This window comes from Syzygium oleosum, unplaced genomic scaffold (genome assembly GCF_021117445.2).
Source record: "Syzygium oleosum isolate NSW1041296 unplaced genomic scaffold, Sole_v2.1 Sole_v2.02, whole genome shotgun sequence".
In the NCBI taxonomy this organism is placed as follows: Eukaryota; Viridiplantae; Streptophyta; class Magnoliopsida; order Myrtales; family Myrtaceae; genus Syzygium; species Syzygium oleosum.
This window is the reverse complement of record NW_026607486.1, coordinates 9,175,485-9,247,573: the sequence shown is the minus strand read 5'-3', so window position 1 is coordinate 9,247,573 and position 72,089 is coordinate 9,175,485. Positions and strand designations below refer to the sequence as shown.

The window sequence follows — 72,089 nt, the reverse complement described above, 5'->3', positions numbered from 1 at the left end:
GAAAAAGAAAAGGAAAAAAGAAAGGAAAAAAGAAAAAAAATGTTTAGTACAAAAATATCTATAGCCATGGCTTGGAAAGCTCGCTGCTAGCAAAGATTTTGGCCGGCTGATGAGCACGGGGCTTTATTTGAGCCCTAGTTGGCCACTTCAAGGCCTTATTTGATAGAATGTCCACTTTGGATCCTCTTTAAAAAAACCGATCCTACTTCAGGCCTTGGTTATCTCTAGCAGAGTAACAAGCGAGCTTGGATCATCACACTTTGCTGATTGGAGCCAAGTCATCGTTGCCGAATCATTTGATCTTTTAGTATCCAATTAAACTCAAATTCGTTGATTTCACTTCAAGGCCTTATTGTCTAGCTGAGCATCCTATGTCGCGTGGTTCTCCAAATTGTTAGCTATTCTGTTTACCGAGTACTTCATACCATTTGCTCACAGCCTGTTCGACAGATCGCACGAGGATTTGTTTGTTTATAAACAATAAAATCTCTTTATACCCTTTGTTTTTTTTTTCCAGTTAAGATTTTGATGAAATTTGTTTGAAAATATTGTGTTTTTTTAATTTTTATTAAAAAGATATTTTAGCAAAATGATTAGTCAAGTTTGCATGTCCTCCCAAAGCTGCAATTATTTTTTGCACGGGACCTCAGACTCGTCTGACCCAAACAACCCATCCAATCAGTAATTACAACTGATTAGGAATTTGAAATCCATCTTGGTATCGATCGACCACATTTTTCATCAAATTCTGAACATATTTCAGTTTTCAACTCCATTTTTTCATCAAACTTACTTAGAGCGTAGATTGCTCCGTCATGTAGAACAAGTAGGATGGGGAAACGTTCTTGTAAAAGATATGGTGTAACAAGGAGTAGACTTCTATGGGAAAAATTATCAATTCAGTTATGAGCCTATTTCTCGAATATCAATTCAGTCTTGAACTTTCTAATTCTGCCCACATAATCATTCCGGTCAATTGCCCCCAGAAATCTTTGACATGGCAATCCACGTTGAACGTCGTTTTTTGTAAAGTTGTCCACATCTGTGTGTCACGTAAGATGGTCAGCGATGATTGGATGCCACGTTAGCAATTTCCTATAGCAATTGGCTGGAATGACACATTGGAACGTCGCACAAAGGTTTAGGACTATATCGATAAAATTGAAAAGTTCGGGAGTGAATTGGCATCCGTACAATAAGTTTATGATTGATTTAATAGTTATCACTTCTTTGAGATAAGACAGATTGTTTAGTTACATTGAAGGATGATATAAATAAGTACAATATATTCAAGATTATACAAAGTAGGTTAGAGTTTATCATAAGGGCATAGTGATTGGATCATTGCAATTTAGGTATACAACTGACAAATGAATCACTTTGTCCGAAATGCGAAACTTGTTTCCAATTCTATTGGATATTGCAATTTGTGCTGATCTGAGCATACTAAGTGTCACGCCTCGAACCCCATCGAGCACGCAAGACACCCCTCTCTAGTCGAATAATGCGATGTCCCAGGGTATCGCCGACCCAATTAAACTTATCAGAGATTATCAGTCAGTGAAAGCCATAAATACCCGGACAGTAATAACTGGGGTCATCAGGGAAAATAAACATAATCCTTGCTCATCCAAACTTATATAATATTCACAATATACAAACCACTATAACACAAGCACACCGAACTATCAACCACCGATATCCAAAATGATTGATAGCCTGGGTATCCTATCGCCCAAAAATGGAACACCTCAAAAAGCCTATTCCCAACCCCTACACTAGCCCCTACGCCCTCTGCTTGGCGTCCACTCAGAGTCTGATTCCTCGGCACTCGAGTCTGATTCTCCCTGAACCGTCTGCTCCTCTGAGGACTCCGGCTCGGCCTCGATCTCGATCAGGTGGTTTATATCACCCGACTCCGCAGGAACCTCAACCCACTACTCTTCAACAGGCTCCTCGTCCTCTGGCACAAACTCGGGATCCCACCATGGCTCAACTTTGGGTACGTCCTCTAGTCCTCCTTCAAGCTCATCTTCTCGGGACTCTTCAGGCTCTGGTTCATGCTCGGCCCCCGAAGGTTCAGGTGCTGCAGGCGCCGGCTGAAGTCCAGACTGTGCCAGGCTAGTCTCTAGACTCGTCATCTCGCCGTCGGGTGGAGGTATAGCAGACGGGTCCCAATCCCCAACTCCATCAAAGGGGACGTTAAATCCACGGACGGGACCAAACTCATCTACCGCGTCCCGAAAGAACCAAGCAGTATAGATATGGGACTGCCAGAGGGGTAGTCCTATATCTACCCAAACTACCGTCGTATGCTTAACCCAGGTCATATTATCATCTATCGGGTACTCTACAACACTGTGGTCGGTGTGCATCGGTACTCCAAAACGCTCAAGCGGCGGTGGCGGGGGATTCATTGCTCAGGCCGGGGTTCTGAAATTGTTGATTGAAATAACCATGAGATTACATCTCAGTAAGCACACACCCTAAACCCCACCTAGGCTATCACGTACCTCCAGACAATCATAACCACAACCACACTCAACCATCACATAGTAGGCACACAGTTATGCTTACCTGGGCCTATCCAGCGTGCAACCTGCAAGTTAGTCACAACAACACCATTTCCAATCACATGCACGTTCTAATTACATTTTATGCATTCGTTCTGGCCTCATCACATTCTTTCCACACAACTCGCCAGTGACCCGCGTAATGGTACCGCCTCAGGTTCACTGCGACCATCTCACACTTGCCTCGTCAGTGACCCGCGTAGTAGTACCGCTTTAGGTTCACTGCGACTAACTTATTTTCAACTCGCCAGTGACCCGCGTAGCAGTACCGCCTCAGGTTCACTGCGACTAACACAAAACAACACTTCAGGGCCCGCGTAATGGTACCACCTCAGGCCGTGTATCTTGCCCGCGTAGTGGTACCGCCTCAGGCTCAACACCTACCACCTATGACACAACTCGCGTAATGGTACCGCTTCAGGTTGGCCGTCCTCCGGTAATACCGGGCATCGTCCTGCGTAGTCGTACCGCCTCAGGACGGATCAATTCCCCGCGTAATGATACCACCTCAGGGATTTCCATTATCACACGTACCGCACCGCACACGCTTTCTCACTCGTTCACATGCTCAACACTCACATGCCAACATATTGGCCATTCACACTTGGCCCGTGCACGCATCAAACCCCGCATTTCTCATGCTCAATCGACACTCAAACACCGCCAATTAACAATCAATTCAATTCGGCCCGAGCGTGCACATAACAAAGCACATTTCAATCCATTAAATCACGGTACAACAAACACACAAGGCCACTCACGGGCCCACAAACACAGCCACGTTCATAGGCACAAATTCAACATTTCCATATTCGTTTCAAGCCATATCAAGCCCTATCAACCAGCCACATCACAGCATACCAAACCGACATAATTTACCCTTAAATTGATGATATCCTCCTTCCTAATCCTCAACTGATGATATCCCGTTATCAAATCAATTTTAGAGAACACCGAAGCTCCTTGTAATTGATCAAACAAATCATCAATCCTCGGCAGGGGATATTTATTTTTGATCGTCACCTGGTTTAGCTGCATGTAGTCGATACATAACCTCAACGATCCATCTTTCTTTCTCACAAATAAAACTGGCGCTGCCCACGGGGACGCACTCGGACGAATAAATCCTTTATCTAATAATTCTTGCATTTGCACCTTTAATTCCGTCAACTCCGACAGCGACATTCCATAAGGTGCCTTCGAGATTGGCTCAGTTCCAAGTGCCAACTCGATTACAAATTCTACTTCTCTTTCTGGTGGCAATCCCGGCAATTCCTGAGGAAAAACATCGGGATAATCGCACACCACGGCTATGTCCTCTAGCCTCGGCTCCTCAGTCGTCGAATCAACTACTAACGCTGGAAATCCTTGACACCCTTCATTCAACAACTTAGTCATTTCTAGCGACGAAATCCATGGAATCGAGGGTCCCCCTCGATTTACCACAAATTTGAATTCCGGATGTCCAACGGGATTAAATTGGATCACCCTGCTATTGCAATCCATTATGGCCCTCTGCTTAGACAGCCAGTCCATACCCACTATCACATCGAAATCATACATGGCTAGAACCGCTAAATCAATCATTTCCTTCCTATCCCCAATCACAATCTTACAATTCGGACACCCCAACGAAACTAGCATCTTATCATTCAAGGGAGTCGTCACGCACAACACAACATCAAGCAACTGTGGTTCTATACCAATCAACTCAATAAATTGCTCAGATATAAATAAATGTGACGCCCCAGGGTCAAATAAAGCGTACGCAGCATGGTCGCACAGAGAAACCGTACCTGTGACAACCCCTGGCGCGTTCTCAACCTCTCTTCTGGCCATGGCGTACACCCGTCCTTGCGCCTGTGGCCTATTCTGATTTGCTGTCTGAGCCGCTCCAGTCTGGTTCCCATTCCGGGGTGGCGGCAACGCAGGCAATCTATTCTGCCTGAGGTTAGGGCAAAATCTTATGTGATGACCAAATCCACCACATCCGAAACATGCTCCGCCCCTGGTTGGACAAGGTCCATTTCCATGTCTTTCCCCACATACCCGACATGGACCATTCTGATTACGGGCCGGCTTCCCTACATTCCTTCTATCAGGAGGAACAAAATATCTATTACCCGTCATCGGCCTCTTTCCTAACTGACGGTTGTCCTTACCTTGGGCAAACCTCGACCCAGAAGCGGCGGCCCTATCCGCCAAATCTCGCTCAATCGCTTGAGCCCTGTCATAAATCTCGTTATACCCTCTCAAATTCAATGAGATCATTTGGCTACGAAGGTCCGGTTTCAAGCCATCTCGAAACCTTCGAGCCCTATCTAACGGGTCCTCAACCATCTTCGGGGCCAACTTAGACAACCGAGCAAATTCGGCCTCGTACTGATCCACCGTTTTCTACCCCTGACGCAACCTCTTAAACTTAGATAATTTTTGTTCCCGGGCATTCTCAGAAAAATATTTCCCATTAAAGGCCTCTACAAACATCGCCCAAGTCTGGGTGTGCCAGCCGGGAATATCATTTCTCTGGTGGCTTTCCACCAATCATTTGCATTCCCTTGCAATTGATATACCGCTAATGTCACTTTTTCCTCGTCTGTACATCCCAATACCTCAAAAGCTTTTTCTAACTCCTCCACCCACAGCGATGCACTGTCAAGATCGCCTCGACCATCAAACTTAGGAGGCTTTAACTTCATAAACTGCTCCACTAATTGGTGCATTTGCCTATTCGCATTCATCTGCCCCTGCCCATGATTCTCATTATTATTATTGGCAGCAGCGGCCTCGGCAGCTTGGGCAATCGTGGCAGCTCGTTCCTGAATCTGCTGTCCTATCAGATTACCGATCTATTCTAGGGTCCTCATGACCGCTTCCATTCTAGGATCTTCTGCAGGTCGGGCTCGGGTTCGCGAGCTGGACGGACCCCTAGTTCCTCTACCTCGTGAACTCATCCTTACGATTTCTACCACTCAACTACTTGCTACAATTCCACTCAGGAATTAGAAACCTAGGCCAACTATGCCAGTCTAGTCCTAGGCAGTGAATTAACGCAATAATTCACTCAGCAGGCAATCAATCACCACAAGCACAAGGCCACAATCAATAGGGTCTGTGCACTTACCTCAGGTCCAGAAGCACCTGCATTTCAATCGTCACAACAATCAATTCACTCAACAACCACAACAAACAATCTAGAGGCACGTGTAGCTTATTCCGCCCTATGACTCGCTAAAGTCTCCCTAAATTACTACCCCATGGTCTCTACTCCTTATCACTCCAAACTTCGACCAGCTTAGATCGAGCTGTCCTCGCTCTGATACCAAACCAAACAATGATGTCACGCCCCGAACCCCATCGAGCACGCAACACACCTCTCTCTGGTCGAATAATGCGATGTCCCAGGGTATCGCCGACCCAATTAAACTTATCAGAGATTATCAGTCAGCAAAAGCCACAAATACCCGGACAGTAATAACTGGGGTAATCAGGGAGAATAAACAGAATCGTTGCTCATCCAAACTTATATAATATTCGCAATATACAAACCACTATAACACAAGCACACCAAACTATCAGCCACCGATATCCAAAATGATCGATAGCCTGGGTATCTTATCGCCCAAAAATGGAACACCTCAAAAAGCCTATTCCTAACCCCTACACTAGCCCCTACGCCCTCTGTTTGGCGTCCACTCAGAGTCTGATTCCTCGGCACTCGAGTCTGATTCTCCCTGAACCGTCTGCTCCTCTGAGGACTCCGGCTCGGCCTCGATCTCGATCGGGTGGTTTATATCGCCCAACTCCGCGGGAACCTCAACCCACTCCTCTTCAACAGGCTCCTCATCCGACTCGTCCTCTGGCACAAACTCGGGATCCCACCATGGCTCAACTTCGGGCACGTCCTCTAGTCCTCCTTCAGGCTCATCATCTTGGGCCTCTTCAGGTTCTGCCTCAGGTTCTTCCTCTTCTGGTTCTTCCTCTAGGATCGCCTCGAGGTCCACGTCCATCGGATCGTACCCCGCCTGGGACTATTCAGGCTCTGGTTCATGCTCGGCCCCTGAAGGTTCAGGTGCTGCAGGCGCCGGCTGAAGTCCAGACTGTGCCAGGCTAGTTTCTAGACTCGTCATCTCGCCGTCGAGTGGAGGTATAGCAGACGGGTCCTAATCCCTAACTACATCAATGGGGACGTCAATTCCACGGACGGGACCAAACTCATCTACCCCGTCCCAAAAGAACCAAGCAGTATAGGTATGGGACTGCCAGAGGGGTAGTCCTATGTCTACCCAAACTACCGTCGTATGCTTAACCCATGTCATATTATCATCTATCGGGTACTCTACAACGCTGTGGTCGGTGTACATCGGTACTCCAAAACACTCAGGCGGCAGCGGTGGGGGATTCATTGCTCAAGCCGGGATTTTGAAATTGCTGGTTGAAACAACCATGAGATTACATCTCCATAAGCACTCACTCTAAACCCCACCTAGGCTATCACGTACCTCCAAACAATCACAACCACAACCACACTCAACCATCACATAGCAGGCACACAGTTATGCTTACCTAGGCCTTTCCAGCATGCAACCTGCACGTTAGTTACAACAACACCATTTCCAATCACATGCACGTTCTAATTACATTTTATGCATTCGTTCTGGCCTCATCACATTCTTTCCACACAACTCGCCAGTGACCCGCGTAATGGTACCGCCTCAGGTTCACTGCGACCATCTCACACTTGCCTCGCCTGTGACCCGCGTAGTAGTACCGCCTTAGGTTCACTGCGACTAACTTATTCTCAACTCGCCAGTGACCCGCGTAGTAGTACCGCCTCAGGTTCACTGCAACTAACACAAAACAACACTTCAAGGCCTGCGTAATGGTACCGCCTCAGGCTGTGTATCTTGCCCGCGTAGTGGTACCGCCTCAGGCTCAACACCTACCACTTACGACACAACCCGCGTAATGGTACTGCCTCAGGTTGGCCATTCTCCCGTAATACCGGGCATCGTCCTGCGTAGTCGTACCGCCTCAGGACGGATCAATTCCCCGCGTAATGATACCACCTTAGGGATTTCCATTATCACACGTACCGCACCACACACGCTTTCTCACTCGTTCACATGCTCAACACTCACATGCCAACATATTGGCCATTCACACTTGGCTCGTGCACGCATCAAACCCCGCATTTCTCATGCTCAATCGACACTCAAACACGGTCAATTGACAATCAATTCAATTTGGCCTGAGCGTGCACATAACAAAGCACATTTCAATCCATTAAATCACGGTACAACAAACACACAAGGCCACTCACGGGCCCACAAACACAGCCACGTTCATAGGCACAAATTCAACATTTCCATATTCGTTTCAAGCCATATCAAGCCCTATCAACCAGCCACATCACAGCATACCAAACCGACATAATTTACCCTTAAATTGAACCATAAGCTCGTCAATACGAACCCAATTTTCCAGCACCCGATTTCACATCATCTCAGCCCCGAAACATCATTATTTCATCCTCAAATTAGCCTACATCAATTCCCCAAATTAGAATACCGACATAACCCCTAAACGGCCCCTAATTAACCCGATTTGACTCAATTTCCTTGCCGCGGTTCACGGCCACGGGAGAGGGAGAGAGAAAAAGAGAGGGACGGCGTGAGGGCGGTGATGCGGCTCGGTGACGGGCTGCGGCGATCGGGTGGACGGCGGCCGGCGAGCGGCGGCGCAGCAAAGGGGGGGCGGTCGGTTCGGTGAGGGGAGAGGAGGAAGCCGAGAGATAGAGAGAGAGAGAATGAGGAGAGAGAGAGAGAGGATTTGGGTTTAAATAATCAAGGTCAATAATTGAAGGGCCAATTGACCATCTTGCCCTTGTCTCACAATTCCAATCAACGGTCCAGATTCGATCTTATCTTGAGATCGACGGCCCGGATCGAATCTTTTCCAAAATATCCAAGGGCAATTTGGCAATTTCTCAAAAAGTCCAAGGGCAAAATTGTCAAAAAATCTCTAATTCTTAGGCTAGGGCGAAATTACCAAAATGTCTGCCCCAAATTACATTGGCCTTAACAAATCTCCAGGGGTAAAATTGTCATTTTCCATTTCTCGCCAAATTTCAGTTTTTCTGAAGGATTCGGACAAATCCGAAGCTACACGGGCAAATGACAACATCGTCCAAATGATCTGTCGTGACTTTCTAAATTTCCAATGCCCAACTCGGTCTCTAATTAATGACTAAGTTCTAAATAATGTAACTTGCGTATATCTCATACTAACGGGTGGCTTTTGGGGAAATTCGCGTTACTGACCCGTGGCCGATACTAAATCATGCCACGTACAGGTTTACTCGGGTCGTACTAACCTCGATTGTCACTTAATCGCGAGGGTCGATCGCTAGATCCGACGGGCACAATCATTTGGTATAGGTTTAGGGTTGTATTTCAATTCATTTCGTGGTCCAGCGGAATCACCCGCGATCCACTAATGTGACAGTGGCGAACTGATCCTTGGATCGGCCTACAGTGGCTCAAAATGTCACCTCGACGATTTTCATGGTCGAAAGTCGGTTCGCGATCGAGTTCTTTGGCCGCGCGAATTTAAATCCCTAATTAGCCTTTCCCTAATGGTTAGTATTCCCGAAGTTATCAATTCCGGGCGAGATCTAACTATAAGCACGTCCATAAACCATTAATTTCATAAATCCCAAGTGGGTCAGATTTCAGAATGTCACAACTCTTCCCTCCTTATAAAAATTTCATCCTCGAAATTTACAAATCACACTAATTACTCAAACAAGTGGGGGTATTGACGTTGCATTTGCTCTTCGCTTTCCCACGTCGTGCCTTCAGTCCTGTGGTGTTCCCAAACCACCTTGACCATCAAGATCGTCTTGTTCCTTAGCACCCATTCTTTCCGATCTTCGATCCTTATGGGTTTCTCGACATATGACACCCTGTCATCGACCTCTATCTCTTCATAATTCAACACGTGAGTTGGGTCCGGCTCATATTTCCTTAACATCGATACGTGGAACACATTATGCACTTGCGATAAATTTGGCGGAAGTGCAAGGCGATAAGTTAAATCTCCAATCCTTTCTAGAACCTCAAAAGGTCCCACGTACCTCGGACTCAACTTCCCTTTCTTACTGAAACTGGATAGTCCTCTCACGGGCGATACCTTAAGAAATACGCGATCCCCTACTTGAAACTCCAAAGGTCTTCGCCTTCTGTCTGCATAACTCTTTTGATGGCTCTGAGTTGTTTTCAGCCTCTCACGAATCACCTTAACGGCCTCAATTGACTGTTGAACTAACTCTGGCCCGGTTATACTCCTTTCTCCTACTTCGTCCCAACACACGGGCGTTCTACAAGCTCTGCCATATTGCACTTCAAAGGGCGCCATTCCAATGCTCTGCTGAAAACTATTATTATACGCGAATTCTGCTAAGGGCAATTGCTCTTCCCACTTACCCTGAAAATCCAAAACACATGCCCTAAGCATATTCTCTAAAGTCTGAATCGTCCTCTCAGACTGGCCATCCGTTTGTGGATGGTAAGCTATACTGAACTGCAGCTTTGATCCTAATGCCGTCTGCAGACTTTTCCAAAAATTGGCGGTAAACCTAGGATCACGATCTGAGGTAATCGTCACTGGTACCCCATGTAAACGAATTATCTCTTGCACATACAACTCAGCATATCGATCTAATGCGAAGTCTTTTCACACAGCCAAAAAGTGTGCCGACTAGGTCAATCTGTCGATAATCACCCAAATAGTATCATGGCCTCTTTGGCTCCTTGGTAATCCCGTCACAAAGTCTATAGTTGTATGCTCCCATTTACATTTTGGGATTTCCAAAGGTCGCAATAATCCTCCGGGCTTACAATGTTGTGCCTTCACTTGCTAGCACGTTAGATATTTGGCCACATGTCTGGTTATGTCTACCTTCATACCATTGCATCAATAATACTGCCTCAAATTCTAATACATTTTGGTACTACCTGGGTGGATACTATAACTACTACGATGCGCTTCTGACAAAATCTCTTCCTTAATTTCCGCATCGTCAGGCACACATAATCGACCACGGAACTTCAGTATCCCGTCTTCGGATATCTAAAAGTCCGGCTTTCTCTTGGTCTCATCCATCTCTAAAATTTTTTGGATTTCCTGATCCGCAGACTGAAAGGTCTTAATTTTAGCCTGGATCTCCGGTTCAATCCTTAGCATGGCTAGCAAGCTCGAGACTTGACTTACTTCGAATCTAAACTCCGAGTCTCGCACTTTTTCTAACAAAGCCTATTCCTTGACCATCAAATGTGCGATGCTTGACTTCCGACTCAATCCATCGGCTACCGATTGGCTTTCCCGGGATGATATAATATATCACAGTCGTAATCCTTTAACAACTCCATCCACTGACGCTGCCTAATATTAAGTTCCTTCTGAGAAAATAAATATTTGAGGCTCTGATGGTCGGTATAAATCTGAAATTTCTCTCTACATAGATAATGTTACCAAATCTTAAGGGCGAATACTATTGCGGCTAATTCCAAATCGTGCGTCGGGTAATTCAACTCATGCGGCCTTAACTGCCTTGACGTGTAGGCCACTACTTGTCCGTTTTGCATGAGTACGCACCCCAATCCTTTCAACGACGCATCACTATAAATTTCATATCCTCCGGGTTTTGATGGAATAGTCAACACCGGTGCCGTTGTCAATCTATGCTTCAATTCCTGAAAACTCTTTTCGCATTTGTCGGTCCATTCAAATCTCGTTTCCTTTTTTAACAATTGTGTCAACGGCGTCGCTATTGCCAAAAACCCTTCCACGAAACGACGATAATATCCTGCTAAACCCAAAAAGCTTCGAACCTCTGTTACCGTCGTCGGTCTCGGCCATTTCATTACAGCCTCAATCTTCACTGGATCTACTAAGATTCCTTCCCCAGAGATCACATGTCCGAGAAATGCTACTCGATTGAACCAGAATTAGTACTTGCTAAACTGCGTTCTCTCTTAAAGTCTGCAACACCTTACTCAAGTGAAACTCATGCTCCTCTAGGCTCTTCGAGTACACTAATATGTCGTCTATAAAAACAATTAAAGGCCTCTACAAACATCGCCCAAGTCTGGGCTGTGCCAGCCGGGAATATCATTCCTCTGGTGGCTTTCCACCAATCATTTGCATTCCCTTGCAATTGATATACCGCTAATGTCACTTTTTCCTCGTCTGTACATCTCAATACCTCAAAAGCTTTTTCTAACTCCTCCACCCACAGCGATGCACTGTCAAGATCGCCTTGACCATCAAACTTAGGAGGCTTTAACTTCAGAAACTGCTCCACTAATTGGTGCATTTGCCTATTCGCATTCATTTGCCCCTGCCCATGATTCTCATTATTGTTATTGGCAGCAGCGGCCTCGGCAGCTTGGGCAATCGTGGCAGCTCGTTCCTGAGTCTGTTGTCCTATCAGATTACCGATCTATTCTAGGGTCCTCATGACCGCTTCCATTCTAGGATCTTCTGCAGGTCGGGCTCGGGCTCGCGAGCTGGACGGACCCCTAGTTCCTCTACCTCGTGAACTCATCCTTACGATTTCTACCACTCAACTACCTGCTACAATTCCACTCAGGAATTAGAAACCTAGGCCAACTATGCCAGTCTAGTCCTAGGCAGTGAATTAACGCAATAATTCACTCAGCAAGCAATCAATCACCACAAGCACAAGGCCACAATCAATAGGGTCTGTGCACTTACCTCAGGTCCAGAAGCACCTGCATTTCAATCGTCACAACAATCAATTCACTCAACAACCACAACAAACAATCTAGAGGCACGTGTAGCTTATTCCGCCCTATGACTTGCTAAAGTCTCCCTAAATTACTACCCCAGGGTCTCTACTCCTTATCACTCCAGACTTCGACCAGCTTAGATCGAGCTGTCCTCGCTCTGATACCAAACCAAACAGTGATGTCACGCCCCGAACCCCATCAAGCACGCAATACACCCCTCTCTGGTCGAATAATGCGATGTCCCAGGGTATCGCCGACCCAATTAAACTTATCAGAGATTATCAGTCAGCGAAAGCCACAAATACCCGGACAGTAATAACTGGGGTCATCAGGGAGAATAAACACAATCCTTGCTCATCCAAACTTATATAATATTCACAATATACAAACCACTATAACATAGGTATACCGAACTATCAGCCACCGATATCCAAAATGATCGATAGCCTGTGTATCCTACCCCCCAAAAATGGAACACCTCAAAAAGCCTATTCCCAACCCCTACACTAGCCCCTACGCCCTCTGCTTGGCGTCCACTCAGAGTCTGATTCCTCGGCACTCGAGTCTGATTCTCCCTGAACCGTCTGCTCCTCTGAGGACTCCGGCTCGGCCTCGATCTCGATCGGGTGGTTTATATCACCCGACTCCGCGGGAACCTCAACCCACTCCTCTTCAACAGGCTCCTCGTCCGACTCGTCGTCTGGCACAAACTCGGGATCCCTCCATGGCTCAACTTCGGGTATGTCCTCTAGTCCTTCTTCAGGCTCATCTTCTTGGGCCTCTTCAGGTTCTGCCTCAGGTTCTTCCTCTTTTGGTTCTTCCTCTGGGATCGCCTCAAGGTCCACGTTCATCGGATCGTACCCCGCCTGGGACTCTTCAGGCTCTGGTTCATGCTCGGCCCCCGAAGGTTCAGGTGCTGTAGGCGCCGGCTGAAGTCCAGACTGTGCCAGGCTAGTCTCTAGACTCGTCATCTCGCCGTCGGGCGGAGGTATAGCAGACGGGTCCCAATCCCCAACTCCATCAAAGGGGATGTCAAATCCACGGACGGGACCAAACTCATCTACCCCGTCCCGAAAGAACCAAGCAGTATAGGTATGGGACTGCCAGAGGGGTAGTCCTATGTCTGCCCAAATTACCGTCGTATTCTTAACCCAGGTCATATTATCATCTATCGGGTACTCTACAATGCTGTGGTCGGTGTGCATCGGTACTCCAAAACGCTCAGGCGGCGGCGGTGGAGGATTCATTGCTTGGGCACGTTCTAATTACATTTCATGCATTCGTTCCGGCCTCATCACATTCTTTCCACACAACTCGACAGTGACCCGCGTAATGGGACCGCCTCAGGTTCACTGCGACCATCTCACACTTGCCTCGCCAGTGACCCGCGTAGTAGTACCGTCTCAGGTTCACTGCGACTAACTTATTCTCAACTCGCCAGTGACCCGCTTAGTAGTACCGCCTCAGGTTCACTGCGACTAACACAAAACAACACTTCAGGGCCCGCGTAATGGTACGGTCTCAGGCCGTGTATCTTGTTCGCGTAGTGGTACCGCCTCAGGCTCAACACCTACCAACTACGACACAACCCGCGTAATGGTACCGCCTCAGGTTGGCCGTCATCCGGTAATACCGGACATCGTCCTGCGTAGTCGTACCGCCTCAGGACGGATCAATTCCCCGCGTAATGATACCGCCTCAGGGATTTCCATTATCACACGTACCGCACCACACACGCTTTCTCACTCGTTCACATGCTAAACACTCACATGCCAACATATTGGCCATTCACACTTGGCCCCTGCACGCATCAAACCCCGCATTTCTCATGCTCAATCGACAATCATACACGGCCAATTGACAATCAATTCAATTCGGCCTGAGCGTGCACATAACAAAGCACATTTCAATCCATTAAATCACGGTACAACAAACACACAAGGCCACTCACGGGCCCACAAACACAGCTACGTTCATAGGCACAAATTCAACATTTCCATATTCGTTTCAAGCCATATCAAGCCCTATCAACCAGCCACATCACAGCATACCAAACCGACATAATTTACCCTTAAATTGAACCATAAGCTCGTCAATACGAGCCCAATTTTCCAGCACCCGATTTCACATCATCTCAGTCCCGAAACATCATTATTTTGTCCTCAAATCAGCCTACATCAATTCCGCAAATTAGAATACCGACATAACCCCTAAACGGCCCCTAATTGACCTGATTTGACTCAATTTCCTTGCCGCGGTTCACGGCCACGGGAGAGGGAGAGAGAAAAAGAGAGGGGCGGCGTAAGGGTGGTGATGCGGCTCGGTGACGGGAGGCGGCGATCGGGTGGACGGCGGCCGGCGAACGGCGGCATGGCAAAGGGGGGCGGTCGGTTCGGTGAGGGGAGAGGAGGGAGCCGAGAGATAGAGAGAGAGAATGAGGAGAGAGAGAGAGGATTTGGGTTTAAATAATCAAGGTTAATAATTGAAGGGCCAATTGACCATCTTGCCCTTCTCTCACAATTCCAATCGACGGTCCAGATTTGATCTTATCTTGAGATCGACGGCCCGGATCGAATCTTTTCCAAAATATCCAAGGGTAATTTAGGAATTTTTCAAAAAGTCCAAGGGTAAAATTGTCCAAAAATCTCTAATTCTTAGGATAGGGCGAAATTGCCAAAATGCCCTTCCCAAATTACATTGGCCTTAACAAATCTCCAGGGGTAAAATTGTCATTTTCCATTTCTCGCCAAAATTCAGTTTTTCTGAAGGATTCGGACAAATCCGAAGCTACCCGGGCAAATGACAACATCGTCCAAATGATCTGTCGTGACTTTCTGAATTTCCAATGCCCAACTCGGTCTCTAATTAATGACTAAGTTCTAAATAACGTAACTTGCGTATATCTCATACTAATGGGTGGCTTTTGGGGAAATTCGCGTTACTGACCCGTGGCTGATACTAAATCATGCCACGTTCAAATTTACTCGGGACGTACCAACCTCGATTGTCACTTAATCGCGAGGGTCGATAGCTAGATCCGACGGGCACGATCGTTTGGTATAGGTTTAGGGTCGTTTGTCAATTCCTTTCGTGGTCCAGCGGAATCACCCGCGATCCACTAATGTGACAGTGGCGAACTGATCCCTGACTATCCTTGGATCGGCCTACAGTGGCTCAAAATGTCACCTCGACGATTTTCATGGTCAAAAGTCGGTTCGCGATCGAGTTCTTTGGTCACGCGAATTTAAATCCCTAATTAGCCTTTCCCTAATGGTTAGTATTCCCGAAGTGATCAATTCCAGGCGAGATCTGACTACAAGCACGTCCATAAACCATTAATTTCATAAATCCCAAGTGCGTCAGATTTCAGAATGTCACAACTCTTCCCTCCTTATAAAAATTTCGTCCTCGAAATTTACAAATCACACTAATTACTCAAACAAGTGGGGGTATTGACGTTGTATTTGCTCTTCGCTTTCCCACGTCGTGCCTTCGGTCCTGTGGTGTTCCCAATCCACCTTGACCATCGGGATCGTCTTGTTCCTTAGCATCCATTCTTTCCGATCTTCGATCCTTATGGGTTTCTCAACATATGACACCTTGTCATCGACCTCTATCTCCTCATAATTCAACACGTGAGTTGGGTCTGGTTCATATTTCCTTAACATCGATACGTGGAACATATTATGCACTTGCGATAAATTTGGCGGAAGTGCAAGGCGATAAGCTAAATCTCCAATCTTTTCTAGAACCTCAAAAGGTCCCACGTACCTCGGACTCAACTTACCTTTCTTACTGAATCTCGATAGTCCTCTCATGGGCGATACCTTAAGAAATACGTGATCCCCTACTTGAAACTCCAAAGGTCTTCGCCTTCTGTCTGCATAACTCTTTTGACGGCTCTAAGCTATTTTCAGCCTCTCATGAATCACCTTAACGGCCGCAATTGACTATTGAACTAACTCTGGCCCGGTTATAATCCTTTCTCTTACTTCGTCCCAACACAAGGGCGTTCTACAAGCCCTGCCATATAGCGCTTCAAAGGGCGCCATTCCAATGCTCTGCTGAAAACTATTATTATACGCGAATTCTGCTAAGGGCAATTGGTCTTCCCACTTACCCTGAAAATCCAATACATATGCCCTAAGCATATCCTCTAAAGTCTGAATCGTCCTCTCAGACTGGCCATCCGTTTGTGGATGGTAAGCTATACTGAACTGCAGCTTTGATCCTAATGCCGTCTGCAAACTTTTCCAAAATTTGGCGGTAAACCTAGGATCACGATCTGAGGTAATCGTCACTGGTACCCCATGCAAACGAATTATCTGTTGCACATACAACTCAGCATATCGATCTAATGCGAAGTCTTTTCGCTTAGCCAAAAAGTGTGCCAACTTGGTCAATCCGTCGACAATCACCCAAATAGTATCACGGCCTCTTTGGCTCCTTGGTAATCCCATCACAAAGTCCATAATTATATGCTCTCATTTCCATTCTGGGATTTCCAAAGGTCGCAATAATCCTCCAGGCTTACAATGTTGTAACTTCACTTGCTAGCACGTTAGATATTTGGCCACATGTCTGGCCATGTCTACCTTCATACCATTCCACCAATAATACTGCCTCAAATTCTAATACATTTTGGTACTATCTGGGTGGATACTATAACTACTACGATGCGCTTCTGACAAAATCTCTTCCTTAATTTCCGCATCGTCAGGCGCACATAATCGACCACGGAACTTCAGTATCCCGTCTTCGGATATCTAGAAGTCCGGCTTTCTCTTGGTCTCATCCATCTCTAGAATCTTTTGGATTTCCTGATCCGCAGACTGAAAGGTCTTAATCTTAGCCTGGATCTATGGTTCAATCCTTAGCATGGCTAGCAAGCTCGAGACTTGACTTACTTCGAATCTAAACTCCGAGTCTCGCACTTTTTCCAACAAAGCCCATTCCTTGACCATCAAATGTGCGATGCTTGACTTCCGACTCAATGCATCGGCTACCGGTTGGCTTTCCCGGGATGATATAATATATCACAGTCGTAATCCTTTAACAACTCCATCCACCGACGCTGCCTCATATTAAGTTCCTTATGAGAAAATAAATATTTGAGACTCTGATGGTCGGTATAAATCTGAAATTTCTCTCAACATAGATAATGTCGCCAAATCTTAAGGGCGAATACTATTGCGGCTAATTCCAAATCGTGCGTCGGGTAATTCAACTCATACGACCTTAACTGCCTTGACGCGTAGGCCACTACTTGTCCGTTTTGCATGAGTACACACCCCAATCCTTTCAACGACGCATCACTATAAATTTCATATCCTCCGGGTCCTGATGGAATAGTCAACACCGGTGCCGTTGTCAATTTATGCTTCAATTCCTGAAAACTCCTTTCACATTTGTCGGTCCATTCAAATCTCGTTTCCTTTTTCAACAATTGTGTCAACGACGTCGCTATTGCCGAAAACCCTTCCACGAAACGACGATAATATCCTGTGAAACCCAAAAAGCTTCGAACCTCTGTTACCGTCGTCGGTCTCGGCCACTTCATTACAGCTTCAATCTTCGCTGGATCTACTGAGATTCCTTCCCCAGAGATCACATGTCCGAGAAATGCTACTCGATTGAGCTAGAATTCGCACTTGCTAAACTAAGCATACAGTGCGTTCTCTCTTAAAGTCTGCAACACCTTACTCAAGTGAAACTCATGCTCCTCTAGGCTCTTCGAGTACACCAATATGTCGTCTATAAAAACGATTACGAATTTATCTAAAAACTCCTTAAACACCCGATTCATTAAGTCCATAAAGGCAGCAGGGGCGTTCGTCAATCCGAACGGCATTACCGTAAATTCATAATGTCCGTATCTCGTCCTAAATGCCGTCTTCGGTATATCCTCCTTCCTAATCCTCAACTGATGATATCCCGTTCTCAAATCAATTTTAGAGAACACCGAAGCTCCTTGTAATTGATCAAACAAATCATCAATCCTCGGCAGGGGATATTTATTTTTTATCGTCACCTGATTTAGCTGCCTGTAGTTGATATATAACCTCAACGATCCATCTTTCTTTCTCACAAATAAAACTGGCGCTCCCCACGGGGACGCACTCGGACGAATAAATCCTTTGTCTAATAATTCTTGCATTTGCACCTTTAATTCCTTCAACTCCGACAGCGACATTCCATAAGGTGCCTTCGAGATTGGCTCAGTTCCAAGTGCCAACTCGATTACAAATTCTACTTCTCTTTCTGGTGGCAATCCCGGCAATTCTTGAGGAAAAACATCGGGATAATCGCACATACGGCTATGTCCTCTAGCCTCGGCTCCTCAGCCGTCGGAAGGATTATATTGGAAATTTGGGATAATTACGAAAAAAAAAGTCCTACATTTATTGTTCAGAAGTCAATAAAGTCTTAAACCTTTCAATTTTGCCAATTTAATCTTAAACACTTTAATAATTCATCAATATAGTCTTTTCGATAAATTTTAGCCAGAAATAGTTTATGGTCATCCTATGTGGCATGACTAGCGCTAACGTGGATAATTTTTACAATCCTTTTAAATTTTATGAATTTTTTTTTCCCTATTTCCCTCCGCTAGTTGCCTCGTTGGTGTCTGGCCTCACCTAATTCGACAAGGGTCTCTTATAGCAAGTATCAGCTTCACCCAATCTTATGAGGGCTCGCCAAACCCTTGCCCGCCTCTGGTGCGCGTTAGCCTCGCTAGAGGGCGACAAGGGCATCGTGATCCTCACTGGTGCTGGCCAACTTCCCTAGCGACCAACGGAGGGAAATAGGAAAAAATTCAGAAAATACTTACAATTTTTGCATGCCGATTGAGCCACGTAGGACTGCCGACATCCACGTCAGCGATTTTTTGGCCAGAAGAACTATATTGATAAATTATCAAAATATTTATATGACCAAATTAAAAAGTTCAAAACTTTTTTTGATAATTTTCCCTTCAAAACTCGCACAAAGATTTAGAACTAAATTAAAAAATTTAAAACTGAATTGGCATGATACAATAGATTTAGGACTGATTAGCCAATTTCCCCCAATAATGATGCTAATGATGCTATGAGCATAATGAGATACAATGTGATATATATACATGGAATGAGTTACAAGGTATCAAACGAATTCAGTGATAGTTAATGGAAAGTTATCAAGAAATCTAGAGACATTACTTAGCAATGTTTACATTTATTTATATCTCGGGAGTCTGGATTTGTGCTAATTAATACGGGGAATACCGACGAAGGTAGTGACCCGCCCCGAATAAGCACAAACATATCAAATATACTTTACTCGCTATATCTGACAATATAATACGTAATAGCAAGAAGCATGATCATAACCAATTGATAATAAGGAAAGCTGAATTAACATTGTTTGCAGCGACAGTGCTAAAGTTTGGTTAAGAGGTTTTTCAACAAGAGGTAGTCGTAAGTGATTGAAAGGTATCGCCAGCATGTGCTGTGAAAGTTACGCAACCTTTGTTCGACTTTCATCATCATCTCGTACATTAAACAATATCAGTAATTATGCATGATTGAGGATGCACACAGCAAATCGACTATCCATCAGCCCAAAAAAGAAAGAAGTTAATACATAGATACCTATTTACAATACATCTATGATGCACAAATGGATACTGTCCAGCAGAAGAATTAACTATTAAGAGTCACGAGAATCATAGAGAAAGTAACCCAATTGGAAGTTACTGTTCGTACCCGAACTTCACTCATCAGATTAGATAATGAAAATCATCTAGAGAATGAGGCAAGTAATCAAAAAGATTGGATTTGGATTGGACTTAAACAAATCCATACTATCAAAAACCATTTTTTCGCTAGACTACCGTGCAAATTTAAAACGAAAAAGCACGCACAATGTTCACCACATCGACACAAAATATTGATATCCATGTACTTATAGCTATAGCCTTCACGCTGTTCCAATACTTACCATACCCTTTTCTCGTGAGATGTCGAGCCAAATACATCCTCTTGAAAGCAAGAGGTACCAAATGCATCATTTTCTGTGAGCTTCCTATAAAATCTTTCAACGCATCTTATTTCTGAGCAGGAAAACTGTTGGGTCTATATTTATGCCGCCCCCACCTCATAACTGTTGCTTTGAATGAAACCTATGATTCTCCTCATGTGTAAAACAAAAAACCTTAATCACCTACATGAGACAACCGACATACTCAGCCCGAGGATATTTCCTATGCAACTGTGGCCATTGCACGAAGAACTGATCAGCTACTCTCAATTTGTACAGAAGCAAGCCACTTAGAGACAGTCTTCTAACTCTAGCTATGCTCTCCACGTAAAATATGGACGACCATCTAATTCCCAGAACCTGCCACAGTTTCAACCGTCTTTCAGTGCTTATGGCAAACTGGTCAAGTATTAATTCATCGACAAATACATCGAAAACGAAAGAACTGAATGTGGGTGTGCGTATTATTGTGTGTGTGTGTGTTTGTGAGAGAGAGAGAGAGAGAGAGAGAGGGCAAGCTTCTAAACCTTGAACACAAAGGCAATAATGCAAAGTGGAATGCATGTCCCTGGGCCATTACAGAGGATCTGCATTTCCAATGTGAGTTATCAGTCAAGTGAGTAAAGCAGTTTTTAAAAACAACGAGAGATATTAAACTTTATAGGAAGAAATTACCACTTCTGGTCTGAGTTGAATCATGATATATAGTGCATGAGCAGTGGCAAGTAAAGTCGTCCAAACAGAAGTTACATACGATTGACCAACCTCTCTGCTTCGGTATATCTGCATGTACTTTGCAGTTTCCCCTACCTTGACCCCAGCCTAGACATTCAAGAGATTTCTCAATAAGTTGTGGTATATTATGCATGTCAGCTGCAATTAACAAAAGACAGGATGAAGGAACGACATGGCTCCAGCTGAGCCAGCGAAAGAAAACTGCACTACTGGAAGCCACAAGCTTTCCTAAATTTAGCGTCATGTCCTTGTTGTGTATGAGTGTGTGTGTTTTGTCCAACTAAACTAGTGATAACTGCAATATTGGCACCCCAAATCTACCAAATGAACCCATGGAGGATCACATCTTGTAAAAGGAGTATTCTGCATGTTTGTTAAAAGCATAATGAGTCATGATGCAAAGATGATGACACTGAGCCAGGCGTGCTATAGACCCTGCACATGTAAAAGAACAGAATGGAAGAAGAAATCTCAAATGCACTGTAGTTCCCAAAGGTTATTTAAGCAAAACTGGATTTCGCACTATCTAACTAGCAAGTTGAGCACCACGCTTTCTTTTATCTATCTCATTAATAAATCTTTGCCTTATTGTTTCCCATAAAAGATGATTGAACCCTCAGAAAGCCAGGCCAATGACCACTTCATTATAATTTACTCAGATTGAACTCATATAATTTGTTGGCATGGAGTGGTTCAGTGTAAGATTGCCTCGCTCTATGAAATCAGGTTATACAGGAGCGTGTCATTGCAGGAGTCAAAAAGTCATAATAGGCTACATATTTGACTGGGGCTGTAAAACAGTTTACAGAGCAATCTTTAGCTACAGGATTCTCTAACACTTCGGCGACAATGTTATATTTTATGCTCTATTGTGAGGACACTATTGACTGCTTTGATATCTAAAGTTTTGATCCTTATTTGCACGAACATGAATCAAATGCAGTCAATGGATTACTCTGCCACTCACTTCACATAAGACCCTCTTCCAGTACTTTCCACAGACAACTGAAGTAAGATATCTGATATGCAAAAAATGTAATTACAAACACACAACCAGTAGTTGATTCAATTACAAGTGACGCGTCTGTACACATGACTAGTACTTTTCACATCTGCAGCTCAAATTGGTTTCTACTCTCCTCAACAATCTTATCCTTTCCAGTATATACACCTTCACAACCATTACCAATGCCAATTCTCTATTATGACCTACAAATGACCTCATCCAATATGTAACGACCTGGGTCCCACTCGCAAGATATTGTCCGCTTTGGACACTAAGTCCTCACGGTTTTGTTCCTCTGAGGGCAGCCCATACTACCCCCAGAAAAGGCCTCTTGCAAGTTAAGGCTTCCCAAGCCCTTATAAACTAGCCCAGGACTCCCCCCTAGGCGATGTGGGACAAGAGACATGCCCCCCTTGCCATCCTAGAAGCCTGCCAGGAGCCGCTCCTTGTCCAGGCCCTCTGGCCCAAGCGACCACTCCCCGCCCTCGTTGGACCGGGTCGTTACATTCTCCCCCCCTTTAAGCACAGCGTCCCCGCTATGGCCCCACACGCGGTCAGGAGTCGGCTCTGATACCATTTGTAACGACCTGGGTCCCACTCGCAAGATATTGTCCGCTTTGGACACTAAGTCCTCACGGTTTTGTTCCTCCGAGGGCAGCCCATACTACCCCCAGAAAAGGCCTCTTGCAAGTTAAGGCTTCCCAAGCCCTTATAAACTAGCCCAGGACTCCCCCCCTAGGCGATGTGGGACAAGAGACATACCCCCCTTGCCATCCTAGAAGCCTGCCAGGAGCCGCTCCTTGTCCAGGCCCTCTGGCCCCGGCGACCACTCCCCGCCCTCGTCGGACCGGGTCGTTACACAATATTCCTTTTCCATATGGAAGGAGGTCCCGCCACAATCAAAATTTCAAATTTAATGTGAATCCATTCATGTAAACCATATCTTTGAAGCATCTTTTGAAAGAATAATGATGTAATTGCAGTTCTACAAGAACAAAAATGACAACAATAGAAAAGCACCACAAGCATAAAGTCAGAAATGACTTACTGTATCATTAAAGTATAAGCATAAGTGCTTTACCGCATCAACCAAGGAGTCCTCCATCATGCGAGCTTTTTGAAGACTCATAGTATCAGTGGCAGCTGCAACATAGAATCTAGGCGCAAATCGATCTTTCTGCAACACAGACAAGAGATTCAACATCTCAGCCGTATGACCCCCTGCAAAAGTCGATGCACACACATGATTAAACCAGGACGCATTCACTGCAAATGAAATACAGAAAGAAGCTAACGAGTACATCATCTACGAGCTTACCTGAGCCTAAGATAACGAGGGTACTATAGGGCTTTTGGGATTTCCCGTGAAGCGACTTTCCACTCCGAAGCACAATGTATAGAAACCGGATCAGTATCAGAAGAGCAAGAGCAGTAACAGCAGCTACAACAGAGCCAAGAGCCATAATCTACAAGAAGTGGCCTGTGCCTCCTTTTGCTAATTCAAGATCGAAACTTGGTTCACATAAGTCCTCTCAAGTTAACCTGCGGGATCATATGACACCATGAAGGAGAAATGAAACATGCCCTTGACAAGATTAAAACCCAAGAACACATTTTGGAGCTTCGACTGACTGCCACTATCACAACACAGTCTTTTGAGCCCATAACCTGACCCCGCACTTGGGTTTTCATTTTAGCATCCAGGGCCTCAAGATATGAAAGAATCTTGACAATTTACGACGAAACAGATGCCACCCAAACCGAGTAAATCACACCGTGCGGAAACGCGGCTCAGAATTTCTCTACCCAAACAGCAAAAACCAAAATCGACCCCCCAAAGAAGAAGAGGAACAGAAGAGGATCGGCAACAGATTCACGAAAACCAAGGGCACAGAGACGCGAGCTGAATCGACGAATCCGATAAGAACGAGACAAGTCCTGAATCGGTCCGGCGAACTAGAAATCGCTGAATGAGGGAAAAAAACGCAAGTACGAGTGAAAACCTGAGGGAGATTAGGCAACGGCTCACTGCCGCCGATCTGCGACGTCGTCGCTCCCGTCCGACGGACGCGCTCATACATGCACTCACAACAGAGAGAGAGAGAGAGAGAGAGAGAGAATATTGTCAAAAATAAATTGGGAACAATTTTGCGAAGGGCCGTGGACATTTATCTTTTGGGCTGGTTTTTTTTTTTTTTTACTGAGGATGACAATGTTTCACAAAAGATAAATAATTTAAAAAATATTTCCTTAAAAATAATATTTTTCTATTACTTACAAAAATAAATAAACAAAAAATATTTTATCATCTATGAAAATATTTAGACATAAATTGTTGTCGGTAATGAAAACAATTTTCATTTATTAATCCTTTCAAGCGATATAAACAATCATTTTTAGAAAAATATTTTTCAAATCATTTATTTTCGCAAAACAAATGAAGTTTATGGTGCGTTTGTTTCGTGGAAAACTCAATGATAAAGGAAAATAATTTCCCGGAAAACATTTTCTGGGAATGCTATTAGTTTTCCTTTCTTCAGTGATATATGATCAAAATCGTTTTTCAATATTTGGATTTCATTAAAAAATAATTTCAATCTCATGATTTCATCTTAGGCAAAAAAAAATCAAAATTTTTTAATAATTTTTATTTTTATTATTTAAAAAAATCTAATTTTCTAAAAAAGAACAATAAAAGAAAAAAGAAAATAATAAAAATAATTTTTTTAAAATAAAAAATGATTAAAAATTATATTTAAAAAAAAAATATTTAATAAGAAAAAGAGAAAGAAAGAAAGAAAAGAAAAAATAAATATTAACAAATTCAAGATGAGCAATATTGGAAAGTATTTTCGCATTTTTAGATTAAGGGATTCACTTTCCTAATTTTATACATGAACGTTTTCATTGACTTATCATTTTCGGCAAATCAAACAGGTCAAAGTCCAGAAAACGGATTCCCGAAAAATACTTTCGCTCAAACAAACGCACGCACCCTTAATATGGATTTGTCCAACCTCGGTTTCGTATATAAGCAAATATTTGGGAAAGAGGCGAAGTAATAAGAAAAGAACAGGAGTGGGAGTAGGTGCAGGTATATCGCCCCGTGTTGTGAAAAGCTGCCCCGTGCGGGGCGGCGCAGGATGGTGTGGCTCCTTCTCCTCGCTGCTGGATAGAGTGGTGTCTCGTTGGGTTATCACCCAACGATTGATACAACTAAGACCCCAACAAATTGCATAGCGACTCAACGGGAGAAAGAGACCTTGAGAAGAAAATATCCGGTGATATCAAAGCGACACGTCAACGGCTAACGTGGCACACGTTTCCCTATTCAGATCCAATCAATGCTTGACCTGTGGCGACATAGTATAATTGGATAAAGCAAAATGAAAATCTGACCATCTGCAAAATACCAAAAATGCACCACCGTGGCTTTTTGGGGAAAAAAACTCGAATGCCCACCCAACCAATCTCTCTCTTCAACCCACCTTAGTGTTTCGTTTCACAGAGAGAGAGCGAGAGCACGCTTTGTCATTTCATATGGACTCCATCGGAGAAAAGCAAGCTTGTCTTCCATTTTCGCTTAGAAGACCTCCATTGAGCACAGTCAAGAGGCGCTCTCACAACTAACGGAGACTACTTCAACAGGAAAAAAAAAAAAACAACTAACGGAGAGCACGGTCGATCGCCGCTCAACCGTCCATTGTTAAATAAAGCTGATAGGCTAAGTATATAATGTAATTTTTAAAATAAGATCTCACCGTCCATTCTAGTAGATTTCAGCATCGAAGTCATGTTAGGACAGGCTGATATGATAAGTCAATTGTAAAATAAGGATTCATCGTATATTTGGGAGGATGTTGGTATCAAAGGCATGTTAGCGGAGGTTTACATTATAATATATGCATATTTTTTTCATGCATTTCGGATTCTTAACGTCAATTACGGCTTTAACAATTTGAAACATCTAAGACGAATATAAACAACTTTGAACACTACAAGAACCATAATGGATCTCCCTCATCGTATAAGTACCGTTTTGAAATGCTAGCAAAGTGTAATTAACCCAAAATAAATAAATACCTTAAGACTTTTTTTTTTTGGGTCGAAATACCTTAAGACTTCAAGGAGTTGTTTTACCACTACACGTTTGTCTGTCGGGTGGTTGAATGCATTCAGTGTCCTTTCGGGCAAAGAGTAAAAATGCATACTTCGTCCTTGTCCCCCAAGATATAACACATCACACGCTCGAAATCAGTCACAAGTAACCCCTAAATAAACTGATTCATGTAACAGAAGAAAGGTTTTCCCATAACTTAGCCGGAAAAAAACGTGACCATGAAATAGGGTCTGTCCACTCTTAGGTTGAGCGGTAAGGGCCCTATGATGGGAAACTGCCACATTAGGTCTCTAGGCATTCTTGCTATGAGATATTTCCGGTGCACAATAATACTCTCTTACTTGTTTCCCCTCGTTTATAGGTGGGTAGGAATTCCTAAAAGAGCATATAAGGTCATTTTGTCCCATCTTTCGGCTAACCTAGCCTCCTCTGTCCCTCAGGACCAACCTCTGAAATTATCGAAATATTGGACCCATTCAACCATGGATGCTTGATGCTTAGCGGGGATCCTCGTACATGGCTTTAATATAGCTTTTCCTTCTATATGGGATAGGGCAAAATGTGGTGACACCCTTCGAAAGGTGTAAATCAGTATTTCAAATATAATCCAAAATAACCTGTCAGCCTTGGGTGGGGGTAAATTTATCCCACTCGCATCTGATAAGAAGAGTTTTCAAAGAAAAATTGGAAAGGAACGATTGTTCCATCTTAGAGATGCCGCCATCGCAACCTCCGGCGGCACCTGCGACTCTCAGGAGACAACCCTGGGGAGAAGATGCACTCCCCACACGACAGAGACCACCTTGTGGTGGTCACATTAGTCGCCTAATTCTCTCTTTTCTACCTCTCGCCTTCACTCCTTCTGTGATGTTTCTATTGCGGTGGGATCACCACAACACAGCAATAGAGGCAACCACCGCGAAGGTGGCCGCCTTAAAGATGCAACAACCGTAGTGAAGATAATCTTTGTTCGACTCTAGTTCCTAGATCTAGGGTATACATTTTTTGTTCTTTTTATTTAATTTATTTGGGCCAGACTGGAAGGAAATATGGTTTTGACAAATATAAGATGGAGCAACATCACAAATTTTGGCATCCAAAAGACGGGACAGTTGTGATTTAACAAAATCCAGAATCCCGTAAAGAAGCACCATTGGCTGCCTAGAAGTCCATATCAGTAAGTGATTCTCAGCAACAATCCAGTACGTAAAATTTATCTCATGGAACCAAAAACGATCGACGCCAATCAAAATCTGAGTCAGCTTTTGGTTTATATGTTTTTTGGTACTGCACTCCACCCCAGTTTCTAAATCACACATATGATGGATGAAAACAACTGTAAATTCCATTTTTATGCGGCCAGACGAGCCAAAAATAAGACGATCTGCAAAAATGTTTCAAAATAAAAAATTTTGAAATGATATGCAGAACAGACTCACAGAAAAGGAAAACTTAGAAATGGTACAGGTAAATAAGATTTCACAGCACTGTCCCACAGCCAATCAGTATCAAAACCAAAACTCCTGACCCATCAATTGGATTAACGCAAATGTGTAAAATGCAATGCCGTCACTGACATGCTACTTGCTAGTTCCCATCCAGCGTCAAGGCCATACTATAAACATCTAATAGCCCATCACAAAATTCAAAATTATGGTTATTAAAATAAAAATCTTAACATCTACTTAAAGGAAAACTAAATGATGATATAGGAGACAACAACCAATTCACCATAAGATTTGACATGTAATTTCTTAACTCTTAACTGCTGCACATGTCAATGAGCCAACACGTGCAACTACAGGTCGCACCGCAAAAAAAGAAGGTTGGAAGTGTGTTCCTTGGTTACATAGACAGATCATCGTACCTGAGATGGGGAACAGAGTAATCCTGAAGCATCTGCCCCAACCACAGCAAGATCACACACACTACAAAGCTGTCCTTCCTGGCTAGGCACAAACTGGGAGCTGCAGAATGGGCAGGAGACATGCTTCTGTCCTCGGTATATTGGCACATAGGTAGCCCCACATACCACAAATGGGTTTCTAAAATCATAATTTAGCTCGGCAACGTCTGTCATATTCCTCTCAGCCGCCTGCAGAACTTGCCTTGCCGTCTTTGCTTGGTTTTCAATGGTGGGATTGGTCTCTAGAAGTCGCCGGGCAAAGTTTGCTGCTGTAGCAAGGTTTCTCGCCCTGTAGCATACATTAATTGCATTCAGCAAGGCCAGCCTCAAGTGAGGCACTTGAAGATTGCAGTGAGTGAAGTAGGCTGCGAGTTCCTGCTGGCGCACAGGATTGTCCTTAATTTCTCTCCTCCTGACCTCCATTTGCAGACCCAAGACATACTCTTTGACTATGACGATCAGCTCCTTAACTTCATCAACTTCCCTTCTTGATTCCACCACAATAAGCGGAATGGTGTGAAGAACACTGAGGAAGAACCTCAGAGCCTCAGTAAATTTCCCTGCTGTTGTGGCGCGATAACCAGCCCTGAGCTTCTCTTCCAGTTGAGAAAAACTGAAAATAACTGCTGGTGGACCCCGAACATTAGGGGTTGCAGAATCACTCCAACCACGCTCAACAGCCAGAGATATCACTGGAGCAGAAGAGAAGGCACGTAGATAGGTATGGCTGCTACTGTGAAGATCAAGGAACATGGATCGCAGGGGAGTAAAATTACGAATTCCAAGTTGCCTGTTCAGCAACCTCATCGCTGTTTCAAAATTACCAGCAGCTGCATGTTCAGCAGCAAGAGACGATTTCTGGATCCATATTTGACTTACTGGCATGCCCAGAGTTGGGGCAACAAAAACAGTTTGGCGAGAACTGACAGAAGCCCTAGGGGTTTCTGCCTCAGGAGGAAGCTCCAAATCTTCAAGGTCCCAGCCTCCCTCTTCCTCGTTTTCTTCACCAGCTTCACCATCCTCCATAATAGCTGTCACATCTCCATTGGGTAAACCATTCGCATCAACCATTTCCAGTTCCTCTCCCCAATCACCTTCAACATCCTCTTCATCTTCATCTGCAGTACCCTTGCCGACATTATCCAACCCACCTTCAAATATGCCTTTCATAACTCTCAAAAGAGGCCAATCACCACCGGACATTACCGGCATTGGGGGCATCACAAGGGAAGGTTGCTTCCCATCTGGCAAAGAAGGAATAGAATCTCCCAATTCAGCTGCTAGCCTTCCAGCTACATCCTGTAACCCATGCACTGAAGCGGCTGTATAAGCAAGATGCAAGTGCCCAGCATTCTCTAATATCTTAACACGCTCTCGAACATCTCCCAAGTACAAAGCATTATGAAATTGGCCCATAACATCATTCTTCACTTCAGCGATTTTCAGCATTTTGGTCAATTTGTCTATGTTTCCAGTTATAAGATAAAGGAAAGAAAGCCTCTCAAAGTTCTTAGTCCTCTGATAAGCATACTCAACAATGCCGGCATTTCCTTGGCGAAGAGCCTCAACCCCCAATCTGTACCAATGATCCTTCTCATCAATTTCCTTAGCTGAGGCAACTGCAATTTGGATGTTGCCACTCTCTAGAGCCAAATTGAACCGTGTCCTCTCGTCCTTTACAAAATGAAGAGCCACTTCAGGAAACCCCTTTTGCTGCAGATATGCAATCATAGCCTGCCCACAGAGTTGAGAGTTCTTTATCATGCTCATGACATGATCATATCTCTTCTTCAGCAAAGACAACTTGAAAATATACTCAGTTGCATCAATAACTATAGCTCTGCTCTTTCCATCACGATCCAAACAAAATATTGTATTCCCTGTAACCTTAGTAATGTAGATAGGCACATCAAGAGTTCTAATTATTCCAGTATCACCATTGGGGAGGCAGTACTTAATGTGGTTCAATGTAGTATAGACAAATACCCCATTGTCATCCCAGGCTCCACTCTTTACACGAATGGTCTCATGGATAGTGCATTTGTGGACAAGGCTCTTGCTAGCAATAAGAATTGCGTGTTTACTTAGCAAGGCAACACTTTCCATGTCATTTGACCACACAACATATTTGATAAAGGGGGTTTGCAGCTCACCAAGAACCAACCTCTGCTGCAGATCAAATATGTAGACTCTGTCTTCTGCCCTGCACAGCAAGTTACCTGTTCCAGCATAAAAAATTGCATCCGCAGCAAAAGGAAGCCCACTCTTCTTAACAACTTCATTCTTTAGATTCTTGACCAATACTTGATTACTACTTTTGTCAAGCACTGCAAACCTATTTCGAGCCACGAAAACAGCAGATCCCCCAGCACCTCTCTTTGCCTCTTGAACACTGTCACCCCTCCCAGCACTATCTTTCGGTATGACATACAGTTCATAAGATCCTCCATCCACATCAGAGCAAATAAGAACAGCATTTTCTGTAGGACTGTAAGAGAGCGTCTTTGGACTTTGGTTGAGGCTGGTAGTTCCAGGGCGTCGAATAGGAATAACCTGGGTGTCCCGTTGACTAGAAAACTCATAAAAGCGCAAGAAACGCTCTTTTGTGTAAAACAGCATATCATTGCTCGCAGCAAAGGCAGGTCGCTCTCTCTCCAACTTAAACACTATCATGCCACTGTCATGACCCGCTGCCAAAAGATTCATCTCAGGATGAGAACCAAGTACCCAGAAACGGTCATGCTCCCGTCGAAAAGTTTGAATTCCAGTTCTCTTTGTCGCATCCCAAACGCGGATACTTTTGTCTTCCGAATTGGATACAATTATGTCTTGTTTTGCATGGAACATAACACAAGACACGTTGTTCATATGCCCTCTGAGAGTGTCCACTTCCCAAGCCTTTGTATCTGGAGACAAACATGTACATCACTTCAGAGTTAACTCAATTGAATCTTATGATTCATAAATTAAGAAATTTCAAAGTTCTTCTAACAAATAGTATGCAAAAATGATTGCATGATCACAACTAGGTGTTTTGGGATTAGCTTTTGGTTTTTATTTTGACTCTTAAAGTATGAAATCAAACTTAATTTTTAATAATTAACATCAAAAGTAAACCCTTAATCATATTTTACATAACAATCCATTTACTTTTTTTTGGTAGGAAATCCAAAAAGGAGCTAAAAGAAGCACCTCCATCATATCACTCTAGCCTACGTGCATATTATTCGAAAAAACGTGTTATGTCTCTCACAATTTACTGCATTTAAGCCTACACCATAATCAAGTATCCATTCTGCAGATTCTTAAAATTCATTGCAAGGGATGACTTTAGAGAGAAACCAATGTCTTTGGAACAAATACCATTCATGCGCCATAACTTTACTTGGCGATCATCTGCTCCAGAGACAATTAGGGGAAGGGTGGGATGAAATGCAGCCCAGTTGACGCCTCGATCATGGCCTTCCAAGACATACTTCACAACAGCATCCACACCACCAAATAAGTCTGTATTCATCTGACTCAGCCGCAACAAGTCATCACCAGGGGAAGCTGTCTTCTTTTTTAAGGCACTGATATCCCATACACGCACGGTCTGATCAAGGGAAGCTGACACGACAAGGTCCTCTTTTGGGTGGAATGAAGCACACATGACATAATGATTGTGACCAGTCAAGACAGATATGCAAGTTCGAGACTGCCAGTTCCATATGCGAATAGTCTGATCATCGCTGGCACTCACTATCCATGGATGCTCATGATGGAACTGCACAGTACGGATGTAATCAAGATGTCCTAGAAGGGTGAAAAGACACCTGCATGTCTTGTAGTTCCAAACTTTAATTTTGTAATCGTCTCCTGTAAAATGGCAAGAAATTTATGTTCATTGTTGTACACACCATGATAGTTACTCTAAGAAAAAGTAGTATACAACATAGTAATTATCCACGGAAAACTTTATTATACACCAGAGCACATCTTCAAAAGACTCCAGTCCAGTGTACTTAAAGATGAAAGAAGCACCTAAGGCCCTAGCATACTAAAATGCACCAGGCCAGAAGCCCAAAAAAGAGAGTAGGGAGGGGAGGACCAGCATGCCCAAGCTAATCAACATGCAATGACAAAAAAAAAAGGAAGCAGCAATACAAAATCTCAACCATTAAAACTATGTCAAATCAAAGGGTAAATTGAAGGGGAGTAAGAGCACTAGTGTTGCAGACTAGAGTAGTGAGAAACTTCAGACTCTAAAACAAAACAAAAAATGCTTTCGCCCAAATTTGCTTAGTCAACCCTTGAGCATGGCTGAATAATTTAAATGGATGAGGGCGTATTTTTGAAAGATATATCAAGTGTTAAGTTTCTAAAAACAGTTGAAGTCGACAAGTGAGGGACTAAGCAATTTGCCCAGATTGCTTCCGCGCAAAAAGTGTGTGCCTTGCTGAATGCTGTTTGTCTTGGTAGGGGAAAAACAATAAGCCGTCCCCTTTTTACTGTAAACACCAGGGCCACAGCAATCTGGCTCTTTAGACCATTGATCGAGTCTTCAGTAAATGAAGAATCTATCAGGCAACTTGCTAATAGAGGACAAAGGTCATGTTCAATAGCAAATCTAACCTATATAAGATCAGTCCAACTATACTGCAGATGCTACAGGGAGGAAGTGAGAAAATTTTGGAAAAATCCGCAATTAGATGACAATAATCTCAATGTATTGACACATTGGTTTTTGGACCAAGACTTCCAAGAGAATGGCTCGCTCTAGAACATGGGGAAAAAACACGAGCATAAAACTCAGTTTGTCTGAAAAGTTACTAATACATGGAACTTGGTTTGGACTTGACATGATTATGCAAATTCTTTTACAAGAATATACATTCTGATTATAGGGCTTGCTACCCAAACGATCTTCAGGATTATACAGATTCCAATACAGGATATATTGCTTTCTACACAACGAACTGTTTTTCTAAGACATTATTAAATAACTGCATATATTGCGCATTGTATGAAAAATGTTGGAACATTGACTGTCATTTTAAATTGTAGGGATCTATGAAGGCAATATCAGATCCAAACAGTAAATTGCTAGAGTAACACCTTCTAAAGTCAATTTGATAAGAAAGTGAGAACCAGCAATTTTATCTAGAATCTGTGATTATCGATTTAGAAAACCAGAGAGAGAGAGAGAGAGAGATTGCCATCCTCCACATACCATTAACTGAAAAATTCCCTCTCCTATCTTTCCATGCATATAAGTCATATCCCTGCTGAATTAAATTCTTTTTTTTATTAATATCCCTGTGGAATGAACAATAACAAGGAACTGGAGATCGAACCTAAGCTACACGAGAAACTAATCGACTTTTAACTTACTCTGCAGGACAGTTATCTTTCAGATCAACATGGAACCACATTGATATGGACCTTAGGAGAACCACAACCCAAAAGCTAACTATTGAGGTGGGAGAGCCTGAGGCCATATAAACCACACATTGAAGTCCCATAAGATCTATGAGGGATCCAAGTTCCATGCCTTGCAATTAGGATCCTAACAATCCACCATGCTCCACAGTCCCCGCACCCCCAACAAGCTGGCTTGAATAGCCATTTGCTAGTCCTGGGCAAACACTACAATACCGACATCACCACTCCTGCCACTCAATACAACTAGACCTATCAAATAAGTGGGCTCGATTGGTTTGGCATGAAAAAGCTTCACTAAATTGTGAGGAAAATGAACTAGATATTGAGTACACAATTACGGGATCGACATAATAAATAAGGACATAGATACCATATCCACTATGTTGCAATATCAAGTAAAATACATGTTTCACTACATTCTAAATTGTGATTGGAATTAAGTGCATTTTAAATGGACCACTCTTCCTCTGATTTCTACTTTTGGCTCAATCAGTTGTTGGACAAAGAGCAAAATGCAAAAGAAAAAACTAAACTTAAAATTTTCCCTTTCAGTGTACGTCTAGAAAATGACAATATATAATTTAATTATGCTAGCAGAAACCAAAATAAGGGAATAAATTTCAATGCTTATTACTTTTAAGTGACATCACAAATACTGAAAAACGCATGTGCTAATTGGAAGATTATTGATCGCTTAGCACTAAGATTCTAAGAAATCCTTCCAAAAATAAATAAATAAAACTTTCATTGGGTGAACTGCTTTGTGATGTATTCTTGATGCTTGGTGAACCGGTGGTACAGTTTAGACTGTTTCAATGTAGCTAGCAAGTCTAACCCATTCAGACCCAATTTTGGTTGGTTTTTGTTTCTTATGGCTCATTTAAAGCCATTCATAAAGTTAAATGACCCATTTTAAACCCAAATGCAGTAGTATGAGTGGATCTAGTAGACCCATTTTGCCACATTTAATTGCAACTGGGAGAGATGGCCGATGGCTCTATTGCCAATTGATATGGACTTCAGGAGGATGATATCAATTGATATGGACCTCAGGAGAACCACAACTCAAAAGCTAATGCAGGAGCTTTTCGAAGTCCCATACCATCGATGTGGGATCCAACTCACATACTTTGCAATTAGGATCACAACACACTGCCAAACAGCAGCTAACACGGAAGATGCATTTGATTTCATGTAAGTAGATCCATATCATATAACTGAATAAAACAATACCTCCAGACACAAAAAGAGGTTGAGACTTGTGGAAATGCACCCCACGGACAGGGCCATCATGTTCGTCGAACCGATCGATCAGAGTCCCCATGCGGTAATCCCATAGCTGGATCACGCCACTGTGGAGAGACGCAAGGATCCACGGTCTCTTACTGTGGAAACTGAGCCCCTTCACCCTATTACTCTTCGTCTCGAACTTCGTCAACATCCTCTCCAATTACTGAAAGCTCCGCCCGGTCCACCAACCGCAGCCACGCCAAAATTACCAACTGCGGCAGTCACAGCAGACCAGAACACGCCAAGCGCAAACCAGATCAAATCAAGCAAGACCCAAATCAACGCAAGCCCTTATTCAAAAAACCCGCCATGTCCCTTCAGCCAACTCGAGAAATCAAACGAACCACGCAAAATCTCGACAATAGAAACTTTACGGGAGACGACGAGCGAACGCACAATCAAGCGAAGCCTAACGCACGGAATTCAAAGAGATCTAACGCCTACGGCAGCATTGGACCAGACAAACGAGATTCGCGCGTCGGCCATGGAGATTTACCTCGGCGATCAGCACACGTATACGCGAAGATCGAGCAGAATCGGAAACGCCAGAAACCCTAGATGAGCTTGCATCGCATGTTGATACAGTAGAAGAAGAAGAAGAAGAAGAAGAAGAGCAAGCAGTTCTCTCTCTGTAGATCTGGTCTGTTTGTAATTTCCTCGGTGTTAAAACAGAGCGCAACGTCGAGGAGGAGGAGGAGGAGGAGGGAATTGAGTAGCTTTTGGAGGGCAAAATGGAGAATTCGGCACCCTTCAGTCCTTGAACGTAGTCCTGACCGTTGGATTGGGTCTTTGAGGGCTGGGATCGCTGTGCCGTGTCGTCGTTAGGCCAATCTCCATTTGTTTTAGCATTTTGTGCCCATCGGCAGATCCACAAAACGGCGCCGTTTAAACTCGTCTCTCCCTATAAGAAACTGCGTCGTTTGATGTGGAAATGACCACAAGAGATGAGATGATAATAAGGGTTAATAGAACGAAAAACTCTAAACTGTACATATGAGATAAATTTATCCCAAACTAATTTCGAAACTATCAAAAATTCCAAACGGGTATGCCCATGACTAATTTATCGTCAAATTACTGAGTTTGATAATACGAGGCAGTTGACGAGTGTACCAGTTTAGGGTACCCTTCGTTTGTTACAAGTATATCAATTTGTAGTTTTTCGTGGCATTAATATAATTTGGGGAAAATTCTAATTAAAGACCCCAAGTAGGGTCTTTTTCTCAAAAAAAGACCCCAAGTGGATATAGTATCCAATAAATGCCTGAAGTGTCCAATCAGTTTCAAATAAGGATCCGAAGTGCCTAATTAGTTTCAAGTAAGGGCCTGAGTTCACCGGCCGATCAAATGCTCACCAGCCGGTGAGCACATTACTGTTCTGGCGACCGGAATAAGGGTAGTTTCGTCTTTTTATTTATAATTTTTTTTCTTTTTTTCCTTTTTCTATTTTTTTCTTTTCCTTTTCATTTTCTATTTTTTTTTTTCCTCTCTTCCCTCTGTCGGCCATAGCTGGGGCCGGCGAAGGTCGCCGGCCTCAGGCGAAGGCTGCCTTCACCGGCGTTGGGCGAGGGCCGCCCTCGCCTGGGCTGGGCAGGCGAGGGCCGCCCTCGCCTGGGCTGGGCAGGCGAGGGTGGGCGAGGAGCCCAGGCGAGGGTCACCCTCGCCCGACGCCAACCCTCGCCCACCCAGCCCAAGTGAGGGCTGCCCTCGCCAACATCAGGCAAGGGCGAGGCTTGCCCTCGTTGGATCTGGCGAGGGTCGCCCTCGCCCGCCCAGCCCAAGCAAAGCCCGCCCTTGCCCGATGCTAGCAAGGGCTGCCCTTGCCCGACCCTAACGAGGGCCGCCCTCGACTAGGCTGGGCGGCAAGGGCGACCCTCGTCGGCATCATGCAACGGCGACCCTCATTCGCCCAACCCAGGCGAAGGCGACCTTCGCCAGCCCAGGCGAGGGTAGCCTTCACCTGATGCTAGCGAAGGGAAGAAAGGAAAAAAAAACATAAAAGGAAAAGAAAAAAAAGAAAAAGGAAAAAAAAAAAGACGAGACTGCCCTTGTTCCGGTCGCCGGAACAGTAACGTGCTCACCAGCTGGTGATCATTTGACCGGTCGACAAACCCAGGCCCTTTCTTGAGACTAATTGGGCACTTCGGGTCTTTATTTGAGACTGATTGGACACTTCATGCCCTTATTTGATACTATGTCCACTTGGGGTCCCTTTTTTGAGAAAAAGACCCTACTTGGGGTTCTTAATTGGAATTTTCCCTATAATTTAACGGAAACTAACGAAAGGTAAATTTATCACAGATATATCAGTTTGGGATTTTTGGTTATTAAAAAATTAGTTTTTGGTAAATTTGGCACATGTATACCAATTTAAGGTTTTTGGTGGTCAAAAAATTAATTTGGGGTAAATTTGTCACAAGTGTATCAATTTTGGGTTTTTTGTGATATTAACCCATGATAATAATAAGAATCAACAAGCTAAGTTGGAATAAGTTACTTTGTGCGTGGACATGTCCATAGGTGTATTTTTTAATCAGTAGTAATTCATTAACATAAGATGTGATGTAAGAAAAAGAGATGAGTTTCGCGCAATTTAATTTATGAAGTTATGAAACAGCATCATACTTTATGAAGGCCGAAGATTAATATGGGGCCAAAAAAAAAAATACGTTACAGTATTGAGCTTCTTGCAAACATAAAATACGAATACAAATGATTTGAAATATGTTTGTTCAATCATTAAAATATAAAAATAATTTAAATATAAATGATATGCTCTCGAACTAAATTGCAGTGTAATCTTTTAAATATTTTATTGCAAGTCTAAAAAAAGATTTATTTTTTTAAAGTGGAGTTATTTATTTCGTCTAATATTCTCGTAATATTTTAACAAACTGTGTTATGAAAAATCATTTAAATCTCAAACTAAGTGAATATATATCTATTCGGTGTAATTCTTTTACAGACTAAATCAAATTACTCGAAGAAAATCAATTACGCTTTAGTTAGTAATAATTATTATTATCAATAACATATATAGTTAGGAAAATTAGTTTAGAGTAAATTTGTCACGGGTTTACCAATTTAGGGTTTTTTGTAATCAAAAAATTAGTTTGGGATAAATTTGTCACAGGTGTACCAGTTTAGGGATTTTCGTGGTATTAACCCTACTTAGAAACACTTTCTCTTTATCTATTTTTCCAATTTTACAATCAAATATTTGAGTTGTAGATAAAAAAAAAAAATTGGTTTGGTAAAACTAAAGCTTATGAACGTTGTCCATATTTTTAAAATATTAAATTAAATGAATTTATTTATAAGCGATAATAGAGTCACGCCACTACATGCAAAAAAAAAAATGCCACGTTAATCAATAGCTAACTCAAATAAATGTTTTGGCGATATTATGTATTTTAAAACAAAACATCATACGTGTTCTCAAGATTCGATGACGAAAAATTTAAGACTTAACCAATGAAGTACCAAAAGGGCGTCATGGAATGCCAATCTGCTCCACAAGTGATACCCCCATACCTAAGTTCTCTAAGTTTTCGTAGACAGATATCTTCATACGTGCATTTAGGTAGTTGACTTTCCCTGTCAGCGCCTAAGCTTTTTAGGTGTCCAATTGACATAAGTTTTTGGAAACAATTAGTGGCGTCTCTAGTCTGGTAATTTAAGGATGTATTTGTTTCACTGAAAATTTTATGATTAAGAAAAAAAATTCTATGGAAAATGGTTAATTTCCATGTGTTTAACGAGATAGGGAAAGTGATTTACTTCTTACCAAAAGGGGAAATTGTTTTTTCCAATCTAAGCCTATTGTTTTGAGTCCATGGATTCCATAGATCGATTAATTTTCCGTCATTTAAACGCCGGAAAGTCGAAAAATAATTTCCCAGAAATAATTTTCCTTCAAACACACAAACCCTTAAGATAGGATAAAATTCAGGATAGGATAAAAATTATTTATTTTGTGTTTGGTACCTACTCAAAAAAGGATAAAGCCGAATATATAAGAGATATAGCTCAGATAAAATTATCCCATGAGGGAAGGTGGGATAAATGTGGGTAGGATTTTGTGCTGAGCTGTGCCCCTCAATTATGGTTCATTTATGGCTCATGGTGACTCATGGGCACCAATAATGAACCTTAAAGCAAGGCCAATAATCGGCCAAGGAGAAGAGGGAGCCAAGAGAGAGAAAAAGAGCTTCGGCCAAGAGAGAAACCAAGAGGAAGAGAGAGAAGCCGAGAGGAAGAGGGAGAGAAATGGACCAATAATGCTTGGATGGCTTCCTTCATCATTATTTTTTGCTCTAATTCATAAATTGCATTTAATGCATGTCATGATGATTTTTGACTTGAAAGCCCTTCTATATTGCCTTATTCTAGAGTGTTCTAAGGCCTCTATAAATGCATAAAACCACCCCCCTTTCTTCCTTTCTCACGCCAACACCGCCAATCACCTTCTTCTCTCTTTGTTTCTTATTTTTCTTACTTCTCGACCAAAGAAGCCTCACGCCCAAGGAGTCCCGAACCGACCCGTGTTTCTCCTTATTTCCGCCCAAGAGCCCATGATTTGGCCTTAGTGTGCCTAGTATTGGTTGGCCAAGTAAGGAGAAAAGCCCGAAATTCACCCGAGCTCACCCGTCTCTAACTCGTTCTCTAGTTCTTGTTAATCGTTGAGTAAGTGAATTTCCTAATATCGGGAAAGCAAGTTGCGATACGTTGTAACATGGGTTGCTTGGCCCGTTTCTTGATTTCATGGTTGATTATAGTTCGTTCTTTCTCGACAGATGATGCTCAAGTGTGATGTTCATGTTTGATGTTTGTTTGTTGTTTCGTAGCGTGATCTTTGCTATTTGAATTGCCATCGATACCGGTACGGTAAGAGTCGACTTATGTGAACATCGATTATCTCGTCCTCGCTTGATAGTAGAGTTTTCACTTATTGAGTCTCCTCAACTCACTCCCGTTGTTTTTCCTCTTTTCAGGTCCGTGATATGGCATCTCCTCCAACCTGATTCAGAAATCCTGTGGAAATGCAAGACGAACTCCTCACTGTAATCGACGCCCAGGAGGGCCATGCGTACCGTCGTATCACAACATATGTGATGGTCAATGAAGGCCGTGAAGAGTTAGTCCCTCACCTGTATGAGGCGTAGTACCGCCTAGCACACGGAGAATGAGTTGGACCCCTTGGCAGGTTCAATGGGCCATTCGACGGACCGGTCGGGTCGGCTTCGGGGCAAACCGGGGGTGGAATGTGAGATGGCCAGGCGGACGAGGAGCGGGAGGAGCGAGATGAACGAGAAGTCGTAGTGAAGCTAGGAACCCAAGCCAAGATTTTGTTTGTTGATATTTGGCTTTTACGGCATCGCCCTTGAAATAGGCATATAAAATATAAGTGTGGCTTGTAAGGGCCCGAGAGAGAAGGGCTCGATGAAATAAGCACGCATCATGTAAATACAACGTGCGTTGTTTGCTTATCTCACTCCCGTTTGTCCCGTTTATTGTTTATTTGTTTTCGCGTGCGCATTTGATTGATTAAAATGAACGGGACGAACTAATACATTTTCGCAAGTCACGGGTCCGTTCGTGTCATATTTGGTCTTAAGCATCGATCGCGATTCTGAGTCGGGACGTGACATTTTGCCCAAACTTCTCACAAACATCCCATCATTAGACGCACGAGGGTCTTTCCCTGATCATACCTCACGAGACAGCAGGTATTTATTTTTTAATTTTTTCTATTTATCCTAAGTTTTGTTTTGGAGTCGCCACTAGTCCTTATTGACCGACTAGAAACCTAATCGAGACGGGAGAGAACCATCTCGATATCTGTGAACCAGAGATTACATGGGTGTTGACACCTAATTTTAGCTCATTTTTTTTTCATATTTTCAAAAATTTCAAAATTAGGTCTAGGAATCTTGGCCAAGCCAAGAAACCTATTTCTAAACCAAAAAATAATTTTTTAGCATTTTTCTGCATTTTTCCTTAATTTCTTTTAGTCAAAATAGGCGAGAAAATCAACAAAAATAGAAAATGGAATCAGAAAATTCCATAAAAATATTCATTAGTCTTATTTTAAATCTAATTTCATAAATACATTATCAATTTTGAAAAATCTCAATTGGGTATATGTTTTTCCCAAAATTGGGCAAAGTTAAACTTGAATTGAACCAAAAATGAAATTAAAGTTTTTCTAGTCATTTTTAAGTCATAGTGTCTTCACAACAAATGATTCTGGGACCTTGAATTGCATAAGGGTCGGTCCAATTGCACAATTTGACATAAAAATAAAAAATCCCCAAAATTTGATTGAAAATTAAGAATTTTGAACCCGAATTGGGAATCGTGCCCAATATGAAATTTTCGAAATGTGAGACCATCATTTCTAGGTTTAATCAGATGTGGGTAATTCAATTTTGGCATCAATTTTGCCTAATAAGGTCATTAGGACATCAAATTGAACAAAACCCTATTAACCCGAGTACAAAAATGAGAAAATCTTGGGCTCAATTACAATAAAATTGGGGAAAATTATATCTTTGGGTTCGGAATATGATGGGGAATCCAATTTTGAGGTTTAATTTGAAAAAATCGGTTAAAATTGAGTCCAATTTGAGTATTTGGTTAAAACCAGAACTGCCGGGTCGAGCGGGTTGACCCGACCCGACCCGAACAGTGCATCTTCTTCGCCCGACTTAGCCCAAAGCACAATAAACCCAGAAAATCGAATTAAACCTGCCACTTCACCAGTCATTTCCAGCTATTTTGGCACGTTTTAATCGATTGTGCCAGCTTGGAAAATGTCCAGCTGGCACCGTTTAACGACCCCAACCGATCGGAATTCGGTTCTAACAATTTTTGAGCAGGAAATCAATCAACAAAAAAAATGAGAAAAACTAACTGGAGAGGGGGGAAGCTATTCGAGGAAATTCCGAAGAGAGAGAGGAGAGAGAAAGGAGCAAAACCAATGCGGAAAAGTTAGAGAGAGAGGGTCGAGAGTCCCCTCACGAGTGCTCGATGCCGCCGTAGACGGCGGAGCACCGGCGAATCGTGGTTTGGCCATGATTCTCCCCTCACTGTTCCAGTCAGTCCGGCTGACTGTGAACGCCTGAAAACGAGATTGGTCTGGCCGATCCAGACCTGTTCCGGCGAAACCAAGACCACCAGGGTGAAGACCAAGTGTCAAGGAACAACCCTCGGGGTGCAGATCACTTCGATAATTTCATTTGGACATCGAACGAAGCAGGTAAAATTCCTTCGTGATCACGGTTTTCCAAAATTTCCAGATTGTGTTTTAGCTCAAACTTGTGTGTTTCTTCGTGATTTTGTGATGATTGATGCTCAAAACATATTATGACTTCATCTTCATCATTTGTTGGCATTTTGAATGGTTAAAAATGCACAAACCGAATTGGCTGTGCATTAAAACCCCTCGCCGGAAAACCCGAAGCCTCGCCGGAGCGTCACCGTGACCATAGGTCATCCATGTAGGCTTCCTTTCACTTTGTTTGATGAATTGATGCTGATTGGAACCGATTTAGACGGTTAGAGCGATTGGTAAGATGATTTGAATGCTTGAGAAATAGATTTGATTAGTTTAGAAGTTAGGATTTTTGGATCGATTTTTCGCCGGTCGGCGAACGTTCGGCGGCCATTTGATTAGTCTAGTTCGGTACTAGAATATGTGGACTTAATGATGGTTCAATTGGAACGGCGAGAGAGTCGCCGGATTCCGATCCAAAGTCACGGCCTCGAAAACTCTAAACTGGAAATTGTGCATATCAGGTGTTTTTGAAAATGCCTCAATGAAAATCAAGCAAAACGGCGCCGTTTTCGACCCTGGTCTCGCCGGAGGAAGTGACCGGCGACTGGCGCCGGCAACGCCCGGTTTGGCTTGGCCGTACCGGGTTTGAACTGGGCCGGTCTGGTTCGTTTTCCACGGCGGGAAAATTCAAAAAAAAAAAAATTAAATCCGAAAATTTCTTCAAAATAATAAAAAATCAGAAAATTTTAAAAAAATTAGAAAAATCAGAAAAAATTCTAAAAAAAGGAAAATTAGAAAGATCATAAAAAAAGTAGGAATTTTTTTAGAAAATTAGAATTTTCGGAAATTTCAAAAATTTTAGGAAAATTTGAAAAATTCATAAAAATTCAAAAATTTCAGAAAATTCATAAAAAATTAAAAAATTAAGAAAAATTCGAAAAAAATTCATAAAATAAAAAATATAAAAATATAAAAATTCAAAAAAATAAAGAAAATTGAAAAAATTGGAAAATTCATAAAAAATTTTAGAAAATCATAAAAAAAATCAATTCTTGGTTTAAAATTTTTTTTGGAAAAAAAATCAAAAATAAAAAATTTTGAAAATTCACAGAATGATTCAAAATCATTATGGCCAGCCATAAAAAGTGAAATTTGAATTTTCGGAAGTGCCCAAGTGGTATTTTTGGAAAATTCCAAATTTAAGGGTTATAATCCCTAAAAAACTCTAAAACCTTAAAAATGTGTAAATCATGAAATGAACAAGCTATTAGAGCTTCATTAGGGTTTGGGTGTTTTGCTTGATTTTCATTTTTAGTGGCCAAATTAGGATTGCTATGATTGATTTGCCATTGATTGCGCATTTTAATTCTTGGGTGCTTAATTGTTTGTTAATGACTAGATTAGTGAATTGACCTTAGGAATTCGTGTGACACGTTAGACATGCCATATCGTTCTTAGGTACCGAAAGGGCGTTAATGGTCTCAATTTGGGATCGTTAACGTAACCAAGTCCCTTATCCAGAATCTCTGGTTCGTAGGATCGTGGTATTTCTCCCGTACTTCGATTAGGTTTCTAGTCAATCTACCGTAAATGACTAGTGGCGACTCCAAGTTCAAATTTAGATCAAATAAACCCCGCTGTCATGTGAGGTATGATTTGGGAGAGACCCGTGTAGAAAAATACCTCCATTCTAGCACGCGAGAGCGTGGCGTGACAGGCTTGGCGACTCCACTAAGGAGCCTTGGGTTTCTAAGTGGACTTAAGCCTAAAATAGAACGATATGCATGTGTTTGTGCTCGCAAGGATCCTAGGTATGTTCCAATAATGACGTGTTAAATGGTGATGCAGGTGGGAGATATAAGGGGTGTAGTCTGTGCTTACCTTTGTTTTGTAGGATGGTGTCGGGATTGAATGTGATTCCACCAAATTTTAGAAGTGCCGTTTGGTTATATATTGTTGTGCTTGCCTTTAAATTATTTCAGCACTACACTTTTCGCACACACTACCCGTGGCCCAACCCCGGCTACATTTAGGATCACCCTTAGGAGGTATGTGTTTAGGCGAAACTGTGAGTCGATTACTCACAGGATCGTTTAAATACAATACCGATTACCAAGATGGAATAATATTCCATTACTTTAGGCCGATTACCTATTGGAATGAAATCCCTTATCTATTACGGTGGTGACCTTGAGCCTTTAGTATATCCCACCCTTTTAGGTGTCAAAACCTCACTTGTTGCATATGCTTGTCTTTGTGGTTGGTATACCTAAAACCAAGCAAAAATGTGCCGGTAAGTAAGTGTCGTTCCACTTCTCTCATCTTTTTCATTATGCAAAGTTAGTTGACACAATTTTGTTAAAAAATGCCCAAATGACAATCAATGTTTGATCAAAATACCTTTTTATACTAGAATGAATGAATAGGGTGACATGCTCCATTTGGTCATATTTTTCATTTCTAGATGGAATGTATAGGTCCATGGTGATTTTCAATGTAATTCAAGTAGATTGAATGCTTAAGATGTGACACGTACGATCCCATTTGCCGAAAGTCTATTTTCGATGTATTCGAAGTTGTAAACCATAGGATAGGACTTTATGGTCAAAATGGAACCTGACGAAAGGCATTTGTATTAAACATTGGTTTCATTCACATTTTCAAGTATATGCTCTTTTAAGGCATAAATGGATTAGAAGTGGCATTTGTATTATGTCATAAGTAAGCAAATGTACTTTACCTCCATTTTTTCATAAAGGGACATAATTAAAATGGGGGCATTTAAAATTGATGTGTAATCCATGGTGATTAATAATGAACTTTTTTGCATGATTAGGCTCGATGGGAAAACTAGACATCCAAGTGGTTCCCATTCCACGAAAAGAGCTCATGGCTTGGTGGAAGGACATGACAAAAGATAAACAAGTTTATGTCCAAGATAGGTTGGGATACCTTCTAGACTTGATTCATGTGGAACATCAAGTTAGTTTGATCCAAGCATTGGCGCATTTTTGGGAAGTTTCCACCGCCACTTTCCAATTTGGAGAGTATGAATTGACACCGACTTTGGAAGAATATCAAACTGCCATTAGAATTGATTCCAAGCCTAGGGTCATAGAGCCACCCATTGGACTTAATCCCATAAGTATTCTTGCAGAATTCCTTAACCTCAAAACTTCCAAAATCGAAAAGTTAATCAAATCAAACACGGGTAGATTTCCATTATCCTTTCTAATAGCCAATTTTTCCAAACTTCCTAGGGAAATGGGAAACACTTTGGCTCAGGTTTTCATTCTAGCTTTCTTTGGGTTTATTCTATTCCTCGTGTCTAGAACGGGATTAGACCCTTTAGTGGCTGTGATAGCAAGACAAGCATGTCTTAAATTGGATTTTTCTAATATGCTTCTTGCCCAAATCGTCATCTCCTTAAACACATACCAAAATCATGGGAAGGGAATCTTTCAAGCTTCTACGGGTCTCCTATCTCTATGGTTCATCTCACATATTCAACCATGGTGTCATTCCATGAGTATTCATGAGATTTGCCCAATGATAAATCCCATAGAATGATACCTTCGTATTCAACATAAATTGCCCAAACAATCTTTCTTAGATTGGGCCAATTTCATTAGAGCATTAACTCCTAATCAAATTCAATGGCAGATCAGATAGCCAAAGATTAGCAAGGCAAGGATTACAAGCCAAGAAGGGATCGCGATACCATTACTCGGGCTGAATGAGGGAGCCGCCTATTGTCCCTTGAGAGTTGTCAGACAATTTGGGATGCTTCAACAAGTCCCACCGGCATAGAACCCTGAGGAGTTTGCCTTTGACATCCCAAGTGGAATTATACCCGAAGAAGAGAAGAAAGACCTTCAAGCCAAGGTTCACAAAATTATCCTTTCTTTGGATAATTCACCTTCACAAGTAGTGGAATGGCCAACGAACTTGGAAGGAGACATGAAGATTTATATGACATCCAAGGAATACATCAAGTGAATGGAAAGTAAACGACCAATTGATGTGGAGCCATACGTTCCATTGAGCATTATAACGGATCCCAAGGAGGAGTTTGTCCCATAATACATTATCCTACACGTGCCTGGAGTTGAGCCTTACATCCCCGAAGAAGTCATGATCGATGTCGAAGAATGGGAATCTCAAATCAAGGAATGGAAGGATTACCACGGGGCGGAAGCTACCTTAGTTAGCAAGAAGCCTAGACTTGGATGATTAGAATTCCCATTCGAGTTTAAGATCATTGTGTGAAACAATCTCAGATTTTATATAAAATGCTCATTTTCAAAATCTGTTTGGATAAATTCAAAACATGATTAAAAAGAAGGATCACCATGGATTACGATTCTTTGAATTGTATGATCGCTTGAGAAAAACATTGATGAGAAGTTTTATGCAAGGTTAAGGCTTGTATAAAAGTTCTTATACTTGTTAATCACAAGAAACTATACAATTAAAAGAATGTGGGTTTTCATATTCATTTCACCAATTCTAATATCCTGATGGTTTTCATGAAGACAGGTTTTCTAGCAACGAAAGACAAAAGACCCCGAACCCGTTTACAAATTAAAATAGCCGAGCAAGAAACTCGCACTCAACTAGCTGAAGTGGAGAACCAGATGACGCAAATGGCTGCCATGATGGCAGAAATGAAGGCCTTCATTATAGCTGCGAAGGGATCTTATCCTACAGTTTCAAATCCAGGAGCTGCAAATACCACTAAAGTACCTATTGAAGAGCCAACGAGAAGTAAAGAACCAGTTCAGGAGAATCCTCCAAAAGCTGCACCTGAAATAGTGGATCTGGAAGAAGACATTCGGGTTAAAAAGACATCTAAGGATGAAGATGAGGCCAAACGATTGGCCAAAATTGAAGAATGCCTTGCAAGCCAAGGATATGAGCTTCAAAGGTTCGATAAATTCTCGCCTTACGAAAAGGTGGTGGTTCCAGAAAACTACAAAGAACCGGAGTTCGTGAATAAATATGATGGAACTGGCTGTCCTAAAAGCCATTTGAAATATTATCTCCACAAGATGGCAAGATATTCAGACAATATGCCACTTCGTATCAGCACATTTCAAGATAGTTTGAAGGGAGCAACCTTGGCATGGTATACCGCTCTCGACATAGAAGATTTTACCGAATGGGACCATTTGGCAGGAAAATTCCTTCGCCAATACAAATTCAATATCGAAGTACTTCCAACCCGGGAGGACTTAGTCAGAACCGAGAAACGAAGAAGCGAAGGATTCAGAGTCTACGCTCAAAGGTGGAAAGTTGTAGCCTCACAAGTTAAACTGTCTATAAGTGAGGATGAGCTTTTTGAACTCTTTTTAAAGTTGTTACCAACTGAGTATTACGACAAGCTACATATATCGAGCTGCCAAACATTCACCATGTTGGTGAAGGTCGGTGAAAGAATCGAATGGACATTGAAGGAAAAGAAATCTCAAGAAGTGATAGCACGGAGACCGTATCCTGGAAGAAAGGATAAAGAACCTATACGTGACGTGGCTATGGTATCTAGCCCCAATGTTAATCAGGCTTCATTCCCAAAACAGTCTAACGTCCCTTGAAGAAATCCAAAACAGTTTGAGCTGAAGAAAAGACCCATAAGGCAATTCACTCCGTTGCCACGACCCCTGTCGAAATTACTACCGATATTGTTGGAAAGGCATTTGGTGGCCAAAGAAGTGCCAAGAGATAATCCTGCAAGGTTCCCCCGGTACGATGAGTCAAAGACTTGCACATATCACATGAGAGAAAAAGGACACGACGTAGACAATTGTCCAACCCTGAAATACAAGGTTCAGCAGCTCATCGACAAGAAGATATTAAGTTTTCAAGAGCCAGAGTCAAATGTGCATTAGAACCCTCTTCTTGAGCACAATGTGGTAAATATGGTCCTTACATAAGGAGAAATAATAAGGCCTGATGATGAAGACAAATATGAGGCCAAATTAAAGACTGCTCGACAAGGAGATGCTCGCTTTCGTCGTGAAGCATTCTTAAAAGGGGAAATTATAGACTACTTGGGAGAAGATTCTGGCAAATATAACTTCCAAGTAAAGTATACTCCACCACCGTAGGCTTTTAAAAGTGAAGTGATTGTGCCCAATGGTTAGAGAGGCATGGACGATGAGCTCAGCAGACAAAATGAGACTCCATCCGGTGATGAAGTGGATCAATTTGAAGAGCAAAAAGAAAGGATTCGGCGGGATGAAAGGTGATTTACCCAAACATCACTTGAGCAAGGTGACACTGTAGACCTCCTTGGTCAAGACAGTGGAAAATACAACTTCCGTGTTAAGTACACACCTCCACCCTGGGCTTTTAAAAATGAAACTATTGTGCCTGATGGATGGGGAGGCATAGATGAAATCCCGATCAACGAATTAAGTCTTGAAGAGAAAGAAGATCAAGACGAGAAAATGAAGAAAAAGGCTCGCCAAGGAGACAGACGATTTGTTCGCAAAGCACGAAAACAAGGCGAAATTGTGGATTATCTAGGACAAGACAGTGGCCGGTATAACTATCGTGTCAAATACACATCGCCTTCATGGGCATCCAAAGATGAAAATATCGTGCCTGACGGTTGGGGTGGAATGGATACTATTGAAGCTGACAAAAGCATGGTGTCCATGATTACACCACTATTGATTGATCTTGATGAAGTGGATAGGCTTGAGGAAGAGAAGGATCATGTTGAACCAATTACCATTGAGCTCCCAATTGGTCAACTAAACATCGAAGAGAAAGAGGTTCAGCTTGTGATCATCACTTTGCCTCCAAAGGAGAAATTTGATACCAGATGCGTACCATGGGACTACATGCCTAAAGAAGTTGATGCAATAACCAGATCGAGAAGATGTTATGTCCCAAAAGAAGGTGAGCACGAAAAGAAAGGAGTGACTGAAGAAGATGTCAAGCAGTTGTTGTCAGTCATGAGGATAAGCGAATATGAGGTAATTGAGCAATTGAGGAAGATGCCAGCACAAATTTCATTACTGGATCTTTTCAAAACCTCAGAAAGCCACAAAATGGTGCTTATGAAGCTTCTTAATGAAGTACATGTTCCTGAAACGATCAACAAGGTGCAATTAGAAGATTTCGTTGAGGCTATTCTTTTGAAAGATCAAATAGCTTTTTCTGACGAAGATTTTCGAATGGATGGCTGTTCACATAACAAGGCCTTATTTATTGCTGTCAAATACCGGGGCCAAGGAAGTATCCCGCGTGCTGATTGATAATGGCTCCGCACTTAATTTGTGTCTATTAAACACGCTGCATCGTCTAGGAATTAATGAAGAGTTCGTCAAGCCTTCAAAGGTGACTGTACGTTCGTTCGATGGGATGAAGAAAGATGTTATCGGTGACATCGAGCTGGAAGTAAATATAGGCCCTGTGCCTTTCCTGATCGATTTTCAAGTGGTAGACATTCCAAGGACTTTCAACCTACTATTGATGAGGCCTTAGATTCATATGGCTGGCGCCATTCCTTCTAGTCTTCATCAAAAAGTTAGATTTGTTATTAATGGTAAAATTATTACCGTGCATGGGGAGACGAACTTCACCACTTACAAGGAAAGTGCCATACCTTATGTTGAGCCTGAGATAAAAGAAGAGCCCAGCTATCATTCCTTTGAGATGATTTCTATGATACAAATACCCGCTGGTAGTGTCATGAAGTCTCCAGAATTTTCGACATCATCTATTATGTCTGGAAAAGTATTATGCCAATATGGATTCAACCTTGATGATGGACTTGGGACAAAAGCGCAAGGAATTAAAGAACCCATTATCCCATTTGACACAAAGAAAAAGTATGGGGTGGGGTATGAAGTCACTAGTAATCACCATGGAGACCGAGGCCAAGGTCAAAAGAATCATGAAGGCCGTGGAAGCCGAGGTAATCGAACCATTAACCCATCAACGTGGAAGGGTAAGGATAGAGAGTTACCCTATCATCATATTCATATCAGAGAAAACTTTCCTAAGCCTCCCAAACTGCTTTCACAAGAAAATTTACATACAAAAGTAGAGTCTATCCTGCTAGATTTATTTGAAGAGGACGTTATCAGCGTCATTATAACTGAAGACAAAGACACCTACACATTGGAGTAGGAAGATTCTTTTGAACCCTTTCCTTGTTGTTGCCTTTACAATTTGTCTGTTTCATATTGATGTGTTTGCAATTTCGGTTTAGTTGCAATTCTCATTCTTGTTAATACAGTTGTAATCACATTTTGTAATTCAATAAAAGTGTTCAATGTTTTGTTAAGGACATATGAAAACAAAACCAAACCAATGATGAATATTGCTATCACACGTGAGGCTTGAGGCTTTGGGTTTCCATATGACTCCTAATTGTGTAAACGGTTTTAAGAGCAAGGATGTCCAAGGATATAAGGATTAACTCTATTCTCTTGATCTCTTCAAAACAGATTTCAAAATAATTTTTCAAAATGGTTTTTCATTAAACCTCATGCATCAATTCATTTCATATGCAATTACTAATCATGTTTGTTACATGTCAGGCATGAGCATTCACACATCCATAATAGGTTCATAGGTGACCCAAATCTCTCCGAGAAGATCACTTGTGATATCGAAGTGGATAATGAAGATGAGGAATGGATCAGAAGAGAATGGATCCGTCATGAAGAATCAAAGCCACTCACATTAGAAAAAACAATTACTATTAATGTGGGTGATAAAGAGAACCCCAAAGAGGTTAAGATTGGAGAAAGTCTTCCTTTAGCAGAAGAAGAAAGAATAACAGATTTGCTCAAGGAATATCAAGATATATTCACATGGTCTTATGCTGACATGCCAGGCCTTGATCCAATCATAGTTGAACATGCTTTGCGAATTGATCCAAGTATTCCACCAAAGAAGCAAAAATTGAGGCGAACAAAGCCGGAATTAGCAAAGAAAATAGAAGAGGAGGTGATGAAATTACTCAAAATCGGTTTCATCGAAGTAGTGCCATATCCAGAATGGGTTGCCAACATGGTACCCGTAATGAAGAAAGATGGTTGAGTATGGGTATGCGTTGATTATCGCGACCTAAATAAAGCAAGCCCTAAGGATGATTTCCCGCTTCCACATATTGATGTATTAGTGGATAGCACTGCTGGGTTCGAAACATTTTCATTCATGGATAGTTTCTCAGGATATAATCAAATCCTCATGAAGAAAGAGGATAAGACAAAAACATCCTTCATAATACCATGGGGCACATTTTATTATAAGGTGATGCCTTTCGGTTTGAAAAATGCTGGTGCCACATATCAAAGGGTAATGGTAACTCTGTTCCATGACTTGATGCACAAAGAAATCGAAGTATATATGGACATGATTACAAAATCCAAACAAGGAGAAGATCATGTTGAGGTGCTTCACAAATTGTTCGAAAGACTTAGAAAGTACAAGTTGCGGCTGAACCCCAACAAGTGTGTATTTGGGGCAAATCTGGCAAACTGCTAGGATTTGTGGTCAGTAACAGGGGAATCGAAATTGATCCTTTCAAGATCAAGGCGATATATGACTTAAAGACCCCTTCTACGATAAAAGAAGTGAGAAGCTTGTTGGGGCGATTAAACTACATTGCCCATTTCGTCTATCAACTTTCTGAGACTGCTAAACCATTCTTCAAACTGTTGAAGAAAAATGCCAAAGTAAAATGGGATGCAGAATGTCAACAAGCCTTTGACAAGATCAAAGAATATCTGGTATGCCGACCAGTGTTGGTACCACCAATTCCTGGAGTCCCGCTAATCTTATATTGGACGATTCACCATGAGTCGCTAGGAGCGGTGTTTGTACAAAGAAGACCAAATGATAGTAACGAACAAGTCATTTATTACTTGAGCAAGAAATTCACAATATCAGAAGTGAATTACCCAGCAATTGAGAGGACAAGCGTTGCATTGATTTGGGTATTACACAGATTAAGACAGTACACCCTTCATCACCAAATTTTGCTAGTGATCGAGAATGACCCGATCAAGTATCTTCTTGAGAAATCCTCTTTGGTCGGGAAATTAGCAAAATGGCAAGTCCTGTTATCAGAATTTGATATCAGAAGTTCACCACAGAAATCAGTTAAAGGACGAGCGATAGCAAACATGCTGGCAGAAAATTCGCAAAATATCACCAGTTCTGAAGAACGACTTGATGATTACATATTAACATTGGCCGACGATAAATGGACCATGTATTTTGATGGTGCAACTAACTTATCTGGATTAGGAACTGGTGCAGTGCTAATCTCCCCAGAAGGCCAACATTATCCAGTATCTGCAAAACTGGTATTCCCATGCACCAACAACATCGCTGAATATGAAGCATGTATCCTTGGCCTGCAATTGGCCCTCTCGATGAAGATAAGGAGACTTCAAGTGTATGGAGATTATATACTCATTATATTGCAAACAACTGGAGAATGGCAAACTCATGATGCAAAGCTAATTTCCTATCACAAATACTTAGAAGGAATGATGGAGGAATTCGAAGAAATAACATTTGACTATCTTCCAAGAGCTCAGAATCATTTTGCAGATGCTCTTGCAACCTTATCATCCTTACTCCAAGCTGAAAATGGAGTAGATATAAAGTCATTAAGGATTGATATCCTCGAATAACCAGCACACTGCATGGTAGTTCAAGCAGAATTTGACAATGAACCATGGTTTCATGATATCAAGAAGTACTTACAAGCAGGAGAATTTCCTGAAAAAAGCCAGTCAGGCGACAGAAAATTTATCAGAAAGATAGCCAACAAGTTCTTCCTCAGCGGACAGGTTCTTTATAAGAAATCATTCGATTCGATCATGTTAAGATGCGTTGATAGCAAAGAAGCCGAACAAATCATGAGAGAAATCCATGAAGGTGAATGTGGTCCGCACATGAATGGCCATCTTCTAGCTCGCAAAATCATGAGATTTGGATATTATTAGATGACAATGGAAACAAATTGCATTCAACATATGAGGTATTGTCGCCAATGTCAAGTTTATGGAGACATAATCAATGCACCGCCGAATGAGCTGCATCAAATGTCAGAACCATGGCCATTTTCAATATGGGGAATTGACATGATTGGTCCAATTAACCCCAAGGCCTCGAATGGACATTGCTTTATCTTGGTGGCAATTAACTACTTCACCAAGTGGATTGAAGCGAATTCATATACAAATGTCATCGCCAAGAATGTGGCAAAATTCATTAAGTGAGACATCATCGCCAGGTATGGAGTTCCAGAAGCAGTCATTACCGACAATGGTTCAAATTTGAATAACAAAATCGTAAATGATCTGCTTGAACACTTCCACATTCGACACTTGAATTCATCTCTATACCGCCCACAAATGAATGGAGTAGTGGAATCAGCAAACAAGAATATCATGAAATTATTATCCAAAACAGTTGAGAACTATCGTAACTGGCACGAAAGATTGCCATATGCTCTGATGGCATATCGAACTTCAATTCAAACGTCAACTGAGGCAACTCCATTTTCCTTAGTATATGGGATGGAAGCAGTATTACCTGTCGAGGTAGAAATTCCTTTATTAAGGATATTATCCCAATTGAAACTATCAGAAGTTGAATGGAGCCAACAAAGATGTGAACAGCTCAACATGATTGATGAGAGAAGATTAAAGGCTATATGTCATGGACAAGCTTACCAGAAAAGAGTTGCTAAATCTTTCAACAGAAAGGTGAAATCAAGACGTTTTGAAGTAGATTATCTAGTAGTAAAGAAAGTCATTCCCAATAACTCAGATTCACGTGGAAAATTCACCTCGAATTATGTGGGTCCATACATTATCAAGAAAATTCTTCCTGGAGGAGCACTGATTCTTGTAGATATGACAAGAACAGAACTAGCCTATCCTGTAAATGCAGATGCTGTCAAGATTTTCTACCCATGAAATGAAGACAAACATTCAAGAAAAGATTCGGGTCACTTTAGAACATGTGCATATCATGCATATTATGTATGCCATACATTTCATGAACATGTTTATCTGTTTTGCAGAAGAGAGCAAGTTTGAATCTGAACTAGTTGACAATTTCAGAATTCTCAATGGAGTTATCAAATAGTAAAGGGAAGTATCATTTCCCAATTCTATTTTCTATTGATGTCCTCTAATGTGCTTTTCTTTTTATCATGCCTAGAGAGACAAAGAAAGGGAGCAACAACAGAAGAATCCACAGTGTAACCAAAGCAAAGGCATGCAAACAAGAGGGATCTTGATAAATTGATCAGACAGGTATCCCTAAATTGTGAGGGCATGTGAAGTCACCTATCTAAGAGAAAAAGCAAACCTTTTTCTTCCCCAAGCGGAATGACACTAAGGCTGAGCAAAAACAAAACAAGTTGTTTTGCAAAGGAAAATACTTCAAAAATGTTTCAATCAAAGATTTTGAAACACGCTTTCTTTGAAAATGCAATAAGCATCAAAATTCCCTAAAAGGGATAATTTGACAAAAGGCTTTGAAAAATTTCATAGGAAAAGTTTGTATCAAATCAAAATAGAAAGACCTTCAAATGATGAAAGATAAGCCATATCCAAACACGTCCCCTATACACTCAAATTCAAAGTGTTGAAGTGAGTGAGAAAAACTCATCTGAAGGAGATAGGGGATATTCGCAATGATTACATGGATTGAAATGATGAAAGACAATCATTTCACTATCTCAAACACATGCTTATTCCTTGCAAACCAAATTTGAGCCAAAACAGTGGAGAAGTTTTCCCAAAATAACCCTGTGAAGAACAACCTCACATTGGGGCAAATCAGGAGGTTTGTGGATTGACAACTATGGAGAGTAGGACCAAGAAAGATTTTATTGCATACTATTGCATCAATCTTTCTAAGATAACTTCACATGAAGTCATATCAGAGTTCAAAACATCCCAAGAAGAAGAAGAGCACTTCATTTCTTATACCCAAACACATTACCTTTGGCAAAGCCCAATTGAGCCTGAATATTCATTTCAGAACCCCAAATTGGTGATCATCTCTTCGCACTAGAGCATGAGCATATGATCCATTTTAATAAATAGAAAACAAAAAGGCAGAACACAGAGTCCTTAGAATGCAAAAAGATCAAGGACAAAGGAGTTTAGGGCATGAAAAAGCAGTGTGCCTGGTTAAAACAAGGCCAATGCCCAGAAAAATGAGCAAAAGAAAAGAAAGAAAAACATTCAAAAGAAAGAATGACAAAAGTCAAGTCAAAAGCAAAGCAAAAGTTGTGAAAAATCGAAAGTCACAACAAATAAGTGATTGAAAAGATATCGATGAAAGTTTAGGGGACTCTTGTGTTCAAAAAAGATCCCTAGTGGACAAAGCAAAGGGGTGGTGATGCCAAGAAGATCACCAGTTTCACAAAAACCCTGAATTAAAAAACAATTGAGCCTTTTGAGCCTACTCAATACCAACATTACAACCTCTCCCCAAAGACTCTTCAGAGTAGGATGTTGAGAGTGAAAATATGATTTCATGATAGAAGCCATCACTTAAAGAAGTGTGTGCAATATTATCTTATCTTATCCTCGAGGTTCTTAACTTGTAGACCCGAAGTCAGATATGATGAAATCCCTTTTCTTGGCCTCAGAATGCCTATCCTTTGAATAGCCATTGACTAATCTCGAATGCGCATATAACGTTCCCAAGGTCGAGTATTGGAAATAAACCATACAGAAAGTAACCCAGTTGAAGCTTGCAGTACACCCTTTTGTTGATTTTGGTATTTGTTTAATGAAATGATGGTCTTTGCCAAGAGCATATTGGAGAAGTCCCATTTTAGGCAAGCTTGCCTAACAATTACCGCAACGAGAGGATTTAATCCCGTCCTTGATGTGGGAAATAAAATGAATCCGTAGAAGGCCAGAATAAAAACCCTCGCGGAAGTGTTTCCCCTTTCTTTCGGCAATTTGGAATAATTGTCCACCAGGTAAGATAGAGGAAATCTCCCGGTATTTGATTTGATCAACTTTTCCACTTGAGGGGTCTTCAAGTTTAAAAACTCGGCTATAACACTTGTGGGTTTCAATCCAACTGGGGGCTCAATGGTTCTTGACTCGAAATCAATCCCAATGGTTGCCTTGTATTCTTCTAGTGTAGGCACCATCTCGTGCTCGCCCAATTGAAATATGGCAGTGGTAACTTCCCAAATATGGGATAATGCTTGGATTAGACTCACTTGGTACTCCAGGTTAATGAGCTTGAACAAATACCCGAGCCTTTCCCTTACATATGCTTTGTTGTCCTTTGTCATGTTTATCCACCATGCCAAAAGCTCTTTCCTTGGATTAAGAATGACTTGTATGTCTAGTTTTCCCATTTCGATCTAAAGCATGTAAAAGAAAGTGATTATTATTCACCATGGATTACCAATTGATTTTAATGCCCCCATTTCACTTATATGTCCTTTTAAGGTAAGACGGAGGTTAAATACACTTGCATGACTCGAAAGTAATACAAATGTCATTTTGAGTCCGTTTAAAGCTTAAAAGAGCATATAGTTGAGATCATGAACAAATTCAATGTGTGATGTAAATGCCCATTCTGTCATACTCCATTTAGACCATAAAGTCTTAAACTATGGTTTACAACTTCGAATACATTGAAATGAACGAATAAGCATTTGACTTACATGAAAAATCCGCCATGGACCTATACATTTCATCTAAAAATGAAAGAATGGTCAATTGGAATATGACGCCCTAATCATGCATTCTAAAATGAAAAAGGGCATTTAGACCAAGCATTGAATTTCAATTAGGCATTTTTTAAGAATGTGCCAACTAACATGCATAATTGTAAAAGAATGGAATGGAACGATACTTGCTTACCATGATATTTTTGTTTGGTTTTAGGTATACCAACTACAAAGACAAGTGAGTGCAACCAATGAAGTTTTGACACCTAAAAGGGTAGGATATGCTAAAGGCTCAAGGTCATCACCTTAATGGACAGGGGATTCCATTCCAATAGGAAATCGGCCTAAAGTTATAAAATTTTATTCCATATTGGTGATCGGTATTGTATTTATACGATTCCACGAGCAATCGGCCCATAGTTCCGCCTAAACACATATCTCCTAAGGGTAATCCTAAATGTAGCCGGGGTTGGGCCACGGGTGGTGTGTGCTAATGGTGTAGTGCTAAAGCAATTTTAAAGACATGCATAATAATTAATGACCAAACAGCACTTCTAAAATTCATTCAAACCACATTCAATCCCAACATCATCCTGCAAAACAAGGGTTAGCAAAAACTACACCCCTTATATCACCCGCCTGCAAAACCATTTAATACTATCGTTAGCGGGACGTACCTGGGATCCTTGCAAGCACAAAATACAAGCATATCGTTCTATCTAGGTCTACGTCCACTTAGAAAAGGTAACTCCCTAGTGGAGTCGCCAAGCCTGTCGCGTTGACACCTAATTTTTAGCTCTTTTTTTTTTTCATATTTTCAAAAATCTCAAAATTAAGACTAGGAATCTTGGCCAAGCCTAGAAACCTATTTCTAAACCAAAAAATATTTTTTTAGCATTTTTCCTTTAATTTCTTTTAGTCAAAATAAATGAGAAAATCAAGAAAAATAGCAAATGGAATCAGAAAATTCCATAAAAATAGTCATTAGTCTTATTTTAAATCCAATTTCATGAATACATCATCAATTTTGAAAATCTCAATTGGGTATATGTTTTTCCCAAAATTGGGCAAAATTAAACCCGAATTGAACCAAAAATGTAATTAAATTTTTTCTAGTCATTTTTAAGTCATAGTATCTTCACAACAAATGATTCTGGGACCTTGAATTACATAATGGTTGGTCCAATTGCACAATTTGACATAAAAATAAAAAAATCCCCAAAATTCAATTGAAAATTAAGAATTTTGAACCCAAATTGGGAATCGTGCCCAATATGAAATTGTTGAAATATGAGACCATCATTTATAGGGTTAATCATATGTGGGTAATTCAATTTTGGCATCAATTTTACCTAATCAGGTCATTAGGACATCAAATTGAACAAAAACCTATTATCCCGAATACAAAAATGTGAAAATCTTGGACACGATTATAACAAAATTGGGGAAAAACACATATTTGGTTTCAAAATGTGATGGGGAGTTCAATTTTGGGGTTTAATTTGAAGAGATCGATCGAAATTGAGCTTAATTTGAGTTTTTAATAAAAATCGGGCCTGCCGGATCGACCGGATCGACCGGATCAACCCGACCCGACCCGACAACCCGTCTTCTTCACCCGACTCGCCCAAGAACAATTCAAAACCCAGAAAATTCCATTTCAAGCCCACGACTTCACCAGCCCTAATCCCACCACAAAAACGTGCGAAATACCGATTTAATAGCTGGATAATCACCGGCTGTCATCGGTTATTCGGTCTAACTAATTCAAGGTCAGTTCTAACCGAATTTGGGCGGGAATTTTGGTCAACAAAAATGAAGAAAAAAACTGAACATTGAATGGAAGCTGTTCGATGAATTGCCGAAGAGAGAGAGAGAGAGAGAGAGAGAGAGAGAGAGAGAGAGAGAGAGAGAACCAGAGAGGCGAAAAGCCTTAAACTAGTGAGAGAGCGAGTTGAGACTCCCTGAGACCTAGTGGTCGGCGCTTTTCTGACCAGGAAAGCGGCGACAAATTGGTCTCGCCGGTGAGTTTCCTCACCAGAGAACCTGCAACAAGGCTGATCATTGAGGCCTGTAAATCACACTCGGCCGGCTGATTCAGAAGCTCCCCGGTGAAACCGTGGCCATCAACTTGAAGTTCAAGTGACGAGGAACCATTCTACGATCGCCGGATATCTCGGAAACTCCATTTTGCCTTCAATCGAAGCAGGTAAATATCGTTCATCATCACGGTTTTTACGAAAATTCCAGAAAATATGATTTGACTCAATCTTGTTGTTCATGTTGTTCTAATTGTGATTTTGTAATTTTGGATGTTCAAGACTTGTTTCTAATCACGTTTTATGTCATTTGATCGCACTTTGATTGGAAAATATGCATGAATCATCTCAGTCGTCCATTGAACCGTCTTGCCGAAGCTCAGGAACCCTCGCCGGAGTGTCACCGTGGCCTTAGGCCATTCAAGTTAGTCTTCCTTGATCTTTGCTTGATGTTTTGTAGTGATTTGATAGATAGAAAACGGCTAGAGCGATCAGAATAGGGGTGAATGTTATAAAGGTTGGAAAGGTTAGTTTTGAGTTGGCATTTTTAGGTTCGGTTTTCGCCGGCCGGTGAATGTCTGTCGGTGTTCCGAGTAGTCTAAATGAAAAATAGAATGTAGGGACATCACCATGGTGCAATCGGAACGGTGAAATAGTCGCCGGAAGGTCATCGGCGATGGGCCCGAACCGGTGACCTCGAAAATATTAGATACAAAATAATGCCCACCAACTATTCGAGAAAATGCCTAAATGAAAAAAGATAAAAACGGCGCCGTTTTGGCTCAAGGTTCGCCGGAGAAGGTGACCGGTGACGCCCAGTTCGGGTAAGTCGAACCGGGTTGAACCGGGCCGGTCCGGTTCGTTTCCCGGCGCGAAATTTAAAAAAAAAATCTAAAAGCTAAAATCTAAAATTTTAAAAATTCATAGAATAGTCAAAAAAACACCGTGGCCAACCATAAAAAGTGAGATTTGAATTTTTGGAAATGCCTAAGTGGCATTTTTTGAAAATCCCAAATTCAGGGGTTATAACCCCTAAAAAACCCTAACACCCTAAAAAAATGTAAATCGTGAAATGAATAAGTTTCTAGAGCTTCATTAGGGTTTTGATGTTTTGATTGATTTTCATTTTTAGAGACCATTTAGGATTGATTGATCTGATTGACATTGATTGTACATTTAATACTTGTTTGGGTTTTCTTGCGATTAGAATGAATAGAATTAGTGGGTAAGCCTCGGAAATTCGCATGACAGGTTAGACATCGTATCGTTCTTAGGTACCGAAAAGGCGTTAGGATCTCGATTCGGGATCAATAACGTAACCAAGTCTCCGTACTCAGAATCTCTGGTTCGTAGAATCGTGGTATTTCTCCCGTATCTTGATTAGGTTTCTAGTCTACCTACCAATAATGACTAGTGGCGACTCCAAAATCACAAACCTAGACTAAATAAGAAATCACATTCCACTGTCACGTGAGGTATGGTCTGGGAGAGACCCTCACACGGAAATACTTCTTTAGTGCGCAAATCCCGAAAGCCCCAAAAAGCGCGGCGCGATAGGCTTGGCGACTCCGCTGGGGAGTTACCTTTTCTAAGTGGACTTAGGCCTAGATAGAACGATATGCTTGTGTTTTGTGCTTGAAAGGATCCTAGGTACGTCCCGCTAATGATAGTGTTAAATGGTTTTACAGCCGGGTGGTATAAAGGGTGTAGTCTTTCCTAACCCTTGTTTTGCAGGATGGTATTGGGATTGAATGTGGTTTGAATGAATTTTAAAAGTGCTGTTTGGTCATTAATTGTTATGCATGTCTTTAAAATTGCTTTAGCACTACACCATTAACACACATCACCCATGGCCCAATCCCGGCTACATTTAGGATTATCCTTAGGAGGTATGTGTTTAGGCGAAACTATGGGCCGATTGCTCATGGGATCGTTTAAATACAATACCGATCACCGAGGTAGAATAATATTTCATAACTTTAGGCCGATTGCCTATTGGAATGGAATCCCTTGTCCATTAAGGTGATGACCTTGAGCCTTTAGCATATCCTACCCTTTTAGGTGTCAAAACTTCACTGGTTGCATTCGTTTGTCTTTGTGGTTGGTATGCCTAAAACCAAACAAAAATATCATGGTAAGCAAGTATCGTTCCATTCCATTATTTTACAATTATGCATGTTAGTTGGCACATTCTTAAAAAATGCCTAAATGACATTCAATGCTTGGTCTAAATGCCCTTTCATTTTAGAATGCATGATTAGGGCGTCATACTCCATTTGACCATTCTTTCATTTTTAGATGAAATGTATAGGTCCAAGGCGGATTTTTCATGTAATTCAAATGCTCATTTGTTCATTTCAATGTATTCGAAGTTGTAAACCATAGTTTAAGACTTTATGGTCTAAATGGAGTATGACAGAATGGACATTTACATCACACATTGAATTTGTTCATGATCTCAACTATATGCTCTTTTAAGCTTTAAACGGACTCAAAATGACATTTGTATTACTTTCGAGTCATGCAAGTGTATTTAACCTCCGTCTTACCTTAAAAGGACATATAAGTGAAATGGGGGCATTAAAATCAATTGGTAATCCATGGCGAATAATAATCACTTTCTTTTACATACTTTAGATCGAAATGGGGAAACTAAATATACAAGTCATTCCTATTCCAAGGAAGGAGCTTTTGGCATGGCGGGTAAACATGACAATGGACAACAAAGCATATGTAAAGGAAAGGCTCGGGTATTTGTTCAAGCTCATCAACCTGGAGTACCAAGTAAGTCTAATCCAAGCATTATCCCATTTTTGGGAAGTTACCACTGCCACATTTCAATTGGACGAGCACGAGATGGTACCTATACTAGAAGAATATAAGGCAACCATTGGGATTGATTTCGAGTCAAGAACCGTTGAGCCCCCAGTTGGATTGAAACCCACAAGTGTTATAGCCGAGTTTTTAAACTTGAAGACCACTCAAGTGGAAAAGTTGATCAAATCAAATACCGGGAGATTTCCTCTATCTTACTTAGTGGACAATTATTCCAAATTGCCGAAAGAAAGGGGAAACACTTCCGCGAGGGTTTTTATTCTGGCCTTCTTCGGATTCGTTTTATTTCCCACATCAAGGACGGGATTAAATCCTCTCGTTGCGGTAATTGCTAGGCAAGCTTGCCTAAAATGGGACTTCTCCAATATGCTCTTGGCGGAGACCTTCATTTCATTGAACAAATACCAAAATCAACAAAAGGGTGTACTGCAAGCTTCAGCGGGGTTACTTTCTGTGTGGTTTATTTTCCATATTCGACCTTGGGAACGTCATATGCGCATTCGAGAGATCGACTCATCTGCCAACCCTATCGAGAAATATTTGAAACTCCAAGACAAAATGCCAAAGTACTCTTTTCACGAGTGAGCAAACTTCATTAGAGCATTAACTCAATGGAGGATTTAATGGCCGAAGATAACGAAAGGTCAAATTATTATCCAAGACGGTAATTTTGTGCCTTTACTAGGTTGAGCGGCAGAATTGCTTATTGCCCACTAAGAGTCATACGACAATTCGGAATGGTTCAACAAATTCTACCTATTTGGCATCCTGAGGAGTTCACATTTGAGATACCGTAAGGACCTCTACCGAAAAAGAAAAATAAAGAGCTGCGAACAAGGATCGATGGGATCGTGAATTCCTTGAAGAGATCAACCAAGCAAATAGTACAATGGCCGGAAGATTTGGAAGGAGAAATGAAGCTCTTTTTGGCATCTAATGAGTATATAAGGTGGTTGAAGGCTAAGCGACCAATTGATGTCGAACCTTATGTACCTTTGAGTGTTACAACTCATTCTGATGAGTCGTATATCCCAGAGTATATTGTGCCAAGCATGCCAGGTGTAGAGCCGTATGTTCCCGAGGAAGTGGTAATCGATGTGGAAGAATGGGAGACGTGAGTCAAGGAGTATGAAGAAGCTAAAGCTACCTTAGCTAGCAAGAAGCCTAGACTTGTTTGAGCTAGTGTTCCCCTATTTTGATGAATAGCATTATAATAAAAATTTTCCAAATTGAAACAATTGCTTATTGAACAATTGCTTAATGAAATTTCAAAATATTTTTGTGAAGAATCACCATGGATTACAATTCTTTGAATTGTATGATTCCTTGAGAAAGACATTGATGAAGAATTTTATACAAAGCTAAGGCTTGTATGAAATTTCTTATCTTTGACAATCTCATGAAACTATACAATTAAAATAATGTAGGGTTTCATGATCATTTTACTATGCTGATATCGGGTCCTTTTTGACAAAGCAGGTTGTTTAGCAACGCAAGGTAAAAGACCTCGGACTCGCCTACAAGTTAGAATGGCGGAAGAAAAACCCGTGCTCGACTAGTTGAAGTCGAGAATCAAATGACCCAAATGATTGCAATGATTGCGGAAATGAAGGCTTTTATTCTCACATCTCGAGGATCTTATCCTACTACTCCAAATGTGGGAGCTTCAAACGCTACCGAAACACCGATTGAAGACCCAATCAGAAATAAAGAACCGGTTTAAGAAAATCCTCCAAAGACTACGCCTGAGGTGGTAAATTTGGAAGAGGATAATCAAATCAAGAAGATGTCCAAAACAAAGGATGAAGAAGAGGCCAAGAGATTGACCAAAATTGAAGAATGCCTAGTAAGTCAAGGTTATGAGCTTCAAAGGTTCGACAAGTTCTCACCGTACGCAAAGGTGGTTGTTCCATAAAACTATAAGGAGCCAGAGTTTGTGAGCAAGTATGATGGCACTGGTTGTCCCAAAAGCCATTTGAAGTATTATATCCGTAAGATGGCAAGATATTCAGACAACACGCAATTTCTTATTAGCACATTTCAAGATAGTTTAAGAGGGGCGGCCCTTGCATGGTACACAGCCCTTAACATAGAAGACTTCACTGAATGGGATCATTTGGCGGGAGAATTTCTTCGTCAGTACAAGTTTAATGTTGAAGTACTCTCAATTAGAAAGGATCTCGTCAGAACCGAGAAACGGAAGAATGAAGGGTTCAGAGCCTATGCTCAGAGATGAAAAGCTGTTGCCTCACAAGTAAAGCTCGCCATAAGTGAAGACGAGCTCATTGAGTTCTTTCTAAAATCATTGCCAACTGAATATTACGATAAGCTTCATGTATCAGGCTGTCAGACATTCACCATGTTGGTAAAAGTGGGTGAGAGAATTAAATGGGGTTTGAAAGAAAAGAAAGCTCAAGAAATAGAAGCACGAAGGCCTTACCCTGGGAAAAAAGACAACGAACCCATCCGAGAAGTGGTTATGGTGTCAAGCCCAAGTACTCATCAAGCATCATTGGAAAAACTCAAGGCAATTCGAGCCAAATAAAAGGCCTGTGAGGCAATACACACCGTTGCCCCGACCCTGTCAAAGCTATTACCAATGCTTCTAGAAAGGCATTTGGTGGCCAAGAAAGTACCGAGAGACAATCCTGCGAGATTTTCTTGGTACGATGAATCAAAAACCTGCACCTATCACATGGGAGAAAGGGGACATGATATAGATAATTGTCCCACTCTAAAGTACAAGGTTCAACAGCTTATTGACAAGAAGTTATTGAACTTCCAAGAGCCCGAGTCAAATGTACATTAGAATCCTCTTCCTGAGCACAATACAGTAAACATGATCAAGGATGAAGAAACAGTGATCGAGTTTGACAATGAAGATGAATATGAAGTCAAGATTAAAGCTTCTCGATTAGGGGATGCTCACTTTCATCAAGAAGCACTCCTAAAAGGTGAGATTGTAGACAACTTGGGAGAAGACTCTGAAAAATATAACTTCCAAGTGAAATATACCCCACCGCCATGGGCATTCAAAAATGAAGTAATCGTTCCTGATGGCTGGGGTGGTATGGATGATGAAACCAGTCCTGAGGAGAAAGCTCTACCTAAGGAAGAAATGCTCCAAGATGAAACAGATCAGGATGAAAAGGAGAAAGAAAAAGTCTGTCAGGGTGAAAGGCGTTTCACCCAGAAATTATCTAGGGAAGGTGAAATTGTAGATTTACTCGGTCAAGACAGCGGTAAATACAATTACCGTGTCAAATATACACCTCCTTTATGGGCATTCAGAACGAAACAATCACACCTGATGGTTGGGGTGGAATGGATGCTGACGAAGCAAATAGAAGCATGGTATCCATGATTACACCATTTTTAATCAAGTTTGATGAGGTAGATAAATATAAGAAGGAGGAAGGCCCTGTCAAACCAATCACTATCTAACTTCCCATTGATCTGTTAAGGATCGAAGAAAAAGAAACACAGCCTGTAATTATCACTCTCTCTCCAAAAGAAAAGTTTGACACTAAGTGTGTACCTTGGGATTACTCTTCCAAAGAAGTCGATGCCATAACTCGATCAGGGAGATGCAATGTCCCAAAGAAAAGTGAGCACGAAAAGAAAGGAGTAACCAAAGAAGATGTTAAACAGTTGCTTTCGGTCATGATGACGAGCGAATTTGAGGTAATTGAACAGCTAAGAAAGATGCCGGCACAGATTTCTCTGTTAGATCTCTTCAAGACTTCAGAAAGCCACAAAATGGTACTTATGAAGCTTCTCAATGAGGTGCACGTCCCGGAGATGATTAATGAAGTATAATTGGAAGACTTTGTCGGCACTATTCTTCTGAAAGACCAAATTGCCTTCTCCGACGAAGATTTCCCAATTGACGGGCGTTCCCATAATAAAGCCCTGTATATTGCTGTTAGATGCCAGGGCAAGGAGGTGTCACGGATGCTGATTGATAATGGTTTCGCACTTAATTTGTGTCCGCTAAGCATACTACATCACTTGGGGATTAACGAAGAGCTCATTAAACCTTCTAAAGTAACTATGCGTTCGTTTGATGGAACGAAGAAGGACGTTATTGGCGATATCGAGCTCGAGGTAAACATAGACCCTGTGACTTTTCTGATTGACTTCCAAGTAGTGGATATTCCGAGAACTTTCAACTTATTACTTGGAAGACCTTGGATTCATATGGCTGGTGCCATTCCTTCAAGTCTCCATAAGAAGGTCAGGTTTGTCATTAATGGCAAGATGATCACCATACATGGGGAGACAGATTTCACCACTTACAAAGAGAGTGCAATACCGTATGTTAAGCCCAAAGTAAAAGAAGAATCAAGTTATCATTCCTTCGAAATGATCTCAATGGTGCAAATTCTTGTCGGTTGCATCATAAAATCCCCGAAATTCTCAACACCATCCATTATGTCTGGAAGGGTATTATGCCAGTATGGATTTACTCCTGGTAATGGTCTTGGATCGAAATCCCAAGGAATCAAAGAACCTATTACTCCTCTCTCTACAAGAATGAAGCACGAAATATGTTATATTCTAGATAACTCTAAGGACCACCATAGAGGCTAAGGCTGAGGTTGAAAGAACCATGGAGGATGTAGAGGCCGAGGTGATCGCCTCATTAATCCATCCATATGGAAAGGCAAAGCTAGAGAGCTTCCTTATCATCAGATCCATATCAAGGAAACTTTTCCTGGACCTTCCAAGCTACTTCAAGAAGAGGACTTACATGCAGAGGAAGAATATGTTCTGCCAAGTTTATTCGAGGCGAATACCATCAATGTTATCGTAACTGAGGTAGAAAATACCTACGCACTAGAGTAGGAAGATTCTCTTGAACCTTTGTTACTAGTTTCTTCATTGCATTTTGTTGATTGCCATTTCAAATTTCTTATGATTTCATTTGCAATTTCAGTTCAGTTGCAATTTACATTCCTTTTGATATAGATGTAATCGCATTTTTTTTATGACCCGGGAACCGCCGTACAGCCGGCAGCCGGCGACGTAAACCCGGGGTGACGCTAGTGCATGACCCACCACCATGGCGCCACACTTAAGAATCCCTAACGACTACGCTGAGATTCGAACTCCCCACCCTTCGTGAGGGGCAGAGAGCGCGAACCTACGCAGCCGCTGGGGCGGTGGTATGTAATCGCATTTTTCAATTCAATAAAAGTAGTCAAATGTTTCGTTAAGGACATATAGAAACAAAAAACCAAACCTATGATGAACATTATCCTCATTCGTGAGGCTTGAGGCTTTGGGTTTCTATATTGCTCCTCATTGCGAAAATGATTTTAAGAGCAAGGTAGTATGATGATATGAGGACTAGCTTTATCTTTATGTTCTTTCAAAACAAATTTCAAAATGAATTTCCAAAAGGTTTTTTTCATAGGACCACGTGCGTTACTTACTTTGTATGCAATTACTAATCATGTTTGTTACATGTCAGGCATGAGCATTCGCATTACCATAATAGGTTCATATGTGACCCAAATCTTTCTGAGGAGATTACTTGCGATATTGAAGTGGATAATGAGGATGAGGAATGGTTCAGAAGGGAATGGATCCGTCATGAGGAATCAAAGCCACTCACGTTAGAGAAAACGATTACTGTTAATCTGAGCGAAAAAGAGAATCCCAAAGAGGTTAAGATTGGAGAAAGTCTTCCCTCAGCAGAGGTAGAAAAGATCACAGATTTGCTCAAGGAATATCAAGATATATTCGCATGGTCTTATGCTGACATGCCAGGCCTTGATCCAAGCATAGTTGAGCATGCTTTGCCAATTGATCCAAGTATTCCACCAAAGAAGCAAAAACTGAGGCGAACAAAGCCGAAATTGGCGAAGAAAATAGAAGAAGAAGTGATGAAATTGCTCAAAGTCGGTTTCATCGAAGTAGTACCATATCCAGAATGGGTTGCCAACATAGTACCCGTAATGAAGAAAGATGATCGAGTACGAGTGTGCGATGATTATCGCGACCTAAATAAAGCAAGCCCTAAGGATGATTTTCCACTTCTACATATCGAAGTATTAGTGGATAGCACTGCTGGGTTCGAAACATTTTCATTCATGGATGGTTTCTCAGGATATAATCAAATCCTCATGAAGAAAGAGGATAAAGCGAAAACATCCTTCATAACACTATGGGGCACATTTTTTTATAAGGTAATGCATTTCGGTTTGAAAAATGCTGGTGCCACATATCAAAGGGCAATAGTAACTTTGTTTCATAACATGATGCACAAAGAAATCGAGGTATATGTGGATGACATGATCGCAAAGTCCAAACAAAGAGAAAATCATGTTGAGGTGCTTCGCAAATTGTTCAAAAGACTTAGAAAGTACAAGTTGTGATTGAACCCCAACAAGTGTGTATTTGGGGCAAAATCTGGTAAACTGCTAGGATTTGTGGTCAGTAATAGGGGCATCGAAATAGATCCTTTCAAAATCAAGGCAATATACGACTTAAAAACTCATTCTACGGTAAAAGAAGTGAGAACTTTGTTAGGGCGATTAAACTACATTGCCCGTTTCATATATCAGCTTTTTGAGACTGCTAAACCATTCTTCAAACTGTTGAAGAAAAATGCCAAAGCAAAGTGGGATGCGAAATGTCAACAAGCCTTTGACAAGATCAAAGAATATCTGGTATGCCCACCAGTGTTAGTACCACTAATTCCTGGAGTTTCGTTGATCTTATATTTGACGATTCATTATGAGTCGTTAGGAGCGGTGCTTGTACAAAGAAGATCAAATGATGGTAAAGAACAAGCCATTTATTACTTGAACAAGAAGTTCACAACATCAGAAATGAATTATCAGGCAGTCGAGAAGACATGCGTTACATTGATTTGGGTATTACACAGATTAAGACAGTACACCTTTCATCACCAAATTTTGCTAGTGACCGAGAATGATCCGATCAAGTACTTTCTTGAGAAATCCTCCTTGGTCGGGAAATTGGCAAAGTGGCAAGTCTTGTTATCTGAATTTGACATCAGAAGTTCATCCCAAAAGTCAGTCAAAGGACGAGCAATAGCAGACATGTCGGCAGAAAATTCGCAGAATATTGCTAGTCCCGAAGAACAACTTGATGATCATATATTGACACTAGTCGACGATAAATGGATCATATATTTTGATGGTGCAACCAACTTATCTGGATCAGGAACTGTGGCGGTACTGATCTTCCCAGAAGGCCAACACTATCCGGTATCTGCGAAATTGGTATTTCCATGCACCAATAACATCGCTGAATATGAAGCATGCATTCTCGGCTTACAATTAGCCCTTTCAATGAAGGTAAAAAGGTTGCAAGTATATGGAGATTCTATGCTCATTAATTTTGCAAACAACTGGTGAATGGCAAACTCGAGATGCCAAGCTAATTCCTTATCACAGATACTTAGAAGAGATGATAGAAAGTTTTGAAGAAGTAACATTCGATTATCTCCCAAGAACTCAGAGTCATTTTGCAAATGCTCTGGCAACTTTGTCATCCTTACTATAAGCTGAGAATGGTATGGATATAAAATCATTGAGAATCAATATTCTTGAACAACTAGCTCATTGCATGATGATCTAAGCAGAGTTCGACAACGAACCATGGTATCATGACATCAAAAGATATCTTCAATCAGGAGAATTTCCTGAAGAAACCCAATCAGGTGACAGGAAATTTATAAGGAAGGTAGCCAACAAATTCTTCCTCAGTGGTCAAACCCTCTACAAGAAATCATTTGATTCAACCCTGTTAAGATGTGTGAATGCTACAGAAGCTGAACAAATCATGAAAGAAATTCACGAAGGTGAATGTGGACCACACATGAATGGACATCTTCTAGCCCGAAAAATTATGAGGTTGGGATACTATTGGATGACAATGGAATCAGATTGCATCCAACACTTGAGATGTTGCCGTCAATGTCAAGTTTATGGAGACAAAATTAATGCACCGCCAAATGAGCTACATCAAATATCTAAGCCATGGCCATTTTCAATGTGGGGCATTAATATGATTGGTCCAATCAACCCCAAGGCTTCAAATGGGCACCGGTTTATCCTGGTTGCTATTGACTATTTCACTAAATGGATTGAAGCAAACTCCAACATGAATGTTACTGCCAAGAATGTCGTAAGATTCATTAGGTGGGACATCATTGCTAGGTATGGAGTTTCAGAAGCAATAATTACGGACAATGGTTCAAACCTAAACAACAAGATCGTGGATGATTTACTTGAATACTTCCACATCCGACATCTGAACTCATCTCCATATCGCCCACAAATGAATGTAGCAGTTGAAGCAGCAAATAAGAATATCAAAAAGATACTGGCCAAGACAGCCGAAAATTATCGTGATTGGCACGAAAGGTTACCATATGCTCTGATAGCATACCAAACTTCAATTTCAACATCAACTGGAGCAACCCCATTTTCCTTGGTTTATGGAATGGAAGCAGTGCTAGCTGTTGAAGTAGAAATTTCTTCATTAAGGATACTATCCCAGTTGAAGCTTACAGAAGCTGAGTGGATTCAACAAAGATATGAACAACTCAACATGATCGATGAAAAGAGATTAAGAGCTATATGCCATGGGCAAGCTTATCAGAGAAGAGTGGCTAAATCCTTTAATCGAAAAGTGAAACTGAGAAATTTCAAAACAGAGGATTTAGTAGTGAAGAAAGTCATCTTCAACAATTCAGATTCTCGTAGCAAATTCACTCCGAATTATGAAGGTCCATACATTGTCAAGAAAGTTCTTCCCGGAGGAGCATTGATTCTGGTAGATATGGCAGGAACATAATTGGCCTATCCTGTAAATGCCCATGCTGTCAAGATTTTCTACCCATGAAATAAAGACGAACATTCAAGAAAAGATTCGGGTTACTTTAGAACATGTGCATATCATGCATATCATGCACACCTTGCATTTTATGAACATGTTTATCTATTTTGCAGAAGAAAACAAAAAGAATTCGAATCAGTTGATGATTTTAGAATCCCCAATGGAGTTATCAAATAGTAGAAGGAAGTATTATTTTCAATTCAATTTTCCATTGATAGCCTCTAATGTGTTTTCCTTTTTATCATCCCCAGGAAGACAAAAAAAAGGGAGCAACAAAAGAAGAATCCCCAGTGGAAATAAAGTAAAAACATGCAAACAAGAGTGTTGACACCTAAATTTTGCTCAATCATTTAGGATTTAACTGCATAGAAAATTAGGGATTAGTTTTTAACCCCTGAACAAAAATATTTTCGTTAAGATTGCATGGCATATAGTTATTAGGTGCATATGCATTAATAGGGTCTATTAGAACTTTTTTTTTTCTAATTATAAAAATTGTAATAATTAAAAATATAGTAAAAAAAAATAAACAAAGAAGAAGAAGAAGATTCGAGCCAGTTTGACCCGGCCCGTCCTACCTGAGCCCATTCCCTTCCTTTCTTTCCTTGGCCTATTTCTCATATTTTGTTTAATCTTGGCCCAGCCCATGGCTTTCTCAGCCCATAGCTCATTTTCTCTCTCTTCCTCTCTCGCTCCCCGCATGCGTTGATCGAGACAAAGAAGCGAGAGCGAGGCGGCGTGACAGCGATCAATGGCGGCTTCGAGCTGAAAATAGAAAGAAAAGGAGCTGGCTTAGCTGACTGACCCGAGGCCGTTTTGGAGGGACGCCAAAGAGAGAGGACCGGCGGGAATCTAAAAGGAGGAGGCTTGGCAAGAGATACAGGGGGATAGGAGATTGAGAAGAAAAGGGAAGAACAGTGAAAGTTACCGAAAAGAAAAAACAGAGACAGGGAGGAGAAAAAAGAGAGGTTTTTGGGGGGAAACAGAGAGGAGAAAGGAGGTAAAAGGAGAGAGTTTGAAGAGAGAAAGAGGAGACCGTGAGCGAGCTGAGGGGAGTCGGGGAGACCCGAGTCTCGCCTGCTCGCCGGAGGGCCGCCTGAGCCGTCGCCGAACTCCCCCGGTCGTCGCGCCTTGCTCCGGTTGGCCCTGAACCAGGTGGGTCTCTTTTTTTCATCCCCGTTTCGCTTCCTCCCTCGCTCTCGGGTGCCGGCACACCGAGCCTATTCGATGGTCGCCCAAAGACCGCAAGACGAGGAAAATGCTTCTTTTCACCTTCAGGACGTGTTCTTGAGCGATTTCTATCAAGAAAAACCTTTGAATCCCGCTGAAATCCACTTAGAAACCCTTAGTTTTAGGCACATTCCACTTGTTCAATGAAATGCCCGAATGAAAACCTAAACCGCAATCACCACGTTGACCCGTAAAAATCTTAGATTCACGTTTGTTTATTCTGATATTAGTGTTTGGTGATTG

At 41.6% G+C, this 72,089-nt stretch overlaps 2 protein-coding genes and 1 long non-coding RNA gene across 6 annotated transcripts; all 3 read right to left on the bottom strand.

Moving 5' to 3' along the window:
• Positions 1 to 20,099: 20,099 nt before the first annotated feature.
• LOC115690127 (UDP-N-acetylglucosamine transferase subunit ALG14-like) lies at positions 20,100 to 24,306 on the bottom strand. Of its 2 annotated transcripts, none has more exons than XM_030616380.2 (6): positions 24,155 to 24,306; positions 23,470 to 23,693; positions 23,200 to 23,372; positions 21,086 to 21,232; positions 20,938 to 20,997; positions 20,100 to 20,770 (listed from the first exon to the last, which is right to left on the bottom strand). In XM_030616380.2, exons 2-6 carry the CDS (start codon positions 23,612 to 23,614, stop codon positions 20,594 to 20,596), a joined length of 702 nt encoding a protein of 233 aa, XP_030472240.1. In that variant the 5' UTR covers positions 23,615 to 23,693; positions 24,155 to 24,306; the 3' UTR covers positions 20,100 to 20,593. The 2 variants fall into 2 exon arrangements, with proteins under 2 accessions (XP_030472240.1, XP_056165004.1); XM_056309029.1 differs by having other exon boundaries at positions 23,233 to 23,372.
• A 3,471-nt stretch (positions 24,307 to 27,777) lies between these two features.
• LOC115688633 (coatomer subunit alpha-2-like) lies at positions 27,778 to 35,579 on the bottom strand. 2 transcript variants are annotated; one of them, XM_056305226.1, is made up of 4 exons: positions 35,388 to 35,579; positions 34,835 to 35,181; positions 31,541 to 32,035; positions 27,778 to 31,083 (listed from the first exon to the last, which is right to left on the bottom strand). In XM_056305226.1, the coding sequence occupies exons 2-4, from the start codon at positions 35,040 to 35,042 to the stop codon at positions 28,130 to 28,132; spliced, it is 3,657 nt and encodes a 1,218-aa protein (XP_056161201.1). In that variant the 5' UTR covers positions 35,043 to 35,181; positions 35,388 to 35,579; the 3' UTR covers positions 27,778 to 28,129. The 2 variants fall into 2 exon arrangements, with proteins under 2 accessions (XP_056161201.1, XP_030470377.1); XM_030614517.2 differs by having other exon boundaries at positions 34,835 to 35,103.
• Positions 32,916 to 33,686, bottom strand: LOC130135625 (uncharacterized). Of its 2 annotated transcripts, none has more exons than XR_008814919.1 (2): positions 33,551 to 33,686; positions 32,916 to 33,441 (listed from the first exon to the last, which is right to left on the bottom strand). It is a non-coding gene; the product is annotated as an uncharacterized LOC130135625 (long non-coding RNA). The 2 variants fall into 2 exon arrangements; XR_008814918.1 differs by having other exon boundaries at positions 32,916 to 33,444; positions 33,551 to 33,683.
• Positions 35,580 to 72,089: the final 36,510 nt, after the last annotated feature.

What these genes read in the sequence shown, in the direction of transcription:
- LOC115690127 (XM_030616380.2), bottom strand. Translation starts at nt 23,614, where the DNA reads ATGGCTCTTGGCTCTGTTGTAGCTGCTGTTACTGCTCTTGCTCTTCTG. An exon ending in GCTTATACTTTAATGATACA is followed by an intron (nt 21,233 to 23,199) that starts GTAAGTCATTTC and finishes TTGAATGTCTAG; the next exon opens with GCTGGGGTCAAGGTAGGGGA. An exon ending in TTATTGCCTTTGTGTTCAAG is followed by an intron (nt 20,771 to 20,937) that starts GTTTAGAAGCTT and finishes AAACTGTGGCAG; the next exon opens with GTTCTGGGAATTAGATGGTC.
- LOC115688633 (XM_056305226.1), bottom strand. Translation starts at nt 35,042, where the DNA reads ATGTTGACGAAGTTCGAGACGAAGAGTAATAGGGTGAAGGGGCTCAGT. An exon ending in ACCTCTTTTTGTGTCTGGAG is followed by an intron (nt 32,036 to 34,834) that starts GTATTGTTTTAT and finishes GCCATTTTACAG; the next exon opens with GAGACGATTACAAAATTAAA. An exon ending in AAAGTTATGGCGCATGAATG is followed by an intron (nt 31,084 to 31,540) that starts GTATTTGTTCCA and finishes GTTTGTCTCCAG; the next exon opens with ATACAAAGGCTTGGGAAGTG.